Source organism: Nyctereutes procyonoides, unplaced genomic scaffold, assembly GCF_905146905.1.
Source record: "Nyctereutes procyonoides isolate TBG_1078 unplaced genomic scaffold, NYPRO_anot_genome, whole genome shotgun sequence".
Classification (NCBI taxonomy): Eukaryota; Metazoa; Chordata; class Mammalia; order Carnivora; family Canidae; genus Nyctereutes; species Nyctereutes procyonoides.
In genome coordinates, this window is record NW_026575044.1 from 40,694,838 (window position 1) to 40,766,926 (window position 72,089).

Genomic DNA, 72,089 nt, shown 5'->3' on the forward strand with positions numbered 1-72,089 from the left:
TTCATCTTGCCCTCTAACTTCATCCTTAACTTTGCCGCCCACTTTGTAAAGACAAAGAAAAATGAAACTCTCTCAGTTTCTTTCCCTTTACCACCAAATGTATTTTCAATTCTCAATTTCATATCTCAATTTCTTGCCATCTGTATGTCCTCTAAAATTTTACTTAAATTTCTTCGTATTCAATTGTCCCATATTTTCTGAAACCAGTACCTCTGTAGTCCTGTTCTGTGTTATCTAGCATCTTCTTCATTCTTGAAACTTTCTTTTCACTTGGTTGGAGTCCAAAATCTTTGGATGGCCTCAAGTTTTGTCTTTCCTTTTTTCTTCTAGGACCATACTTTTTCCGTGGAAGAGGTCATCTGATGGTCTGATGATTCCCAATTCCATAGTTCTTGTGAGTGAATTCAAATGTCCAGTTGACATATTCACTGCCTAGCCAATGGGTACCTCAAGCTCAGTATGTTCCCATGAAATCATTATCCACATTTATTCTTCTTCTCTGTTTCTGGCATCTTTATCAGAGTATTTTCTTTCCTTTTCTCCTCTTTACTTCATTTGTTTAATTGGCCTCTCAGTCTTATGAATTTTCCAATCCTATTTTCTGCAGAGCAGCTCCATATTACACAATCTTTTGCTGTTTTTGCAATAGCCTCCTAACACTTTGTTTCTAGTTACTCCTTCCTAGTCATTCTCCTCTGTCTCCAGAATGATCTATCCAAAACAAGACCCTGGTCACATTACTTCCCTATGCAGGCTTAAAAATTTTTTATGTCTTCCCATAGCCTATTGGTTGGAGTCCAAAATCTTTGGACTGTTGTTAATAATTCCCCTCCCCCCAATCTATCTTTCTCTTCTCATCTATCATCTTCTATTTATGGATCCTTCTCTCTGGAATGCATTTTTATTCTATTATTATTATTATTATTATGAAATGCTACTAATCTTTCAGGGAAAGATCAGCTCTTTTTTCTGTTTTTCTGCTGTATTTTGTCGTACTACTAGTTTGGTATTTAGGTGCACATATGTCTTTTGCTGATAGGTTGAGAACCCAACGACCATAATTATTCAACATCCAATCCTTAGGGCCTGTAGTTTCTGGCACATAATGGGCACTCAATCACTTTGTTGACTTGGAATTAATCCTGTGAAAGTTGGTGAACAATTATTCTCCATATAGACAACAGGAAAAAATAAGTTATAACATGAAGGATTTTGGTTAGATATTAGGAAGGATTTGGGCAGCAACAAATGTCTTTTGAATGAGGAGTCAAAGTTTACTCCTCTGAATACCCAAAGTGTCACTGGGCTGAAGTTGTCTGAGTTCTGTAGGACTATTTTCCTCTGTTTTTCTTTTCTTCTGGTCCAAGTAGATGATAAATCTTATGCTCTCGGGTGACAGATGGGAACAGTAAACAGAACTTGCACATAGTGGGTGCTCACTAAAGTTGTAGATTGGTTAAATTAAGAACTTGTTTTCTAAGAAAACGGAGGCCACCAATTTAGAGCCCAGTTCTTTGTAGTTGCTCAAAAGTCCGAAGTGTATTTGACCTTGTGTGTCTCCAAAATTTAAGCTTTAATAAGATATGGGGAAAAAAAGAAAGAAAGCGTTCAAACAATAGACATGAGACTTCCTTAAGTGGTTGGGAATTTTCCATCTCGCTTATAGATGCAGATGTTCTTGGATGATCCCCTGCTAAGATCTCTTCTGGCTATTCCACTTACAGTGTAAACAGGGATCATCAGAGGAAGACAGTCTGACTTCTTTACTGTCATATACTTTCTTGCTTGTGGAAACCAGATGCTTGGTCCTACAGTGAGCTGGGGAAATAAATGATGCTTTTTAGCATTAATTAAATGGAAGTGATCTTGGAATTGTGATTTTGCAAGGGGCACATCTTGCTCATATAGCATTCATAATTATGGAAGGAGCTGATGATCCCATTTGCAGATTCTATGTTCTGATCATGGGATTATTTATTGTGCTTCAATTAGAGAGAGGGAAGGAGAAGAAACAAAAATGTGAACCAATTCAATTTGCTGATTACTAGACATCCTGGTAGAAAGGCTGGTGAAAAGGATATTGAAACTGCCGAAGGAAGACTTCTAGATTCCCATAAATCTAATCAGTACCTGTTTCTGTTATTACTGGTAATAGGGAGAGGTCCTGCTTTTCTTACTAGGATCTTTGTTTGAGAGGTAGTAAGGAAGAATGCCTTTTTTTTTTTTAAAGCAGTTTAAAGGTAACAATTCCATTTTAATGAGTAGCTTATGTCCCTGTATTATGGTGACTGGCATTCTATCATAGGAGGGAAAAAATAAACAAATTTATGCAGTAAGGGTTTGTCTAACTATACCTTGAGGTAACTAATTTGTAGTCATTCTTAACAGTTTATCTCTGTGTAAACTAGAGTCATTTAGACTTTAGGCTTAGTTTCGCTTTTCATTCAAGTGATCTAAAAACTGTAGGCAATTTGATCACCCACCCAATTGTTACAAGAATATTTGACTCAAGTCTCCAAAAGTGTCTATTCTTTCTGGTTCCTTTAAATGACCCTGAAGAAATCCTTCAGAGAATGGACACTTGCTGAAAATGAGCACTTGGATACCTACATATTTTATCATTACTATGATAAGCACAAAGGATCCATTTTTAGTAGAGGATATCAGAAGATATCAGGCTGGAGGAGATTTGATGAGCGTGATTTCCAGGCCTTCCAGGTCCTCGGGGATGTGTTGGGAGGGTGGCCTTGGTCATTTGCTTGTTTAGGGGTAGATGTTGTCAGGCAAAGGGAAGACCAAAGTTATAGATTTCCAAATCTCTTTGACTCCCACCCAACTACAGTACCCCATACTCCAGCTTAATTACTTTATATGGTTACAAAAGCTACCTTTAGCAAGCTACCTGTGTCTGATATCCTAATATATTTTCTTATTTTACAACCCTTTAATCCCTGTACACAGACTATACAATAATGATTGGACATCACCAGTTTCGAGGCACATGGAATGAAGTATGTGAGGATGACCAGTCTGAAGAGATAATCAGTTCTGAGCAGGACCAGCTACATATTATGTGGGGCCTAGACAAAATGAAAATGTGGAGTCCTTTCTAAAAAAATTATTAATAATTTCTAGGCAACAGCAGCAGAGTATTAAACCAAGTGCAGGCCTGTTCTGAGCCCAGGGTCCAATGTGATTATATAGGTTGTAAGGTCATAAAAGTGGCCTTGGTTCTAGATTTAGGCATATGAACATAGTAGCCTTTCTAGAGCCTACCCCAGAACCCTGTCTTTATTTGTTCTTTTTTTTTTTAAGAGTTTATTTATTTATTCATGAGACACACACACACACACACACACAGAGAGAGAGAGAGAGAGAGAGAGAGAGAGAGAGAGAGAGGCAGAGACACAGGCAAAGGGAGTAGCAGGCTCCATGCAGGAAACTTGATGCAGGACTCGATCCCGGAATCCCAGGATCATGCCCTGAGCCAAAGGCAGAAGCTCAACCCCTGAGCCACCCAGGCGTCCCTTTATTTGTTCTTAAATGCTCTATTCTTATTGTGGTATGTGCGTTTGTCATTTTGATATGCTTATAATTTTATTGTCAGTTCAGTTTGCCATTTACAGTGAAGTAGAGGGGAATAGATTTTTTAATTGTGATGAAAAAAACACATGGGATCTATCCTCTTAAATTTTTAAGTGTACAGTGCAGTATTGCTTACTATAAACACAAAGCTGTATAGCGTATCTCTAGAACCTTTTCATTTTGCATATTTGAAACACTATACCCATTGAACAATGATTCCCACTTGTCCCTCACACCAGCCCCAGAGCAACCACCGTTCTACTCTTTGATTTGGTGAGTTTGACTTTTTTTAGATAGCTCATATAAATAGAATCATGCAGTATTTGTCCTTCTCTGATTGGCGTATTCATTTAGTATTATGTCCTCAAAGTTCATATATGTAGCATATGACAGGATTTCCTTTTTTAATGATGGAATTATAGTCCAAAGTGTATGTATGTATCCAATTTTCTTTATTTCTTAATCCATCATTGGAAATTTAGGTTGTTTCCACCTCTTGGCTATTTTGAATAACATTGTAATGAACATAGGAGTACAAACACCTCTATCTTCATTGTGTTTTAATTGGCCTAAATATCATTAATAAAGAAGAGTAGGAAAAAAAAAGAGTACATTCTGTTTTTTAAAGATTTTATTTATTTATTCATGAGATTTTATTTTATATAAATGTTATTATTTATTCATGAGAGACACAGAGAGAGGGGCAGAGGCAGAAGCAGGCTCCCTATGGGGATCCCAATGTGGGACTCAATCCCTGAGCTGAAGGCAGACGCTCAACCACTGAGCCAACCAGGTGTCCCAATAACAGTACATTCTTTTGGAAACAGAGTTCACCTATTAAAATGGATAGAATAGAATAATTTTATTGGTTTTGCAGTCTACTCTCTATTGAAATGACCACCTTACGTTACCCAGCTGGCAATGCAGGCATCAAGCTAACACTCCAGGAAACCAGACTCATTCTGGGAGAATGTGAAATGGTCCAGGCCCCATCGATGCAGAGTATGGGGCACATGGTGCTACCTCATCAGCCTCCATAGGGCTGCATTTCATCAGCAGAGTAGAAAGATACCACTCTGAAAAGGATGCTGTGAGACTGAGTAAATATTTGCCATAGGGCCTCAGTTCTCGGGCACAGAGGCCTGGGATACTCAGCTGGGAGGACGTCTCTATTAAAAGCTAAATCTTGAGTTTCAGGTGCTAGCAATGCCTCCAGCATCATCATCCAGGTCTTTGCTGACTCTGGAATCTGTTTTCTTGTTTGCCTGAGTCTTAGTTGATTAGATTCCTGATTAGAATGTTTCTGGGTCTTTTACTTACACAACCTTGTTTTGCTTCAGGGAGAAAAATGAGAGAGTTCAGGTTGCAGCAGTTCCCCTTTGTGAGGAACAAATAGCTTGGTGAAATATGCAAGTGGAAAGGGAAAATGAGAGAACAGGCTAAGTGCTAGTCCAACCATGACAGATCTAACAAGCTCTGGGTACTTCTGGCATTCTCAGTTATGGTCACTTTGCTGATCAAACCTGTGAGCTGGTGAACGAGGATAATGCTTCCTTTTATAGAGACAGACCAGAGTGTATAAATCATCTACAAATGCTGTTAGGCTATTTGTACCTATCGAGGCTTCATTGAGCACCTATGTATACTATGAATTCCTTCTTATGTGGCAATGAACATTCCTTATGTTCTAAAATACTGTGACTCTCCAATCCTCTGTGACAATGAGGAGTGGCTACTATTACAGTATTTTAAACTTGTGAGCTGCTGTGGCTCTCTCCTCTCGAGCAGTGTTGCTGAGGAAGAGTCAGGATAGAGTTATGTGCAGGAGTACTCAACACAGACCACTAGGATACTGTTGAGGAGGAAGGGCATGGTCCCCGGGGAAGTGGCAGCAAGGAGAAAGCACGTTTGATGAATCAGCAAGGCAGTTCTGTTATTTATTAGTGATATTGGGGCATGAACATGACACTGGCTCTTATTTTGTGATCTTTTTCAGGAGCTAGGAAACCAGGCTTTTATTGGTCTATTCCTTAGAGTATCCAGGGTACTGTGTTTTGGTCTTCACATTTTAAGGTATGTATAATAAAACTGGAAAGGGACCACAGATGAGCAATGGAGTTGATTAAAGCATGAAAAATAGGACTTACACTTAGTGAAGAGGTTTCGAAGGAGTTGTGGCTGTTTTACTGGAGAGGAGTTACGGAAGGGATTCTTAGTAGGCTTTGAAGTATTAAATATATGTTTAAATGGCACTGATTATCTCTTTTTGAGCGGACCTAAGAAAGCTAGTGGAAAAACATTTAAGTTAGATTCAAAAGAACACCTTCTTAAAAGGAAAGATGACTGAACAAGGGAATGAGTCTCTTAAGAAAATTGAAGAATGCTTTTTTTTTCTTGTTCATGGATAGGCTAGATGACCACATGGCTTAGATAGTAGAGACTTCTCCCAGAATCTGTATTCCCTGGTCTCAGATCTTCCTCTGACCCCACAAGAAAATGTTAGCAACATTCTGTCTTGGATGAGAGGGGTTGGGATACCTTCCTTACCAATCTTAATATTCGCCTCCCTCCTAAGTTTCTCCTTTAGCCATTTGCCTTGTGTTTCCAGGGACACTGGCTCCCCTGATATAGTGGAGTAGCCTGTTGACTATTGCCAGGGAACTTGGGTCAGTTCTGACCCAAGCAGAAACCGAATAATGCAGTATAACCACATCTGTGCTTTGGAGGGGACAGAGTCCCCCACTGACTAGCCTGACACATGTAGGTAGAAAGATGTAACAAGAAGACTTGCTGGATTTTGAAGACCATAGTTTGCAGCCTGGTTCTGCCATTTACCAGTTGAGTGGCCATGAATGAGTGACTCGGTCACTGAATTTCACATTCTTTCTTTATAAAATGAGAATGAACATAACAATACCTACTTCACTGGGATTTTATGAGATTCAAATGACATGAGAAAGTTCTCTGTATATTATGGATTCTCATGCAGCACTCAGCCTTGGTCACTGGCCAGGGTTGGCTTTTTGCTGACACACATGTGGCTTCTGGTGTCCCTATTATTCTTTGCTACCTGCTCTTTTGTGCTGAGACCTTCGTGTAGCTGCTGGACTATCCAGGTTTCTGACTTCCCCCTCCCAAGCAATATTTGGGGCTTCTCAAGTCTCTGTATGCAGTCTTCCTTTTCCTCATTCTTTCAGAATCCTAATCTCAAAGAGATGACAATAGTGGGTGATAATGGGTTGATCAGATAAACTAACTTCTCCATTCACTCAGATTTTAAATGTGCAACCTTTGTGAGCTAACATGCTGTTCTACTCCAAGCTAAATACCTGTGTTTTTAAGAAGATCTGTAAAGACTGAAGGTCATGCTGGTGATAACTGGAACCTCAGCCTTCTGACAAGCCTGTGGGGAAGTATTTCTCGTAGAGGGACCCCATTAATCCCCAAGTTACACTATGAATGGCATTACCTAAGAAGCCAGGGACAGGGTCTCCCTCCCTAACAGGCGCACTTACACAATCACATAGCCTCTCTGAGAACAGTCAATTTGGAGGTCAGTCTGGGGGCAAGTCAGAGAGCTAAAATCAGAAAACTTGTCAGTAAAATAATGCTATCTCTTAAAATAGCTCAAGCATGTTTCCGTGCAAGGTGATTTCTGTGGATATTTGCATATATATTGTATTAATATTATATATATAAATATAAAATCTATGTCTATGCATAAGGTGTATCTTTAGCTACAGCATGTATAAAAACACATATTTAAGCACATGCCCAAATATAAGTCATGAAACAAAAATGATTGAACTCACATAAGTTATAATATTTATGTCCTAAGGATGGCTAAACTTAGCTACAACATCTAATTTGCAGTGACGTCTTTCTTTAACAAGTTTTATAAGAGGGATGATTTAAGTCAAGGAAGAACAGTGACTCATTCACATGGTGGGCCAGTGGCTGAGCTAAGTTTAGAATAGAAGGAATGCTAGGATCTTCTGGGGCTTAGAGTTTTACTGTGAAGTCATTCTGCTCTTCCACACTTTCTTTTATCATTCATTTAGGTAAAACTAGGAGCCTGTAATGCAATAGCAAAATTCTCATTTTCCGTATTTAATTAGTTCACTTAATATAGCTCTCTGTTTTAGGTTCTATTTTGGGACATCATTTTAAATAGTTTCGGTTTGGTTTGGTTGTTTTGCAGTTCGTGGAAGGTACTACCAAGTTGATTTCTACCTTTAAATTGTGACAAAGGTGAAGACCTCCAACAATTAGATGTGGCAATGGGGAGACAATTGGGAAGTATAAGAATTTTTTTTTTTTAATTTATGATAGTCACACAGAGAGAGAGAGAGAGAGAGGCAGAGACACAGGCAGAGGGAGAAGCAGGCTCCATGCACCGGGAGCCCGACGTGGGAAACCATCCCGGCTGTCCAGGATCGCGCCCTGGGCCAAAGGCAGGCGCCAAACCGCTGCGCCACCCAGAAATTTTTTTGCCCGCCAAAGGGAGGAGTCAATGATTTGAATAATACATTATCCACAGTCATTCAAAAACCTTTCATTGACTAGATGAGCTGGGTTCAAGGGCCAGAAGGGAGAGAAATTAACCTCAAGGAGCTGACATTATTCTGGGAGGGGGATGGAAATGCAAATAATCGTCATGCAGAGACAGAGAAATATAATAGGAGAGGTGTAGAATAAAACATTACTGTGGGAACAGGGAGGACGATCGAAGCTGGAAGGGCAGGGGTGGCTATTCTGGGTGATCACTGACAGGGGCCAAGGCTTGGGAATTGGTGTGTGTAGAGCAGTGTGTAGAGTGTGGTCTATGTGCAGCAAGGCCTAAGTGAGTCTCCTTTGGATTTTAGTAGTTGGAGCCATTTAAATGTTGAAAGGTTGCCTCCAACTGAAGTTGCTCTGTGGGAGGCTGAATGGTGTTGCAGAGGGAGGGAATGTGGAGTTCATGACCTTTTAAGATTCTTAAATTTCTCTTTAAATGATTCTTAAGATTCTCCAAAAAGGATTCAAATGCTCTTTCTCCTGGCAAGGTGAAGGATAGGTCAAGACTTGTGACCTATATGCCTTATGCATATTTCAAAATATGCCTTATAGTAGGCATTGGTGGTATAGTGATGAGCATAGCTGCCTTTCAGAATATGCCTTTTACTGAAGGAGAGCAGAATATGCCACCCTAAAATAGGCCACTTTGGCATATTGATTATTTTGAAGTCAAGTTACTTAAGAAACAGCTAGTACAAGAAAGGTACTCTGATCTCCTTTGTCCCCCTGAAAGAAGGAAATCAATCTTCCATGTGAAAGATACCACCCTGTAGCAGGAGGGTAGAAGGCGTCCTTAACACCAGAGATGGGGAAGTCAGGGCTGAGAAGGCTGTGTAAATAAATCTTGTTACTTCTTCACTAATCTGCTACCCTAAGCCAAAATTCCTTTGTCTTGTCAGTTCTTCACAAATTTTGCTTCTTTGTCTAAAATGTATAAAAGCTGCTTGCTTTGGTCACTTCTTTGAATGCCATTATTTTTATGGGTAAATTAAATTTGTTTATATCTTGTTATTCTGTCCTATGTCAATTTAATTTTAATTTTTTTTCTCACTCAATTTAATTTTTAGACCAGTCAAAGAACTGAGAAGGGGAGACAGGAAAAGTTTTCTTACCCTCTAATATACCATGGTGTAGGGCAGTGGTTTTCAAACTTGACTGCACTTTTACAATCTTAATGCCTGGGCTATGATCTAGACCAATTAATCAGAATATTGGGGTAGGGGAAAACCCAGACATTAGCATTTTTAAGGTTCTCCAAGTGATGCCAATGTACAGCCAACATTGGTCATCAGTGGTGCAAGGTAAAGTGTGGTCCCTGGACCATCAGCCTCAGCATTACCTGGAACTTGTTAGAAATGCCAGTGCCCTGTTCCCACCTGAGATGTACTGAATCAGAACTCTGGAGATAGGGCCCACCTATTTGTGGTTTAACAAACTCTCCAGCTAAGCATGCTAAAATTCATTAATCATTAGTCTGAAGAGAGTGCCTTTTCCAGGAATTTCACTTCCTTAAGTGACTCAGCAACTCCATGCTTCACAGATTTTCTACCTGTGACTGACTGTTGCTACCATTACCTTACCTGGCCACAAAAAGCTCATTTTCCTGGCTTCTTGCTCTGAATAGGAGTCAACAGTTCCTTACTTGTTCCACCTGATCAGATCGGAATTTTCAGAAGAATCTTTACTGAGGAAAAGCAAAAGGGAACAAATAATATTCAGAAGCATAAAAGTCATTGATTAGTGTATGGATAACTAAAAGTTCAACGAAGTCTATTCACTTATTTAACATCTGCACTGAATATCAGAGACAAAGATAAATTAGAAATGTCTCTAAGGTGAAGAGGCTCAGGGTTCTAGGGAAAGACAAATATGCAAATAAACACGTGTAATGAAGTATGAGAGATGCCATCATAGAAATCTGGTCTTCTTCATGGGACTCATCAACAGAAGAGGGGCCAGGTTTTGTGGAACCCAAAGAATACAAAATTATGAAAAAAAAATTGGGTGCAGGCCTTGAAATTCAGTCTGAAACTGCAGCTTCATTAGCCTGCTGGTAAACATTGCTTTCCTTATCACAGATTAGGTGATAGCCTCTTCCAGCCAGGACCTGTGTTAATTTTTCTCAGTGACATATCCTTTGGATAGCCAGTGCCTGGCACTTAGTAGGGGACTCAGTAACTTTGTGTTGAAAGAAAGAAAGAATGAATCTATGAAACAAACTAGTTCTGTCTTTACCCAGCCTAAGAAACCCCCACTGCAATGACTTTGGTTTGACCTTAGTCCTGAGGAAGGCCTGGAGATATCTCTGTTGCCATAACTTACCCTTCCCTCTCAGGGTTCCTGTGAAACCTGGATTATCTATATGGATATTATTACCTGGTTCTCTTGTTTCCTCCTGAAGCCTGGACATGTGGGTGAGAAAGGTTCATGCCATCCTAGCTTCAAGAATAGTAGGTTTGGGGGATCCCTGGGTGGCGCAGTGGTTTGGCGCCTGCCTTTGGCTCAGGGCGCAATCCTGGAGACCAGGGATCGAATCCCACATATGGCTCCGGGTGCATGGAGCCTGCTTCTCCCTCTGCCTATGTCTCTGCCTCTCTCTCTCTCTGTGACTATCATAAATAAATAAAAAAAATTAAAAAAAAAAGAATAGTAGGTTTGTTTGTTGGAATGTTATTGATACATCTATGTAAGCTTCTTTGCTCTGGCCTCTAAACTATTCTACTTGTTCTTGGTCTGTGTCTCAGGGTCATGCTTAATTTAGCTGTGCTTAGTCATTAACCAGATGGTCATAGCTGGTTACACCAATTAGTTAACCTTGGCTTTCTCATTAGTCTTTGGCTGTAATGATTCAAAATGGTGAACTCCATCTTTTCTCAGAATAGAGGATTTATTTCCATATCTTCCATCCATAGTCAGACTGTCACCCCTATCTGCTTCTCCCTTCTGTGATTGCCTACCTACTTTCAGCATTTGGTTTAGTTTGTATGTCAACTTGGACTTCATTTACGTAAACTTCAGGCAAGGCCTGACATGACCCAAGCAGAACTTTTACTCAGAACCTTTGCTGCTGTGATTCTCCATGGTATTCTTCATAAACGCCACTTGGCACAATTTCCCATTGCCTTCACTACACCTCCAGTAATACAGCTCTTGCAAGTTTGTGATTCTGTGTCTACAGGGATCTTCATATTTACTGCTTTGTCTTGTTGCCTTTGGGATTTCTAGATGGCTTTGCTTAAACTGCTTAACATTTGTCTAGTTTGTCCCATCATAAATTTTTCTCATTAGACATTAATCTGTTTCTACTTTTAAAAGCTATTATGTTCTAGGGTGCTGGTAAGAGTCTCCTTCTTTATTTGGGCGATGATTACACTGTGGGTTTAGTTTGTGAAAATTTATTGAATTGTATGCTTCTCTATAAATACATTCAGTTTAGGGGATCCCTGGGTGGCGCAGCGGTTTAGTGCCTGCCTTTGGGCCAGGGCGCGATCCTGGAGACCTGGGATCGAATCCCACGTCGGGCTTCCAGTGCATGGAGCCTGCTTCTCCCTCTGCCTGTGTCTCTGCCTCTCTCTCTCTCTCTCTCTGTGACTATCATAAATAAATAAATAAATAAATAAATAAATAAATAAATAAATAATTTTAAAAAATTATAAAAAAATACATTCAGTTTAATTAAAGGTAGACAACCTTTGAAGTGTTACCAAAAGTACATATTTATACACAAAATTATTTATTTCAGTTTTATATGCATAAAGCTATTGGATTACAAACTTTAAAGATCCCTGCTAAGTTGCTTTCAAAGGAGTGTGTGAATTCATATCCCCACCTTCAGCAATAAGTCTCACTACTGAAAAAATACTTTGATAATATATAAGCAAAACTGTTGCATTATTCTAATTTAAAGTTCTTTAAGTGTCCATACATTTGAACTTGGTCTAATTTAGAAACTTCAACTTATAAAAATAGCCTTCCTCTTCATATGTTTACACATACATACACATATATTCATATATACACACAAAGCACATTAGGATATGCATATCCATATATACATGTATGTAAAAATATCATATATATATATATATATATATATATATACACACACACACATACAACCATTGTGGAAAAACTGGAAATATAGAACATTAGAAAGAAAAAATAAGTCCAGATGATCTCTAAACTCTGAATGCTATGACCATAATAACAGAAATTTCATATCTAAGGCCATGTAGTGAAAGTCATGACAAAGGAGGCTGGCCTCAAAAATCATTTCTAATTAGAGCTGAATTACTTTTTTTCTTAAATGAAAGCCTAGGTACATTTTAATCTAATGAAAAGCCACCCTGAAATAGTAGACACCATTGTTGTATGTCTGCAAGTTCTATCTTTAAACAAGTAAGCTCTTGGGTTAAAGAGATTCTCTTAGATAGGATTCCATTAAACATTCAAATGGTAAAGATTTTACCCCTATTTAGTTGTATTTTACTTAAAAGTTTAAGTAATTGTAATTTGGGACACCTAAGAAAGGCTTGCTTGTTCTGGCACATTCTGGATTTTGTTCAGGAAACATTTCATTTGGGAACAAGCAACAATGGAAAATCTGATGACTCTAACTCAGGAATGATTGCTGCCCAGAAGGTGCATCTTGTTCCAAAATGCATCACTGTGTTTACACTTCTTGACTCTAATAGTTTTCCATCTTTCATACTGAAGGACAAAATACCTATTGCTACTCCCTCCAATTTTCAGAGAATACTAAAAGTTGTGTGTCAAGCCATGCTAAGACTAAAACATTTCTTATCCTAGTGTTTTTTTTTTAAAGATTTTATTTATTTGTTTATAGAGACAGAGAGAGAGAGAGAGGCAGAGACACAGGCAGAGGGAGAAGCAGGCTTCGTGCAGGGAGCCTGACGTGGGACTCGATCCTGGGTCTCCAGGATCACGCCCTGGGCTGCAGGCGGCGCTAAACTGCTGAGCCACCGGGGGCTGCCCATCCTAGTGTTTTATTACTAAACCATGCTTTTAAAGCAAGACTTAAGCCAATTAACCCGAGCCGGTCTTAAGTGGATTCCTCAGAAGTAGATCTTAAGATTTTTGTGAAAGCGATTTACTTAGTAGAAAGTGTCCCCTGATAGGGGATTGGGAAGTGTGACTTGAAAGGGGAAGAGGGTAGTAGTATGAAGCAAAGTTCTACAAAGGAGAGCACTCATTCAAGTTTTATCTCCATAGGGCTGTAGAGAAGTACCTGTCAGTCATGCATGGGTTACAGCTGTCCCCAGGGGGCATAAATTCGGGTTCAGACAGCTGGTGGGCAGACCACTAGAAAGAGTGCAATAGGATCCAGGGAACATGAAAATGGTGAAGGGATTCGAGGACATGCAAGTGGGTCATGGACAGCATTTGCTGCGTCAGCTTATAGAGAGCACAGGAAAGAAAGGAACAGGGTCAGCATGGACAGAGGAAGTAGACATTTTCATCCCGTTGAAATGTCAGTTGAGCTGATACTCCATGGCTTTAGTTCCATAGACTCTAGAAGCCACCATTTCCGTTTGCCAACACAGGCAACATCTGGGAGGACTTCCAGTTGCGGGTGGGAGGGAAATAATGACAATAATAATATAACTGAGAAAACTCATATTTATGTTATGTGCCAGGTACAGCTACATGCTTTACACATATTTCTGCATTTGGTGAGGCCCACAGAATTTTAAGTTGCTTCTCCCAGGTCATACAATTAGGTTATATCAGAACTGGGCCTCAAACGGTAGACCGAGAGCAAGTTTATAGCTGTTCCCTATAGCACATCATCTCAGGCTTGTGGATCAAGGGTCTGCATTTGCTTTGAAGGAGAGGGCTCTGGAGGGCAGAATTTTTCATAAGGGTGAGGTCATAAGTCGTCCTTAGGACATCATTTCCTTAACAACACTTATCACAATTTATAATCATATATATATATTATATAATCACATATATGTAATCCTATATATATTTCTTATAATCATATATATTGTCTATGGTCTGAGTGCCTTAGTGTGCAAGCTCCCTGGTAGTAAGGACCAAGCTTTTGGTTCACTGATGATTAGTGTGTTGCCAGTCAGTGAGGGGGCTGCTCAGCATTTCCCCTACTTCCTGCATTGCAGCAGACCAAAGGACTGGCTCCTTTTTTTTTACTTACGTGAATTTGGAGTTAGACTCTGTGAATCTGGACAAGTTTTTTTATCTTCTTTGAGCATTGTTGTTTTTAGTGAAAAGTGGGGATAATTGCACCTATTTCAAGAACATGTTAAGGTGGCTAGACCTAATAATTGACATATAATAGGATTCAAAAATACTGAATGGGATCAGGAGCAAAGTACAACTGCTGTGAAGGTGGCTGGGAGAGGTGCTTTGTTATTTTCTCTTTGAGTTATAACCAGGGATTCAGACTCTACAGAGGGTTCTTGGCTTTGTTTCCAACAAGCCTGGCCTGTGGCCATTCCTAACATAGGCTGTGCACGTGTCTGAGTCTGTGGAGAACTGCAGGCCGGGGTGTCCTAGCTGCAGTTGAGAGTTGACGGAGGGCTTTCTGTGAGTCTCACCTGCTCCTTCCATCAGGCAGAAGAATTGGATCAAATGGGTTGTTCCTTAGCCACATAGCTTAGATCCTAGAGAGAATCAGGTTCCTGAAGGCGCTTCTATAAACCACTACTTAATATGTGAAGGAGAATGGAATATGCTGCTCCCAAATATGTCACTTTGGCATATTGATTATTTTGAATTAAGCTTACTTAAGAAACAGCTGGTGCTATACAATTTTTGAATTATAGAATTATGGAATTCGCTATGTTGTACACCTGGGACTAATATGACATTGTACGTCAGCTATATTGCAGTTAAAAAAAAAGGGTGTGTGTGTGAAGAAACAGTTGATGCAAGAAGGACCCTTCTTTGTTTCCCTAAAAGCAGGAGATAAATCTCCCATGTGAAATATACCCTCCCTGTAGCAGGAAGGTAGAAGGTCCTTAACACCAGAGATAGGAATTCAGGGCTGAGAAGGCTGCATCAACAAACCTTGTTACTTCTTCACTAACCTGCTACCTCAAGCCCCAACTCCTTTGTCTTGTCAGTTCTTCATAAATTTACTGCTCCCTTGTTTAAAAGGTATAAAATCTGCCTGCTTTGGTCACTTCTTTGAGTCTCATATTTTTACGGGCTCCCATTAGTATGAAATTAGATTTGTTTTTCTCCTATTTCTCTGTCTTATGTCTTTAGTCATTAGACCAGCCAAAGAACCTGAAAGAGGAGAAGGGAAAAGTTTTCTGTCTCTGCATACACTTAGGCCAGTAACACTGGAAGCATCGTGCTATCAACAAGAAAGTATTTCTCAAGGAGCTTGAGACATATTTGTTTCCCTATGCTTCCTGTCCATTCAGAGCAGATTCCTGTTGTCATGGTAACAGAAACAAGAGCAAGTAAGAGTTTTTGAGTGCCCTAGACGCTTTTGTATGGAAGGGTGAGGTTGAACTGAAATGTGGATTTAAAATGAAATATCATTTTCATCTCTCTCTCTCTAAAGAGGGCAGATGTCATGGTTGTGCCTCAATCTATTCCCCAAAAGTAAGCATATTCAGTCAGTGCATTTGAAGAAAGAAAAGAGAGAAAGGGAGATGGAAAGAAGAGATGCTCTTCTCTTGTTCCCTAAAACTATTTAATCCTGTGAAATGCCTCTGGGAACATTTTGCCTTTCTGTTTGGGCTCATGGACTGTATCCCAAACACATTTCAGTTTTGAGGAAATTTATAGCTCACCCCTATCCCCATCTCTATATTTCAAAAACACATAGGTTACAGTCTGTTTTTCTTTAACAATCGATTTCATTTAACTAAACAAGAGTGAATTTGGTGTGGAGTTTAATGAAGAAGAGTAAATTTTACTTAACTATTCAGCCTGATTCACACTGTGCTCCCTACCCTCTCGACTCTCCCTCAGTTTGGATTCCCCTTTCCTCAGCAGCAGCACTGAGGCTCATGTCTGCACACCCTCTCCTGTCCCTTCTTTTCGAGGTGCAGCAGAGATGGCGGGCACTCAGCATGCTTGGGGCACAAGGGTGTGTGGTACGCACCCCAAGCTCCGACTTACCTCACTCCCTGTGGAATCTCCATGACTCAGTTCCACTTCTCTCATCTCATCCCAGGGCATAGCCTGCCTGATTCCATGAATGTGTATTGAAGGGCGTCAACCACCCTATGGAATCTCTGTGTTCAATGCAATAAGCAATTATAACTAGAAATCTGAGTTGGAGGCCTGAGGCCTGGGTGGAAGTGGGCAAAGGTGATAGGGAGAGGGCTGAGGAAGAGAGGATGCCTAGATGGGGAAGGGGATTGTGATGCTGATGCCGGAGGCAGTGGAATAAGGAGCAGAGAACCGGGGAGCTCAGGATGTTGTCCTTTCTGGCTGTGAAAGCTCAATCAAGTTACTGAACTTGATTTTCATCATTTGTAAAATAGAATAATATTAGCACCTACCTTAGAGTTTTGAGGATTGAATAAAATAATGTATGCAAATAGCTTTGTGCTATACTTTGGGGATAGGCTCAATGCTTGATAAACTTTATTATTATTTGTAAATCTTATTACCATTAGAGATGAACTTTGTTGATCTTCATAGGCTGTCTCAAGAGAGTTCATTCATTTGAACCAAGCACCTCTGTTGGTAAATTTGAGAACAAGAAATCTCACATGTTTAAATGGGCAGGATCTCATTTGTAATACTTCATTAAGCATATTCAGTACATTTGGATACCTGAATGTAAGAAAAGAATTTGAAGAAAGCACTCGACATTTGTAAAGCTGAGGGTAGAGAGGTCTATTAACCATATATCTAAATTGTGAAAAGTTATACACCAAGCTACCAAACCGTATCTACTTTTACTTTCTTTTTTTTGACACATACACTTTTTTTTCTTTATTAAGTGATTCATGAATCAGGGAGCATTCTATCTAGCAAATAAAGAAATGCTCCCGACACATACTTTAATGGTGACCTGGAAGACTGTTGTTGTTTTAAAGATTTTATTTATTTATTTATGAGACACAGAGAGAGAGAGGCAGAGACAAGGCAGAAGGAGAAGCAGGTTCCATGCAGGGAGCCCGATGTGGGATTCGATTTCGGATCCTGGGATCATACCCTGAGCTGAAGACAGACGCTCAACCACTAAGCCACCCAGGCGTTCCTGTTTTTGTTTTTTAAATAGGGTTTAAAAATTGCATTTATTGCAATTAGTATGGGTGTAATAAAAATTGTAGTTTAGGCATTTATCCATTGTGCTTCAAGCTTTACGTGCATTATCTCAATTAGTCTTTTTTTTTCTAAAAAACTTTATTTATTTATGTAAGTAATTTCTACACCCAACGTGGGGTCAAGCTCATGACCTGAGATCAAGACTCACATGCTCTCTGGACTGAGCCACGTAGGCACTCCTCTTGTTTAGTTTTTATAACAATTTGATGAAGACTGTCCTATTATTATTCTCCACTCTACAGCCATAAAAATTGAGGCAAAATAAATATAAAACACATAGAAAAAAGATCACCAAGAGTTCTACACTCAAAAGTTAACCAACATCACCATGCATGTTTTACCTGCTAACTTTGGAAAGGCACTTTTGAATTTAGAATTGTTGGTCTCCTTCGGGGTTTGTGACACAGAGAAAGCAAGTCCTGGTCCTTAGCCTGAGGCCAACCCCCTCTCTCCTCGTCCTTGCCTCTACCCTGCATGCACTTGTGTGGGCACCCCTCTCTACTGGGTGCACCACTGAGGCAGAGGGGGAGCACTCTAGTGTGGTCCAGCTTTTAGAAGAGATACTCTGGGAAGTGGTGTTGAACAGGTTCTGGAAGTCACTTGTATTGTTTGACCTGGGAACTCTGGGGTCCCAGACACTCTGAGTGTGGTCTAGGAGAGGTGGTGTAGGCTCTGGGTGTACATGGACCTTTGGCTCTGCAGATGCCCTCATTGGCAGGGGGTGGAGAGGTGCAGCTGGACAAGTGCCAGAGAAGGGATCCATGACAAGTCCCTTCTTGCTTGGCTCTAAGGGAGATACTTGCTTACTGCTTCTGAGAAATCTGGTAGCTTTAAGCATTTAAACATTTCTGCACACCACTCTTCCCTGCAACTTCTCTTGGCATAGAAGATAGTAGAGTGGGCAGTGGGGAGAACATGGAGACACTAGCTATGGAGGGCCAAGTGCCAAGAGCCAAGCCCCTGCACAGTGGGGTCCAGGGGAACCCGCAACCTGCACCCCTGCTCTTCGGGGGCTACTTTCTGGGGCTGCAGCACAGGTACCTCTACCAGCTGATGACGTCAACCCCAACAACTCAGCTCAGGAAGGAAAAACCGCCTCCGGGAGCCAGTCCCCTGGTCGTTGCCCCTGGAGTGGTGACGGCTCTTTGAGAGAAGGTTAGGGTTAAAAGGACAAAGCACATTCTAGGGGACGTAATAACTAAAATTAGAAAGTAATTTATCTTGTTAGGAAAAGAATAGTGCCTGCTTATGTCAAAAAAAAAAAAAAAGATTTCTACACAGCTTAGGGCTGATTAAAGCATATTAATAGTCTGTATTTAACAAATAAGTCTAGCAATGCATTACTATAATTATATTCTGGTAGCAAAATTACCTTTGCAGTATCACTATTTCAGTGCTTGCTTATAGTTTAATAAAACACATTTAGAATCAATACCATATGGTCCTAAAAAAAAAATACCATATGGTCCTGAATTAATTAAAAACACCATTTGTATTTTTCTGAGTAAAATATGAGTCGCTGATTTCTACAATTCATTCACTCATGCAATAAATATTTATTGAGGGCCTACTCAATAGATACTTGCCAGGTAGTGTATTAGGCACTCTAGATACTATTAATAGTTAAATAATGACTGAATTTGCATCTTCTAAACATTTGACCCAAAGAAGTAAACTGGAGACTCAGGCTTGGAAGAGGGAAAAAGCTAGTTTTCCAGAGAGGATGGAGCATCTGGTAAGAAAATATTTCTCCATTCATAGTATGCTCTTATTTTCCAACACAACTAGTTGATTTCCACCTGCTTACAAAAATGTGAATTTTGGAATTTAGAAACATTTCTCTTAAAAATGACTCTTTGCTGTAATTTCCAAATCTTGCTTATCACTTATGTCCTTCTGGAAGTCATATTTTAGACGTATTTTTTTAAAAATTTTATTTATTTATTCATGAGAGACACGGAGAGAGAGGCAGAGACACAGGCAGAGGGAGAAGCAGGCTCCCTGCAGGGAGCTCGATGTGGGACTCGATCCAGGGACTCCAGGATCACGCCCCAGGCCAAAGGCGGCGCCCAACCACTGAACCATGGGGCTGCCCATGTTCTAAACGTATTGACCTGGGTTGACTCTCCTGTTTGTTTCATGACTATACTGTGTGATACTGGGGTCCAAGGGAGGATATTTAATGGCCCAGTCAAAGGCAAAGGCTTGCTGAACACCAGCATCTCCCTCCAGGCAAGAACTGAGATAGAGCTGTAATTCCAAGAGTGAATGTCAATGCTTGACACTTGGTAAATGCTTAATAAAAATTGATGGGGTATTGTAATCCCACACTATGCTGAAGATTTCATCAAGGTTTAGATCTCACATTCTGATGACCATAAATCTAGTTCCTGCTTCATTTTTCTTTGTGCTTAAATATGTATGTATAAAACAATGGAAGTGGAAAGCAAGAAATAGTTTTTTTTTTTAATTATTTGAGAGAGAATGAGATTGAGCAAGCACACAAGCAGGGAGAACGGGCAGAGGAGAAGGAGAAGCAGACTCCCTATGGGGCAGGGAGCGCAATGCGGGGCTCGATCTCAGAACCCCGAGACCAGGGCCTGAGCCAAAGGCAGGTGCTTAATCTGCTGAGCCACCCAGGCACCCCACAAGAAGTGGTCTTAAAAGGAATGGGTATGTGGAGCTGGGAAGACTGAATAACAGACTCATTTAGAGATCACAGCCATATATTCTAGTTAGTTAGAATTCTTTCACCATTTCTTTAAACATCAGCTTCCTGACAGCATTTTGGCATGTCATTTGAAATGTTATCTGCATAAATATATGCCTATAAATTATTGGAACCCAGTCAATGTAGAAATAGGGAAAAATGCATAGTGATCAAATCACTTAGGGATCAAGGAGAGTGACTCACAGCCATCATCCTTAAATCATCTTCTAAGTGCTGTAAGGAGTCAAACAGTGAAGCTCCAGGCATCATGGGAAATAGCTACCTTCTTTTCCCCCCACAGTACTGGAATTCTTTAATTTCCTTGGGTACACAGGCTGGAATCATATTTCATCTAGTAGGAATTTATGTGGATAAATAAGCTTTACTTTAAAAAGATGACTACCTTGGAAAACTGATCTTAGAATGAACACTGCTGGTCCTATTGCTTGCTTTCTATCACCTCACCGAAGTCAGCCAACCTCAGTTTGGTGGGAGGAAGAGAGGAATGTTGGTCTTCTTGGTGAAAGGGGAACAGGCTGGGAAGGTCCTGACTGCAGGCTTCTGGAAGGAATTTTCTTTTTGTTTCAAACTGAGTTATCTAAAAAGGTTTAAGTCCACTTAATACTCCCTGCCCCCATACAGGAAGCATATGAATTAAATAGAAGAATGATGTATATCGTCTAAAGCAATCAGACAACTGAGAATGTGTGTGTAACTTTTTCTGACAGTAGGTTGTTACAGTTTTATCTATCTATCTATCTATCTATTATCTATCTATCTATCTATCATCTATCTATCTATCTATCTATCTATCTATCTATCTATCTATCTATCTATCTTCTAGCTTTATTGAGATAATTGACGTATAACATGACTTGATACCTGTATATAGGGTACTCCCCCTGTCAGCTGCAGTTTCGATTTTGCTTTCCATGGTTTCACTTATCCACAGTCCTTCTGATGAATCATATGAAGGTGAATTAGTTAGGTAGCCTAACTCCGCATCACAGTGCCTAGGTCATTCGCCTGACTTTGCTTCATCGTATAGGGTGTATGTGGTACAATAAGACATTTTTGTATATTGTTGTAACTGTTCCGTTTCATTATTGGTTACAGTTGTTAATCTCTTACTGTGCTTAATTGACAAATCAAACTTTATTATAGGTATGTGTGTGTGGGAAGAAACATAGTATATATGGGTTTCAGTACTATCAGTGGTTTCAGGCATCCCCTGGGAGATCTTGGATCATATCCCGGTGGATACTGGGGACCCCTGTATTGTGAAATGATTACCACGATAGAGCCAGTTGACATTTTCATCACTTCAACTAGTCATTATTTGTGTGTGTGTGTGTGTGCGTGTGTGTGTGTGTGTCTGTGGTGAGAACATTTAAGATCTCATTAAGGAATTTTCAAATATATAATACAGTATTTTAACTATAGTTACCATGCTGTACACTAGATTCCCAGAACTATAAGAACTTACTGTTTTATAACTGGAAGTTTGTACCCTCTGACCACCATCTCCCCGTTTTCCCTTGTCTCCAGCCCTCGACAACCACTATTCTACTGTTTCCAAGATTTGGCTTTTTTAGATACCACATATAAATGAGATTATGCAGTATTTGTCTTTCTCTGTGTGGCTTATTTAATGGTTTAGCGTAATACCCTCAAGGTCCATCCCTGTTGATGCAAATGGTAGGATTTCTTTTGGCTAAATAACATTCCATTGTATGTATATACCACATCTTCTTTATTCATCTGCCAGTGGATACTTAGGTTGTTTTCATGTCTTGGCTATTGTGAATAATTCTTCAATACACATGGGAATGCAGAGATATTTTCAATATCCTGTTTTCATTTGCTTTGTATATGTACGCAGAAGTGGCAGTGCTGGAGCAAATAGTTGTTTTATTTTTAATTTTTGAGGATCCTCCATATTGTTTTTCATAATGGCCATACTGCTTTACATTTCCACCATCAGTGCCCAAGGGTTTCTTTTTCTCTATATCCTCACTAACAATTGTTATCTTTTTTCTTTTATAATTGCTTTCCTAACAGGTGTGAGGTGATATCTCATTGTGGTTTTGATTTGCATTTGATTAGTGATGCTGAGCATTTTTCATGTGTCTGTTGGCCATCTGTATGTTTTCTATAGAAAAATGTCTATTCAGTTCCTCTGCCCATTTTATTTTATTTATTTATTTATTTTATATATATTTTTAATTTAATTTATTTATGATAGTCACAGAGAGAGAGACAGAGACACAGGCAGAGGGAGAAGCAGGCTCCATGCACCGGGAGCCCGACGTGGGATTTGATCCCGGGTGTCCAGGATCGCGCCCTGGGCCAAAGGCAGGCGCCAAACCGGGGGATCCCCCTCTGCCCATTTTAAATCAGGTTTTTTTTTCCCCCCTTGTTGGATTGTATGAGTTCCTTATATATTTTGGAAATTAACTTCTTATCAGGAAGATGGTTTGCAAATATTTTCTCCCATTCTTGAGGTTACGTATTCATTTTGTTGATTTTTTTTTCTTTGCTATTTAAATGGGTTTCCTGAAGTGAATAAGGTCAGGGCTTATGAGTCTTACATGTGTGTTTAAAGCAGTGGCTAATGTAGTCTTGTACAGTTGAAGAGGATCTTTCAGACACTGAGAGCTTTCTTAAATCTTCAAGAGGGAGCAGTTCGTAAGGAAATATTTTATTTTCAAGCACACATTGTGTGATGAGCCAAGATGGCCAAGTGCCTCTATTTACCTCCTTCTAAATCAGTAATTTCCAGGAACTGCTCCAAATATTTAACCTTGAACTTGGTGTTGAATTTTGGGAAAGTATTTTCTAGCTTTCCCAAACTCTTTTTGCATGTAAGACCTCAGGTCTAAATATATATATATATATTTACAAACCCCAAATTGCAGTGATTTTCAGCAAGATATAATGGAAAGAGCACTACAGACCTAGGCAGACAAACCTGGGCTCCATTGCTGACTGCTGCATGAGCTTATGCAAGTGTCTCATACTTTCTGACCCTCAGCTTCCTCATCTGTAAATGTGGATGGTTATTGATCTCTTATAGCCTTGTAATAAGAATAGCGATGCGATATGTATAATCAACTGCACATTTGTATTCCATGCTAAATTCATATGTTGAAATTGTAACCATTGTGTTGGTATTAGGAAGTGTGGCCTTTGGGAGATAGTTAGGGCATTCACAAGGGTGAAGCCCTCTTGAGTGGATTACTGTCCTTATTATAAAAGAGGCCCCGGGGAGCTTTCATGTCCTCTTCTGCCTTGTAAGTTCACAACAAGAAGTTGGCAGTCTGTGACCTGGTGAAAGAAGAAGGCTTACAAGAACCCAATCATACTAGGACCCTGATCTTGGGCTTCTACAACAAAGAGAGTAGCATATAGTAAGTGCTCAACACGTGTTCACTTACTTCTCTCCCTTTTCCCAGGCTGATGCAGCACCAAGTAAAGGGGATAGTTTTCCATTACTTTATGAATTTGAGAATTGCACTATGGGTTGGACCACTAACATTTTTTAAAAAAACAACCTTTTTTTAAAAAAAAATTTAAAGATTTTATTTATTTGTTCTTGAGAGACACACAGAGAGAGGCAGAGACATAGGCAGAGGGAGAAGCAGGCTCCTCAAAGGAATCCCGATGTGGGACTCGATCCCAGATCTCTGGGATCACTCCCTGAGCCAAAGGCAGATGCTTCACCGCTGAGCCACCCAGGCATCGCTAAAAACAACTTTTTAATGGAGCATAGCATACATACAGAAAAGTGTACAAATCATAAGTGCACAGTTCAGTGAATTGTCACCAAGTATTCACACTTATTTAGCCAGTATCAAGGTGGAGGAATTACCAGCACCCCAGAGGACTTTCCCTTACTATTTTCTTGCAAAGGTAGTTCTCTCTGCCTTCTAACGAGATATTTTATCTGTTTTTAAAAATATAAGTAGAATTATACAAAATGTGCTCATCTGTGTCATTTTCTTCAAGCAACATTGTATTTATTTGTGTTTAATCTATTATGTTACATGTAGATGGTTTGCTCTGAATCGCTGAATTTTCTTTTTTTTTTAATTTTTATTTATTTATGATAGTCACAGAGAGAGAGAGAGAGAGAGGCAGAGACACAGGCAGAGGGAGAAGCAGGCTCCATGCACCGGGAGCCCGATGTGGGATTCGATCCCGGGTGTCCAGGATTGCGCCCTGGGCCAAAGGCAGGCGCCAAACCGCTGCGCCACCCAGGGATCCCTTTTTTTAAATTTTTTATTTTATTATTATTTTTTTAATTTTTATTTTATTTTATTTATGATAGGCACACAGTGAGAGAGAGAGGCAGAGACACAGGCAGAGGGAGAAGCAGGCTCCATGCACTGGGATCCCAACGTGGGACTCGATTCCAGGTCTCCAGGATCGTGCCCTGGGCCAAAGGCAGGCGCTAAACCGCTGCGCCACCCAGGGATCCCTGAATCGCTGAATTTTCAAGCCAGTCAAGATCATAGGGATTCTTTCATCTATGCTTCTCATTCATCAGAAAAGCAAAGGACCAGAGATGTTAAATGATTTGCCCAAATTTGCAAAACTAGTTAATAGCAGAGATGCTGTTAGATTCCAAGTCTCCCAAGAAAGTATGTGTGCTGTAGCCTACACAATCAAATCCACAGCTATAAATAAATAAATAAATAAATAAATAAATAAATAAATGAAATAAAAATAAGGGGGAGGATGGTGGTGCAGAAAAACCAACGTTAGCATGTGTGGATATGTCTGAATCCTAAGACTTGGGGTTTCTACCATCATCTTTGGATCTCATCTGATGAGAATGTCTAGACTGATCTTTGTTTGCCTGGCCATGCTTAGTGCATGAAACAAGTGGGCATTTTAGAGTATTAGGGCCAGGAATAAACAGAAATATCTACACCTAAACTTGCCTGTATTGATGAGACATTATCTTAATTTCAGAAGTCTCTAGAGGAGATTCTACAATTTCTAGTACTTTTTATAGTCATGAGTTGGATCTGCCCATCTAATTCTGAGGATTTGGGAATCCCTGGGTGGGGGAGCTCCCTGCATGGGGCCTGCTTCTCCCTCTGCCTGTGTCTCTGCCTCTCTCTCTCTCTCTCTCTGTGTGTCTCTCATGAATAAATAAATAAAATCTTTTTTTTTTTAAAGATTTTATTTATTCTTGAGAGACAGAGAGGGAGAGAGGTGAGGGAGACTTCCAGGATCACGCCTTGGGCCAAAGGCAGGTGCTAAACCGCTGAGCCACCCGGGCTGCCCAGTAAATAAAATCTTTAAAAAAAAAAATAATTCTGAGGATTCAGCGTATGTCTTAAGGTTAGTTAACTTTTATTTAAGCTTAAAAGTTCATTGGTGTTACTTTATAATGCCATATATTTGCATATTTATAATATATTACATAGTACACACATGTCAGTATCATTCAGAATGCTCCTAATTGGATGAATTCTTCTGGAGACCCACTGTTCTTAGCGCAGCTCCCCAAACCTGCTACAGTGCCTGCAATTCTATAATGAAGAGTTGTCCCATTAGCTTCAAGTAGTGTTTGAAGTTCTCTGCTAACACTCCTATGCATTGGCTGTGAGTGACATGCTTTGCTGCTGTAACTTAGAGACAGGACAAATCTGTTTGAATGGAATGGATAAAGGAAGGGAATATTTGATTGGGAGCTGCAGTGGGGTGGAGGTAGGACCATTTTTCCCAGCAGAAAAAAATAAACTATACCTCATATGACACAAAATCCTGTTCAAAGCCAGTTTCCTTTCTTTAATCATTATTATCCTTTAACAGAGGAAATGGTTAAGAGCTCGTGTGGAGGTGGTAAGGATAGGGTGGAGGGTAAGGATGAGAAGAAAAGTAAGGAGGACCTTATTTCCTCATAATTCTTAGTTGTTCAGAGCCCATTCTTAAGAGTTTGAACGTTGGTTCTTCCACTTGCTCAGTGTGACCTTTGTAAGCTATTTAATTCTTTGTGTCTCAGTTTCTTCACCTCTAAAATGGGGATGATCATAGTATCCCCATAGGATTGTTATGAAGATTAGATATTATTTTGTATTAAGTGCTTAAGATTGAGCATTAAATAAGAATATGATTATTAGAATTTTTTAAAAGGAATTTATTTATTTTTTTGAGAGAGAAAGAGAGAGGGAAAGCATGAGCAGAGGGAGGGGCAGAGGGAGAAGGAGAAGCAGGCTCCCCACTGAGCAGGAAGCACTATGAGGAACTTGATTCTAGGCCCCCCAGGCCCCCCCCATCATGATCTGAGCCAAAGATAGAGGCTTAACCCACTGAGCCACCCAGGTGCCTGATTATTGTAACTTCTTCTTCTTCTTGCCCCCCGCTTTTTTTTCATTTTTTAAAATTTAAATTCAATTTGCCAACATATGACACCCAGTGCTCATCCCATTAAGTCCCCTCCTCAGATCGATTACTATAATTTCTATTACTACTTCACTTCTCCTATCAAATAGCTTCTTTGTAATTCTTATATCCCTTTAGCCTCCAAAATTATACTTTTTACATAAAGAAATTCCACTTAAATGAAAGTATCTTAAAAAAAGATAGTGGCAAAGCAAAGAAATAGCCCCAGCTGGGCTCTAACTATGTGATTTGACTTGCTTGATTACATAATAACGTAAATAGCGTGTCAGTTCTGTTTTACTTTTAGGTCTATTAGGCTAGAGATATGTCTTTTACCAGAATAATGAAATGAAATTTTACTATAATAGTAGGGAAGCCCTTAGAGCTCCTTCCAGTGAGATTTTTGTTGGTTTCAGCCTTTCTTCATCTGTGTATTTTATTCAGGAGCACTTGGTAGCCATGTGCCCTTGGGCAAGTTACTTAATCCCCCTCAATCTGTATCCCCATTTACAAAATGGCAGTGGCAATATTTACCTTGAGGGGTTCTTATTGGGAATAAGTGAAATGATTTATGCAAAACATTTATCCCAGTTTCAGGCACATACAATGTGCTCCTGTGTGTGCCAGTAAATTCTTAACGAATAGATGACATTTTCTTTTCTGCATAGATGATGACAGTGTTACTTATAATAATTAGTCTTTTCAGTTTCTGGGATTTAGGTAGTCTGTTTAGTAACTTCGTGTTACTTTCATGTCTATTATCGCACAAACCACTCCCTTTCCAAGTATTCCTTAAGTTTAAATGACAAGCATAGGCTTGCTTCAGTAGGGATTTTACTGATGATGTTGTACATGTAAATGTATGGATGTCTTTAAAATACATCTGTGGACATATGTAAACATATATTCTAGGTTTGAGGGCAGTTCAAATATTTACATATTTGGCCCTACTGTCTAACTCTGAAGTATCTCTATTTTTAATCCCAAAACCCATTTTATCTTATATGCATTGTTGTCTTATCAAATGGCACCTATATGCTCCACTCAGGTAATTAGCTCAGACTGTGCCGGGTACATCTTGAACTTTGGTAGATTGCGTTGGGAACAAGAGGCTATTGAGATAGCTATCCAGACTGTGGAAATGACTCCAGAAGAAATAGCAAGTAAAATATGTATACACATACACTCAGACACACACTAAAGAATTACATAACTGCTGAGAGGAAAGAGCCTTGGGGATAGATACTCCAGCCCATCTGGAAATCACTTTATGGCTCTGGATAATTCTGATGGTGGTCCTGGGTTTTACTTTTCTACCTGTAATTCAAGGATAAGCATAGAGTTGTTGACAGGATAAGTGAGTAAAATAAGTGGAGTACTTTATGAACCTAGAGGGGAAAAATTTTGTGAAGCTCTGAGTCAGTTTTAAAAAATTAGAAAAATGGGCAGCCCGGGTGGCTCAGTGGTTTAGCGCCACCTTCAGCCCAGGGCCTGATCCTGGAGTCCTGGGATAGAGTCCCTCATTGGGCTCCCTGCATGGAGCCTGCTTCTCCCTCTGTCTGTGTCTCTGCCTCTCCCTCTCTCTCTCTGTGTCTCTCATGAATAAATAAATAAAATCTTAAAAAATAATAATAAAATAAAAATAAAAAATTAGAAAAAGTATTGGAGAATTTGGACTTTTAGGATGTATTTTAGGAATTATCAAAAAAACAGTAGGCTTGATAAAACTAGAAACATTTTGTTGCTTTTAGGCAGTGAGTGGCAAATCACACCCTGCCTTGCTCTGCTTCCCAAGTGCTGATGGTTTAAGCAAAATTGTTAACCCTGGGCCCTGTCCATGGGCTCCTGCCAGTGCCATTGTGCAGTCCCTGAGGGGCAAAAGGAGAAAGCCCTTTCAGTTAATAAGGCTAATAAGACAGGGACATTACCAGGCAAATAACACAATTTAGTCACTGCTTCCACAAAAATGCAGGAGAGTGGTTCTGTGATTTTGTCTTCCCTCCACGTAGCCACTTTGGTTGTGTGCCTGGCTCCTCTGTTCCCAACAGGGGCCAAAAAGGGTATTTCCAGAGCTGGGAACTCAGAGGCCTTTTCTGTTTCCTATGTTGGTAAGCCTGCATGCTTGTAATCCTGAGCTATCCATCCAGTTTTGTCTGCTTCTGAGATGGGCCCTGTATTAGTTTACTATTGCTGCATGACCGATTGCTCCAAGCTTAATGGCTTAAAACAACACATGTAGATTGTCTCAGTTTCTGTAGGTTAGGAGTCTAGGCACTTTTTAGCTGGTCCCTTGCTCAGGATCTCATAAGGCTGTAATGAAGGTGTTGTCCAGGCTGTGTTTTCATCTGGAGGCTCTGAGAATACCATCTCTGAGGTAGCCTACCATCTGGAGGCTCTGAGGCTCATAAAATACCATCATAAAACACATAGAAGGTGTATGTATCAGGGGGCAGGGACCTTGAGGCCACCTTAGAATGCTGTATACCAGAGACCCCTTATTGAAAACTGCTCTGCCCATAATGACCCCTTTTCTCTGAGAACTATTTTGTCATCATAAAGAATTAACACCAGGTAACTGGTGGCCCTCTCTATTTGTTCATTGAAAAAGAGCTTTTCAAAAACAACAACAACAAAAAAAACAAAACAAAACAAAAAAGCTTTTCATTTTATAATAGCTATCAGGAGTTGGAAGTTTTCTATGTTATTGATAGTGTTGTATCAGAATGACTTTTTGTTTCTGAAGTTAGTCTTGATAGGAGCTTTTATCTAAAGTATAAGAGCCATGTTGCTGACTCAAAAATGTATTTGTCTAATCTCAAAGTCATCTCTTTTTAGAGGAACAAAATTGTTAGTTCTTGAGAATAAGCTTGGGATTCCTTTTATCCTTAACACCTAGCTTTTGGGAATTCTTTCTTTCTTTCTTTCTTTCTTTCTTTCTTTCTTTCTTTCTTTCTTTCTTTCTTTTTTTTTTTTTTAAGATTTTATGTATTTATTCATGAGAGACACAGAGAGAGAGAGAGGCAGAGATACAGGCAGAGGGAGAAGTAGGCTCCATGCAGGGAGCCCGACGTGAGACTCGATCCCGGGTCTCCAGGATCCCGTCCTGGGCCGAAGGCAGCACTAAACCACTGAGCCACCCAGGGATTTTGGGATCCTTTCTAAAGAATATTGAGAATTCCCATTCCACATTGTCAGGCAGAATTCATAGGTATAGGAGAAGACTATTTTTCATTCCACCAACAGGAAAGGAATTGGATCCCCTAGAGATGCCTGGATAAATCACTGTTGTCCTGAAGGTTGTCTGGACTTGTCTATAGCCTACACCTTAAGTAAGTGAGCCCAAGTAATTAATCATTTTCTGTTAATGAATATAATGATTTTTCATTCGCTTTTTTTGGTTGAAAATTTCAGATGATTTTTGTGTGCTTGGTCCTGTCTTAAGGTATTCCTTCAGAGTGAAGGAAAAGTAACAATAGACAAAAAAGTCTGTTCACCACCCAAGTAATGATATAATGCCTGTTCATATGCCAATAAGTAATAAGGGATTACCATGTTAGTATCAGCCCCACTCATCGAGAGAAAAATGATCTTCTGGGAAAACCATGCACAGGTGGCAGGGTGCACCTGGGTCCTTGCCTTGGGTTCTGGGGAAGAATCAATAGCCCTCTCTGCCACTCAGAAGGAGCTTATTAGGGGACTTGTCTATGAGAGATAATATCTGTGTTGGGGTTACCAAGACCCACAGGCTCAATGATTCACCAGGAGGATGTGCAGGACTCGGTGTAGTAGCACTTACAGAGATGATTTATCACAGCGAAAGGATTCAAAGTGAAATTGGTAGAGAGAAAAGGCTCATAAGGGCAACCAGTCCTGGCAAAACCAGGTGTAATCTCCAAGGGTTCTCTGAAGTGCAGTCACACAGGATGTGTTTTAATTCCCCTGGTAATGAGTTATGACAATGCATGTGAAAAACGCCAAACCTGGAAGTTCATTAGAGATTCAGCACCCAGGGTTTTTATTAGGCCATGTAGGTGACCTCTGCTTGTCATGTACCAACATTCTAGACTCCAGAGGGAAAGCAGATGTTCATCATAGATCATTTTGTTTGTGGAAACAGTTTAGGCCTAATAAGTCACTCTTAGTTCTGGGGGTGGGTGGTGGGAATCTTCCTGAAATCCAAGTTCCTGGACACAAACCAAGGGCCAAGCTTGCAAGCAGGCCTTCCAGGGGTTGGCAGTCAGGCTCACTATGTATTCCACAGGTTGCCACCTCTGGGCAACCATTTTCTGTAATGTGAAAATAGTGGTTCTATGCATTATTCTCCCCACAGAATTCATGGATTCTGTCTTGTAGTCATGCATATCAAAAGGCTTACTTCTCTCTTAATGAGATCTACAATAGCTATAATTGTTGCCTGCTTGTTCAGACAGGTGGACTATCATTTGCACAGAGTTTGAGTTCTGGGTAGAGTATTATATAATGACTGGTGGATCTGGTCTCAGTAATTCAGTCATAAAGGGGAATCTCATGTGAATTATCATCAAAAGGGGTGTTCTTATTCCACAGGAATATGGAGACGATTTAGTAGTGATTAGCTTAAAAGCAATAATCTTTAATGTCTTTATAGGGAAAAACATTTTTCATTTTAGACCAGTGACAGTAGAACTTTTTAGCAGTGATGGGCATATTCACATTTTGTGCCATCTAATATGGTAGCCACCAACCACAAATGGCCATTGATGATTTGAAATATGGCTAGTATGACTGAGAAACTGAATTTTTAACTTTTTGAATTTAATTAATTTAAAATAGCTATATATGTCTGCCTAGTGGCTGTTGTATTGGACAGTACAGTTCTAGATTGTCAATTTTGTGATTGAATGATAAATGATCTGTTGATATAGAAGAAAAGAAGTGATCATGAAGATGATCATCTTTCTCCAAAAAATTTCCAATATTTCCTCAAATCCTGCCTCTCCCCATTGGGCTTAAATTCTTCTCCCCATGGTCCATACCTTCATTCAACATCCAAAGCAAGGATATTGTCCTTAAGTGTTTTCATGGCCCTAATATCAATAATAGAATATCAATAATCACTAAGAGGGGCAGAAGGTTTCTTAGGGCATATTGTGCATCAATATTACAGGCCAGGTGGGGGCATTTGGAACTTTCAATTACAGATAGTCTGGTAAAACAAATTCCTTGTTATAGAGAAACCTTTAGAATAGCATTTGTTCTAATAGTAAGTGTGCTCCATAAAAATCATATGTTATTATAAATATTGTAGTTTCCCTGGGAAGCAGACTCAGATTTGTGTGCAAGTCTTTCTTTTTTCTTTCTTTCTTTCTTTCTTTCTTCTTTCTTTCTTTCTTTCTTTCTTTCTTTCTTCCTCCCTCCCTCCCTCCCTCCCTCCCTCCCTCCCTCCCTTTCTTTCTTTCTTTCTTTCTTTCTTTCTTTCTTTCTTTTCTTTTCTTTTCTTTTCTTTTCTTTTCTTTTTTTAAAGGGATTGGGCAAAGTGGGAGGGTGAACTGGGATGTAGCTGCAGCTGATCCCATGGTGCACTCTGAAGTGGGATTGCTTTTCAGAGTTGTCCCAAACTGAGGCAGAAGGACCTGGCTTTTGCATCAGCTGGTCACTGGGTGCTGGCTGCAGCTCCTGGTTTGGCTGAGGGCAATCCTTAGAGGGACAAAGCTGTGAGCTTTCAGCAGACCATGCTTCCAGCTGCCCCGGAAATGAGCACGACAGCTATATCACAGCATCCACTGGAATAGATTTAGTTTTCATTTGGAAGGGAAAGCTGCCTGCTTTCCTTATGCTTTAGAGCTTTTGCAGGAGGCTGGACAATGTCATGTTTTAAAAGCAGAGATTGGGAGTTGGTGTAAGTCCTGCATTTTGTGACCTTGGTCAAGTTACTTAATCTCTTTAGGTCTCAATTTTTTGGACTAGAAATTGAGGATGACACTACATATTTATGTGGATTGCAATGGGAATGGAAATGCACTCAACAAATGATCATTGTTGTTATGATTCTAGAAATTGTTTAAGACACAACTTTTGGGAGTAAGCATTTCTCACTGCGAGCACAGTGGAGCTGATTGAGTTTTTGGCAACAGAAGATGAAAAAGGGCCATGCTTTGATACTCCATGCTCAGGTATTCATGGGCCTGCCTTCTGCTTCTTGTAGCCTCCCCTTGCTCTGGCAGAGGGACTCAGCGTTGGGATAGGCTAAGTTGAAAAAATCCAACAATAAGAACAAGGCCACAACTGTCTGGATCCGGAGGGGAGAAAGGCTTGGAGAGCTCTCTATCCTTTGCTCAGGAGGTAATGCAACCAGGACATTCCAAGAGTCTTGCTCATCTGTGTTGAGGTTAATGATGTACCTTTAGAGATTTCTTGAAATGCTTTCCCTGCAGGTACACATCCTACTCAGTTCTAATTGCATTTCTGTAATCCTGATGGCATGTAGCATAGACAGAATCCTTTACCACTTTCGAGCACTCCACAAATATTAGCTAATTAACTCATTTCATAAAGGAAGAGTCTTGGGATGCCGGGGTGGCTCAGCAGTTTAGCGCCTGTCTTTGGCCCAGGGCGTGACCCTGGAGACCCGGGATGGAGTCCCACATCGGGTTCCCTTGCATGGAGCCTGCTTCTCCCTCTGCCTGTGTCTCTGCCTCTCTCTCTGTGTGTCTCTCATGAATAAATAAATAAACTCTTAAAAAAAAAGAAAGGAAGAGTCTTGGTGGCCCAGCTCTCCATTTTCAATAACCATTTGTTGTTGTTGTTGTTGTAAGAACAACAACAAATGTCCCAACTATGTTGGGACACAGTATATGAACTGTGTTAACATCCTTTTCAAGCTGGAGTTCTAGATGTAGGAAGAAATAGCTGCCAGACCCAGCCCATCTCAAGTGACCCCCAGTTGGAGGCTTTTTATTTTTTTTTCATTGAAGTTCGATTTGCCAGCATTTATTACCCAGTGCTCATCCCATCAAGTGCCCTCTTCAGTGCCCCAACCCCCTGCCCACCTCCCCTTTTGCAACCCTTTGTTCTTTTCCCAGAGTCAGGAGTCTCTCATGGTTTGTCTCCCTCTCTAATTTTTCCCATTCAGTTCCCCTCCTTTCCCTTATAATCCAAAAAGGTAATTTTTAGCAGAACAAAATGAGGAAAAAAGTCTTGGATAAAGGACTGACTCCTTTTAAAGGTGAGTACATTCAACGTTATGGAACTCTGCACTCTGTATTTTTTCCTTTTGCCTCTGATAGGTGAAAACCTCCTCGTAAAAACAAAACAAAACAAAACAAAACAATCCCCAAAAAACCTCCTCGTGGACTAGATCTGGCTCCAGAGCTGTGAGTCGACCATCAGTGGATGTACACACACCCTCGTTGTCCTCAGAGCCTCTGAGCCCCAGAAGGGCAGTGGCCAGGGCTATTTATTTTTTATCACTATACACAGTACATACTGTCTTCTATGTAAGTACACTATACACTATACACGTTGTCATATATAAGACAATGCTTAGCACATTTTAGGGACTCTAAATCTGTTGAATAAAGTAATGAATATGATTATCTACTTGTGACCTTGGCTAAGTCACAGCATTGTGGAGGCTGAGGTATGTACAACTACATCTGTGCCATCCCATCTGTATGCTTTGTATAACTGGAAGTCACATTGGATACCTGCCAGTCTTCTTCCATTTAACAAAGAAAAACCGAAAGCTAGGACTGAAAAGGAATAGTTGAGTGCTTTCTGTTCCTTTCCCTCTTTAAAGGATAATTCAACTGTTTGGGGCACAATGTCTTTTTCAGAGGTTTGTGGTAATGTTTATTTCCTGAATGAAGGTGTTGATTCTTTACAGATGAATCTTGCTTTATAGGGGTCCACAGGTGAGGAAGGGACTCTTGCAGACTGAATTTTTAGTTTAAAAACAAAGTGTTGGAGGATGGGGAACCTTGCTACAGTTTTTATTTAAAGGCCTAGATATTAAACTTAAACAATTGTTCTCTGTTTTTTTTTCTTTTCCTAGAGAGCAATTTTTAAATAAAAAAGATCTATTTTATTACACATTTTGTTATTATTATTGTTATTTTAAAGTGTCCCATGGTCACTGTGTATAACTGAGCTTAGAGGTCTGAAAATCTTTGATGAATAATACAACAGTCACCCTAGCTTATACATATTTCAAAGCCAGTTAAATCCCAAGAGCTGGCAGCAGGCAGAGGGTTGAATACACATTATGTCTCTCTTTCCACATTTCTACTCAATCCACTTTCTTTAGGGAAAAGCTTTTTGTCATGATCAGCTAGAGGTAAGTGATGAAGGAGAGATGGATTTTCATTAAGAATAGGGGCTTTGTATGAAATTTCTTCATCTGTCTGAACATCTGATAGGGGCAAGCTTTGAAATGATCTCAGATTGGATTGTATACGCATTTTGATTTTGAACGATGCTGAGTTATGCAAACATTTCCCTGAGTTATGGCAAATGTTTAACTGAAAAAAGAATTCTTAAGACAACACATTAATATGGATTATCTGCTTCTTAAAACAATAACCATAGTCTGCATCCGGTGTGTTTCTTTCGGAATACGGAGGATTCATTTTTCAATGAGGGAATTTCATATGAATTTGATGTTATTTTTTTTTCCCATTAAAATTTCATTGCATTGTTTCTAGTTCAAACATGGCTGGAACATACTGATGCTATTATTTGGTACTAGAACAGTTAAACCATATTGCTAGATATGATATCTTCAACCTATTGTTTCAAGTGGAGCTGATGTTTATTGAGACACTGGTGAATTGAGAGTATTTATAAAATGTGATATGTCACTTACAGTGCTATTTCTTTAAAATTGCATGAGGCTTTCTGCCTGCTGAGAATGCTCAGGCTGTCCTTTGGTATTACCCTACTCCCAAGAGTAATCTGGCTCTACCCTCTGTTGTCCTCACTTTGCTTGGTGTCTTCTTGGACACATTTTCCCAGAGCTGGGATGAGAACCCAAACTTTACTGATGCCACCATATACACTGGTTTTCTGTTTCTCTCTCTCAGTTCACCTCCCCGACTCACCCCCTCCCCTCTGTTCTCAGAGGTTTGTAAGGTGGTTTGTGAAGGTAAATGTGAAGATTGGGGTATTTAGTATTGTTGGAGGGGTGTTGTGGGTAACAGAGATGCTCTTTGATTCCTTTCCCAAAGTTGACCACACTGCTTCTGGGTAGGTTCAAAAAAATTACTTAGCTGTCTTAGTCTCAGTTTCATCATCTGTAAAATGGGAATAAACGTGTACTGTAAGATGAAGATTAGATGAGATAGTGTATATAAAACACTTAATGGTAGCTCTGGGCCCATATGCACTATAGTTTCTTTATCACATGTCTGTTTATTTCTATAACCTGGTATCTGAATTAAAAACAGAATCATCTGTGTTTTCACTGCTCTAAGAATATCCTTTTCTCATACATTAAAGCTAACTCTCAGCCTGAAGAGTGTGATTAGCGAGATCTGAGGACCAGTGGCTCTATAGGCTGGAATGAAGAGAGCCTAGCAAGAAGATGGAGTTTCAAAAATGTCCTCGGAGCTCCTGGTTGGCTCAGTTGGTGGATTATGTGACTCTTGATCTCCAGGTTGTAAGTTTGAGCCACACTTTAGGTGTGGAGATTACTTAAAAATAAAATCTTAAAAAAAAGTCCTTGTCCAGTTCATCCTATTTTCATTTATAAATTGCTTAAGCAATCTGGAGCTTGGAGAAACCTCTTCTTCTTCTTCTTCTTCTTCTTCTTCTTTTAAAGATATTATTTATTTACTCATGAGAGACACAGAGAGAGAGGCAGAGACACAGGCAGAGGAAGAACAGGCTCCATGTAAAGGAGCCCGATGTGGGACTCGAACCCGAACCCGGGAATCTGGGATCATGCCCTGAGCCAAAGCCAGATGCCCAACCACTGAGCCACCCAGGCATCCTGAGAAATTTCTTCTTTACAAAAGATTTCCACATTCAACCCACCCTAAAGCAGCAAGAAAGTATCACATTGTTTTTTCCTTGCTGCTGTGAAGTGGAACACAGTGTTGAGAGGGAACAGACCGAGAAAATAACAGCCAGAAAGTGCTATTCTCATTAATGTATATAGGCAGGTAGGTTTCTGGCATCCCATCTCTGCCACCCCACTGCCTGTTCCTCACCCTCCTTCGCAGTGTGTTTTTGCTGAGCCACAGAGAAAGTCCTGAAAATCAGGCTAATGCAGGTAGGTAAGAGCAATAACTGTAAAAGAATCCCGAAAAACAAAACTAGGTCCAAGTCAAATATTAAGGCTGTAAAATAATTAATTGAAAGCTCTTTGGAATTCCTTTTAATGTTTTATGAAAAAAATGTCTAAAAGGCAAATTTTTCTTCACACATGCCCACTTAAATATAGAATTTGTGTTTATTTTTGAACCCACCCTGGCTATTACTATGCAGAACAAAGTATCACAGTGTTAACCATACATCCCCAAACCTACACCTACTGTTTGGGTAGCTCTAGTTGGAAATGGAACTCTAGGCCTCTCTTAATCGTTCAGGCAGAGATTTGGTGTTTTGGGTCATGGGGAGTTTTAATAGGCTGGGTGGCTTAAGGAGGGAAAATAGCTATTTGGTCTTCATGGTGTGCTGGGTGTTATCTTCCAGATGAAGTTATGTAGACAACAGTGCATTTTTTTTTCATGTAATGAAACAACATTGTTTCATTGTTCATGTAATGAACAACAATAGCTACCAGTTTCAATGGCAAATATAATAATAGCTAATAGAGCTTACTTTGTGGCAGGCCTGTGCTAAGTGCTGTGCAATCCATTTATAATAATTCATTATAATACTGAATTTCATTTTCCTACTGGCTGCTTTTATCCCCATTTCACAGAAGAGGACCGTTTGGCTTGGAGAGGCTAAGTAATTGACTCATTAAGACACAGCCGGCAAGGGACAAAGATTTGAGCCTCAGTAGTCTGTGTTTTCTAACTGCTACTTAAGTTTCTAGGTGTCTGATGTAAGCTGAGTCTTAAATTAATTTTCCCTAAATTCGTTTGAATAGCTTTTAGACATGCAGCTAAATTTGACTGCATTTTCCCTGATATTTTCCCAATGTTCACCACCCCCTTCCTCTAGACTGAAAAGTTATTGTTATAGGTAGACGAATGGGTCAATAGGGCACAGCTCAGAGATACTGAACATTTGCTTCCAGACCACCTCAGTAAAGTTAATATTGCAATAAAGCAAGACAAATGAATTTTTTGGTTTCCCAGTTGCAATATTGTGATTTATAAGAAATATAGATTTAGTCATCTGAATGATGCATATTTGATCTCTGTCCTAGGTTCCCGGTTTATTGCTTCTAAAACCCTTAGAATTTCCAGAGATGAAAGTTGGCTTTTGTTATGTTAATGAGGTAATTTGAGAATACCATCAGGTAACCTAAGAATGGGGCTAGTTGCCTGGAGAACCAGCCTTGTGATTAGAGGGGTGGGGCTGAAATTTCCTGAACTTCTAAAAGGGGAGAGGGGCTGAGGTTGAATTAGCCAAGGGTCAATGAGTTAGTCAATCAGGACTGGGTTTGGAGAGCTTCTGGGTTGTGAACTTGTGGGGATGCCGAGAGAGTGTGGTGTCTGGAGAGGGCCTGGAAGCTCTGTGCCCCTCCCACACTCCTTGGCCTGTGCATCTCTTCCATCTGGCTGTTCCTGAGTTACATCCTTTTATAATAAACTGGTGATGCAGTAAGTAAAATGTTTCTCTGAGTTCTGTGAGCTGTTCTAGTGAGTTAATTGAACCTGAGGAAGAGGTCCTGAGAACCTCTGCTTTAGAGCCAGTGGGTCAGTAATTCAAATAACAACCTTGACTAGCATCTGATGTCTGAAACCCAAGGAGGGGGCTATTGGAACTTCCAATCTCTAACCAGTTAGTCAGAAGCAAAAAACAACAAATGGCCTGGGCTTGTGACTGGCACTGGAAGTGGGAGGGTTGGGGACAGTCTTCAAGGACTGAACTGTTAACCTGTGAAATCTGACGCAATCTCTGGGTAGATAGTGTTAACACTGGATTGAATTCTCAGACACCTTGCTGGTGTCCAAGAATTTCCTGGTGTTGTGTGTATGGGAGGGAGACCCACAACCCTGGCCCCCAAGTTAGAATTGAGTTCAGGAACCCTAGAAAACCAGTGCATGTAAAAGTTATGTTGACACTATACTGTAGTCTATTAAGTGTATACTATGTACACTAGCCTTATGTCTAAAAAACAATGTATATATTTTAATTTAAAAATACTTGATTGCTAAAATATGCTAACCATCAGATGAGCTTTCAGCAAGTCATGATTTTTTGCTGGTAGAGGTTCTTGCCTTCGTGTTGATGGCTGCTGACCGAGCAGGTGGTGGTTGCCGAGGTTTGGGGTGGCCATGGCAGTTTCTTAGAATAAGACAACAATGAATTTGCTGCATCGATCGACTCCTCCTTTCATGAATGATTTCTCTGTAGCGTGTGATACTATTTGATAGCATTTTACCAATTGAACATCCTTCAAAATTGGAGTCAATCCATTCAGACCCTACCACTGCTTTCCCAACTAAGTTTTGGGAATATTCTAAATACTTTATTGTCATTTTAACAGTCTTTACAGCATCTTCACTTGGAGTAGGTTCCATCTCAGGAAACCACTTTCTTTGCACTACCACAAGAAGCAACTCTGCATCTATTCAAGTTTTATCATGAGATTGCAGCAATTCAGTCACGTCACCTAATTCTGGTTCTCTTGCTATTTCTACCACATCTGCAGTGATTTCCTCCATTGAAGCCTGGGACTCCTCTAAGTCATCCATGAAGGTTGAAATCAACTTTTTCCAAAGTCTTGTGAATGTTGATATTCTGACCTGTTCCCATGGATCATGAAGTTCTTAATAGCATGTAGAATGGCAAATCCTTTTCAGAAGGTTTTCATTTGACTTTACCTGGGTTCGTCAGAGGAATCACGGCAGCTATGGCCTTATGAAACATAATTCTTAAATTGTGAGATGTGAAAGTCAAAATTGCTCCTTGATCCATGGGCTGCAGCATGGATGTTGTGTTAGCAGGCATGAAAACAACAGTAATCTTCTACATCGCCATCAGTGCTCTTTGGTGACCAGGTGTATTGTCAATGAGTTGTCCTATTTTGATTTTTTTTTTTAAAGATTTTATTTATTTATTCATGATAGTCACACAGAGAGAGACAGAGAGGCAGAGACACAGGCAGAGGGAGAAGCAGGCTCCATGCACCGGGAGCCTGACGTGGGATTCGACCCCGGGTCTCCAGGATCACGCCCCGGGCCAACGGCAGGCGCCAAACCGCTGCGCCACCCAGGGATCCCGAGTTGTCCTATTTTGAAAGGAATCTTTTTTTCTGAGCAGTAGGTCTCAACAGAGGCCTTAACATATTCAGTAAACCATGTTGTCAACAGACATGCTGTTTTCCAGGCTTTGTTTCTCCATTTCTAGAGCACAGGCAGAGTAGATGTAGCATAATTCTTTAGGACTCTGGGATTTTCAGAATGGTCAATGAACATTGGCTTCAATTTAAAGTCACCAGCTGCATTAGCTCCTAGCAAAAGAGTCAGCCTGTCCTTTGAAGCTTTGAAGCCAGACATTGACTTCTCTTCTCTAGCTGTGAAAGTCATAGATGGCATCTTTTTCCAACAGAAGATTATTTCGTCTACATTGGAAATCTGTTGTTCAATGTAGCCAGCCTCAGTAATGACCTTAACTAGATCTTCTGGATCACTTGCTGCAGCTTCTCCATCAACACTTGCTGCTTCATCTTGCACTTTGATGTCATGGAGATGGTCTCTTGGTCTCTTTCCTTAAACCTCATGAACCTCCCTCTGCCAGCTTCAGACTTTTCTCCTGCAGCTTCCTCACCTCACTCAGCCTTTACAGAATTGAAGAGGTCAGGGCCTTGCTCTGGGTTAGGCTTTGGCTTAAGGGAATGTTGTGGCTGGTTTGGTCTTCTCTCCAGACTGCTCAAGCTTTCTCCATCTCAGCAATAAGGCTGCTTTGCTTTTTTTTTTTTTTTTTTTTTTATCATTCATGTGTTCACCGAAGTAGTACTTTTAATTTCCTTTAAGAACTTTACCTTTGCATTCACAACTTGGCTTTTTGGCACAAAAGACCCAGCTTTTTGCCTCTCTGAGCTCTCAATATGCCTTCCTCACTAAGCTTAATCATTTCTAGCTTTTGATTTAAAGTGAGAGATGTGGGACTCTTTCACTTGAACATTTAGAGGCCACTGTTTCAGTATTGTTGTGTCTCAGGGAATAGTGAAACCTGAGGAGAGGGAGAGAGAGATGGGGCAAGGGCTGGTTGGTGGAGCAGTCAGAGCACATACAGCGTTTATTGATTAAGTTTGCTGTCCCATATGGGCCCGTTTTGTGGTATCCTAAGCAATTGCAATATTAACATCAAAGACACTGATCACCATAACAATATAATAATAATAATGAAAAGTTTGAAATATTGTGATAATTACCAAAATGGGACACAGAGACACGAAGTGAGCAAATGTTGTTGGAAAAATGTCATTATTAGATTACCATAAGGGTTGCCACAGACCTTCAATTTCTAAAAAAACCACAATATCTATGAAGCACAGTAAAATGAGGTGTGCCTATACTAACTTAGGCATTCCATTATACATGTGGTTTTACTTAAAAAAATTTTTTTTTTAAGATTTTATTTATTCATGAGAGACAAAGAGAGAGAGAGGCAGAAACATAGGCAAAGGGAGAAATAGGCTGCCCGCAGGGAGCCCAATGCTGGACTTGATCCCAGGACCCTGGGATCATGACCTGAGCCAAAGGCAGACATTCAACCACTGAGCCACTCATGTGTCCCAGACATGTGGTTTTAAAAAATATTTCATCTTAATCTATGGTGAGAAGTGTACTTTTACAGTGTGATCCATATCCATGTATATGTAATTAAAACATGACACAATACCTTTATTACATGGGACATATTTTTATATTGCCTATTTTGTTGTATTCTATTCCATATCATTCCCTTCCATTCCATTACTTTATTCTATTTTACTAAAACCAAGCTTCTCGAGGTTAACTAAATATCACTTCTTATTAATGGATCAGAGCCCACATTTTTGAAAAGCAGTCCTTCGGCTGTATAACTTTTTCTATTCTTTAGACATATTCTGCACAGTGTTATATGTTTCAGCATCCCTCTAGAGGATTTTTCAAATTGTAAGGAATAGCCAAGGTGAAATTGGTGTTAGAGGACCTTGAAGAAGGTGGCATTCTCTCTCTGAAAGAGGTCAAGACTGCAAAGCTAGTGTGCTCTGGAACACTGAGAACTCTGACCTTCGAATTTGGGTCCAGGAGGATAATACTTAGCCTGGCACCATGTCTAGTCAGCCAGTGAATAAAGACTTGAAAGCCTGACCAGCTTGTGGTAAGGGTTCTTCAAGAGTATTCAAGGATGAAAGTAATCTTGGATTTTTAATAGTTCCTGAAGCAGAAACACGCCTCTCACCCTTCAGCAGCATATTGAGGGGAGCTGGAGTGGCTCATTGTTGTGACGTTAGCTGTGGAGCCTTTGAGGACCAAGAATTGCTGGAGTGTTGACTTGCTGTTGTCTGGTGTTATGGGCTGCTACCCCTAGCAAACATGATGAAAATAAGGACTGAAAGTAAAAAGGGAAAAATGCTTGCAGTTATTATAGTCTATTTTGACATTCTCAGATACCAAGTTGTTTTGTTTACCTTATTTTTTATTCCCCTTTCTGAGTGCAACTGATGGGAGAGACTTAATGCTAATCAGTTAACATTTCTCTAATGCCGCCTGTAGCCTAGGGACTTGCACAGTCCCTTATGTGGCTCATGTAGTCCTTATAGAAACCTAATGAGGTAAGTGATTATCTCCCCCATTTTATCGATGAGAACATTAAGGTTAGGAAGGCCAGTAGCCTTCCACAGACTGTATAGTCAGTAAGTGGTGGACATAGGATGGAGCCACAGCAACCTGAATCAAAAGTTGGCACTGTGAGTCACTATACCTTAATCGGATTCAACTTCTCTTCACTTGCACCTGGTGGTCAGTTTTACAGGTGAGGGGCCAGACATCAGGATTGAGGGTATCTGTGTGTAGTGGCCAGCACTTAGTTGTTTGTTCATTATGTACATATTGAGCATCGTTTCTGTACTTGGCATGGTGAGTGTCCATGGTCTGGCTAGTGAAACTTTCAGACACTGGTTCTTACAGATTGTCAGTATTTTAGGAACAGTTGAACATTCTGGATGCTTATACTCAAGTGCTTGGAACTTAGTACATTGACAGACTGTCCAGGTGGCCAACGAAGGTACTGGAGGACAGTGGCATTTAGGCTGGCCAGGTCTTTGAGGAGCTTGCCTGGTGGCCAGTGATGGAAAATGATGCAGATGGTCTGGCCCAGGAACAGGAGCAGTGAGTGACGGGGGATGGAAATCATGGAAATCATGAAGGCAGTTTGTTGCATCTTCGATGTGTGTGTGTGTGTGTGTGTGTATGCAGAGGAGCTAAAAGCTGAGCCCAGCCTTGGCCTCAGATTCCTGTTGAATAATAAAATAATTGGCCAAAGATTAACCAGAGTTTAAGGATGAGGACTAAGTGTTTAGGTATGGAAATGATAGCTCCAGGGAGGCCCGGCTGGCCAGTCCTTTTAGGAATGGAGACACAAATGGGCTTTGTCCAAGTAAGCACTTCTGTTGGGCAAAATGCACTGCGAGGCAAGGTTAAATGTTGAGAATGAAAATGTTACAGAAGAAAAAAAATTCAGGTTTCTTTTTTTGATTTTGAAAGGACTAGGGATTTCCTGATGGACACCAGATGTGTGTGTATGTGTATGTGTGTGCGCTTTTCCTTAAATGATAGCTGCCACACCATTTGAAAGTAAGAATGACGACAATGACTGATTTAATGACCAATGATTCTTTCAAGCATATTCAATGAATCCAGAAGATTCCATTATTTTAAGAGATTTAAAATTATTTCAACTGATTTGGCTGTTTTGTATTTTATTTTGTGGCCTAGGGCAAATGACTCTGCAAAGCCCTGTTAGCTTTAAAAAGGAAGTAGATGGCTGTAATTGATGATTGATACTAAGCTCTTTGGCTCCGCATTAGAATTATATCACCAAGTGCTTTCTCCTCCTGCCTGGAGGGGGCTGCTCCCTTAGCTTGTTATTCAGAATCCTTGTGGGAGAGGTCCTTGATCAAATGTTTCTATTGTGGAGAAGATTCCATCAATAGTACTTTTCACTTGTTCTTTATGTTATTTTATTTTTTTTTTCCCAAGGAGCTGGCCACACACAGAGAACCAAACTTTTAATTTGTAGAGGAACATTGCCATCTGGATGAAAGATTACATTCTGAAGGCTCAATAAGTGAGTTTTATTTCCAGACTTTGTTTATTACTCACTCTCTGAGATGCCTTTTCTATATTTGTAAAATGGAACAATTAATCACCTGTGTCAGAGTTGTGTTATGAAAATGAGTTACAAAATGCAGTACACTGTGGGTTTTTTTGGAGAAATGTAAACCATTACTACTGTGTGAAATGATAAAGCTTAGTATATGAGTGTAAATTTTTAGAGCACTAGAACATGATAAAGGTAAATGAAATTGACAAACTTGGATTATAATATATAAATTGTTGTAGATTCTCTGGATAATAAGATAGTCTCCCAAAAAGAAATTTCAAAAATCAAGAACAAAATAAAATAAATATAGCACTTAAAAATTCTTAAATCTTGGGGTGCCAGGGTGGCTCGATCGGTTAGGCTTTTGATTTCAGCTCTAGCCTTGATCTTAGGGTCATGAGTTCAGACTTGGTGTTGGGCTCCATGCTTAGTGTGGAATCTACTTAAAAAAAATTCTTAAATCTTCTTGGCAGTAATTTAAACAGTAGTCCAGCATTTTCCAAACTGTGTTTATATTTTGTTATTTTTTATTGTTTGTTATGATAGATTGCATGAGAAATTAAAAGATACTCAATGAAAAATATGTTCAGTGGTAAATAAGTTTACAAAGTGCTATATTAAACAACTAGGCTAAATAGCTCTCTTTCTGTGCTTGTGTTTTGCCCAAAGAGGGAAATGGTTTGTAGCATTTATGAACTACTTTGGGGAACTCTGGAAAAAGTTCTTATGGGCTTAAAACAAGTAACCTTATGTTTAAAACAACTGCTCTGTTTTGGTTGCTTAAGTGTTGTTGGTATTTAGTAAAATTAGGATAAATTATTTTGGTACTTTCGTGTACTTGCTAAGTTAAGATAATTTAAAAACAGTACATTAATATCCTTTCTGTGGGGTTTTAACAACCTGCCTATTGCATTATGTATATAAGTATACAGAATATATATTATATGGTTCTGTTCTTATCTGCATAAGTATCTACATGATTGTATATACATACACATATATGAACAAAGTATAATCCTCCTATTTGAGTTGTTTTCTGGGCCCTTTTCCTGCCCACATCTGAATTCAGCTTTCACTTTCACTATGTGTTTGTAAACTATGGAAATGGAAATGGAAAGTGGATTATTTTAGAAGAAGAAGCAATACATATTGTAGATGAGTGCCTCATGAGTTATGCAAGTTACATGGACTTTCTTAGATGTGAAGTGTTAAAAGAATCACTTTTTGTTCCTTGAAAATAAAAAAAAAATTGTAAAAAACCATGACAATGAAGGTTGTTTCAAAGAAGAATAATAGATATGTCAAGTAATGTCAAGGTCCTAGAATATTCTGTCAAAAGGAGTTATCTTTGTTTGGCAAAGGTCATGCAAGTTTTGGCTGGCAAAGAATTTTTTTGGCTTGGGTCCTTGGAGACTTGCAGGTTGGAGAAATAGCTGTGACATTTAACAGTGACCCCTGGAGGCTAGAGTGTGGAGTGTCATGGGCAAAATTTTGTTATTGTTATAACTTTGCAGTTAAAGCGTTTGGCTCTCTCTGCCATAGGCTGTGTGGTACAGTCCCCAGTTATTTGCTCAAGGTCCTGTCATTTGGTCTTTCCACCGTGTCTTCTCAGGGAGCCAGGAACACCACCAACATGAATCCATTTGATGACTGTCTTGCTTAACTCTCTTGGGCTGGGTAGTGATTGCTTTAAAGAGGATGAGAAAAATTTCTTTTTGAATGAACACAGCTTCTCTAATGAGAAAGTGATCAACAGTTAACATCTCTTTTGGGGAAGGAGCTGGGAAGAAAACATTTTTCTCCGGAGTTTTCTGACTTATCTACCAGTAAGTTACATTGATGTAAAGTGTGGGAGACATTCAGACTCATTACTCCAAATTCTGTGTCTAAAGTCCTTAAAGAGATATCCTCCACCTCTCAGTTTTGCACTGCTTCTTCCTCTTCATTTCAAGATATGAGACGAGAAATGGTTTGCAAAGGCAGCCACCACTGCTCACCTCACACAGAACCTTTAATGAAAATGAATTGTGTTTTTGGACTCTTTGTTAAAAGGAGATATATAATAAATTATTTCTCTCCAAACATCGTATGTATCTATTAAAGCCAAACATCATATATTCCAAAAAGAAAATGAAGGTAAAGGCAATCAAGGTTTTAAACTTAAAAGATTTTTGTTATTAGTTTGGGATTTGTATCCTCATAATGACTGCCTTCCTCTCAGTGTAATAGGCAGGATGCATGGGGTCCTTGCCTGGCTCTGTCACTTATAGTCTGGTAACCTTGAGGAAATAAATGTGCTCTCTGTGATCTGTAAAATGGGGTAAAAATATCTGTCCAAATCGTGTTACATAGTTCTCATGTTGTTAAAAAAAATCAATGGGGTAAAGCATACGTATTTGGAATATCATCAGGGACTAAACTGCTGTGAGGTTATATTGCTGTTATTTTTCTAATGCTTTGTGTGATATGGAAATCAGTTTGTTTTCTGGTGTCTTTGGCAACAACAATAAGTAGAACACCACTGAAAGAGGAGGATTTGTACTTTTGGAGACAAGCATGCAGGCAATTTGGAGCTGTGGCACAGAGTAAATTGCCTTTGCTGAGGGAGGGGGAATTTACATTTGGGAGGAGAGAAGTACTGGGGGACTACAGGAATATTTTAAAGACCCTTCTAACCATTTGGTAGAGGGTGGCACCCTGTCTGAGAGGTGCAGAGGGACAGCGTGAAGATTCATACCCAACTAGCCATTGCTCAGAGAGGACAGGTATTTGTCTTAAGATGAGTTTGGCACAAGGACAGCATGGGGCTCCTAGCATTAGGTGTCAGCCTGGCAAGTTGATGGCAGGTCAAGAAGCAGAGTCTGTGAGAAGCATGGCCTTAGAGCTGGTCTCTCCTCTTTCCCTTCTCTCCCAAATACCAGACTGCAAGGGACCAAAAACTGCCTATATTTAAACAGTTGTCCTTCTCAGAGTACAGAACATCTTTGTACTTATAGAGCAAGTAAATGAAAGGAGATTTAAAAAATAGCAACAAGCAACTAGATTTCATTGTCTATGCTTAATATCTAGTGATGCTATCCAAGTGAGACAGTTCTTAGCTGTTGGCTAAGCAGGAATTCAATTCAAGTCATTGAGTAATGGGCAGTTTTACAGTAACTCATCCTTTCCTTGCCTGGCAACGCATTTTACAAAGAAGGTGCTACTGGAATTGTGCAGAGGTTGGCACAGCCTTTGGTACATATTGGACAACCAATATGTGCTCATCAGCAGTATCATTATAGATACTCATTGTCATCAGTGGTGTGCATGATTCCAAGTGGAAAGGGCAGAGTAGAGCTGGCTGTAGGGACTGGATATCCAGCACATGAAACACCATCTCTCTCATTTCTGCCTCTTTCTGCAAGCCTCATTCTCTCTTACCAGCTGTTTCTCCATTCAGCAGGGGACATGGCAGCAGGTACTCTGTCCTCCCACCTTTGTAACTTGTGACCAGAGATAAAGACACATTTCTTCACAGCTCAAATGAAACAAATTCTTAGAGACAGGCCTTGGTTGGTCTGGTGCAGCTCATGTGCCCTTGTTTTGAACCAGTTACTGATCAGTTTTCATTAAATGAGATAATCGATACAACATTTTGTGAATTGTAAAGACACGTGGAAACACATGGTATAAATATAATTATGTTTTCATCAATTTCTCTTTCCCTTCTTTATCTGGCTCACTTTTACTTGCTCTTCAAAATTTGGTAGAGACCTCCTTTGCCTCTTTGGAAGGGTTATATGTCCCTTGTTTGTGTTCCATAGTACCTTGTGCTGTCCCCTGTCCCTGAACTTCCTGTGCTAAATTTGCTTCTAGACTGGGGGCTCTTTGAGAGAAGCCATATTCTGTGTCTCTGTCTTCTAACCTGCAGTGGGTACTTAATAAATATTTATTGAATAAGTTATTAATCATAGCTGAAGAAGCATTGAACTGAATACATACTGAACACAGGATGTCACTTAGAAGTTATTGTAAAAAAAAAAGAAGTTATTATGGTATTTTAGAAGTGGTTGAAAAATCTGGATTTGAAACCCATGAGATGAAGCACAACAATTAGACTGTCAATTCCTTGAGGATGGGGCAGTGTCTCAGTCATTTTGGATTAACACAGTGCTGGTACAGAGTAGACCCTGGTCTGTGTCATGAAGTGGCTTGGATCTTAGCTCTGTTAACAACCAGGATGTGGGCAAGTCAGCTGCTCATCTGTGTCCCAGTTTACTCATCTTACTACCCTTGCTGTGTTACCTACGAAAGGTAATGGGCTGGCCTTGAGAAAGTTGGAAGCGAGTTCCTAGCACCAGGAAGGGGAGGAGGGTAGGTGCACATCGGTTCAGATGGTTTTGTTAGTCATCTTCTGGCCACTTAGAGAGGAGCAAAGTGTTCAGCTTTGGAAGCTGAAGTACGGCTTAATTGTGTGTGATGTCTCCAGTGACAAACTTCTCCATGGGAGCTGTCTCAGCTGGGTGTCGGAGGGCTCTGGAGATGTAAACTGTGGGGTGAACCCAGACTAAAACTCAAAACAAGCCATCCCAAGTCGGCTGCCAGTTCTTCACACTTCTCCAGACTGAGCGAAGCATTTCGCTGCAAAGTTGGCCCACAAAAAATTTCTGATGAATTCCAACTGGTTCATAATTTGTATATGTGACTGAAACCAAGAACATTTCACGTTCTCTTACATTCTGTTCCCCAGGCTTCTGTGGATCTGTTTTCCTTTTTCTCGTGTTGTTGAAGCTGCGACACCCACCTCTTTTTACTGCCGGAGATCCTATTCTCATAGTGTCCATGGGAGTCTGTAGTCATGATTAGTGGCAGGAAACATGCTCGCCACATCTTTTACTTTTTTGCCACTTGCTGGGAAGGCAGTGGGAGGGAGGAATGCCCTCTCTTTGTGGGCTGGAGCTTGCAGGTGATAATTCCAGCACCATGCACCTTAACCTCCTTTTGCATTTGACCTTTAGGTTCGCAGGACCTGGAGCAGTCTGTGCTGGCATAGTCTGAAAATGAAGCAACCCAGAAGATCTTAACCCTTATGTTTCTGTTGAAACTCACCACCACCTCATTTCTGAAGTTTCTATTCCGTGTTCGGCATACTTGCTATCTTTTCTGCCTCCTCTATTGTTTGGGTTGGAGATAAGAGATAAGGATGGACAAAAACAAACAAACAAACAAACAAACAAACAAACAAAACGAATCAGCTTTGAATCTTGGCAAATAGGGCTGCTACTGCCAAATTATATCTAGACCTTGCAGGTTTTGTCTTCTGGGAAGCACTGTTGTAACACCAGTGCTGTAGAGCCTGAGAAGTGTGGGTTTGAATCCTACCTCCACCTGTTAGCAGTACTTCTGTGCCTCAGTTTCCTTATATGGAAAATGGGGGTGGTAATAATATATATATCTGGTAACTTTAGTAAGAATTATATGGTATAAGCATTTAAGAATTCAGTAAGGGGTCTGGCATTGGTTTTATTACCTGGTCTTGGTACTGAGCCAGAAAAAATTTAGTTAGAGGTTGGCAAATGGACCTCAGCGTTCTTGTATCTCCCTTAGGAGGGTCTGAGCAGACGGATAAAGATGTAGGAGGATCCAAAGTGGATCCCTTTGGGGGATTCCCTTGACCTTTCTTAGTTTCCTTCTTTGGTCCAGATCACCATCCTATTTCTGTCCCTCTTGATAGGACACACCTGGAGCCTCATCAACGCGACAGTTTTCCTCTAAGAAAATGATCAGATGCCGGGGATTACTGACAACCTCTGGAGCACTGTGACCAGCTGCTGCCTCCTTCCTCTCGAAGTAGTGAAATATTCAAAAGAGAAAAGAAGCATTTTAATGACATTTCAAAGAAAAGCTGTTCTGTGTACCCTGCAGTCTCCTAGAAGGATGGCGGTTGGATGTTGGGGCCCTATCTGTAGAGTGGTTGGAACATTTTGCAGGTCAACAGCATGATGATGATGGGTTAAATTAGAGTGGTTTGGCCTTACCTGTGTCCACACCTTTTCCAATGTCAGGCCTGGATTCATGTATACATGGACTTCTGGCCTGACTTACTCGCTTCGGATGAGTAGATAGAAGCTTCTGGTTCTCCTGCTGTCATCCTAGGATTAACATCAGTCAGGGAGACCTCTGTAGGTTGCAGATAGTGACACAAATCCCAATCATGGGACATCTTTGTAGCTTCTAGCACTTACCAGTGGAATAGGAATGGAGTGATAGCTGAAAATAAGTGAAATATGGAGTAAGTGAAAATAAGAATATATTCAATATAAATAACGAAGTCATAGTCATCTTCTTGAGAAGATGTGGGTTTTTGTAGTGGGTGCCTGACCCACGTGTAGAAGCATTTCTATTCTGGATCAGGCCAGATTGAAATCTTGGATTTCAGAAAATGCCATTTTTGAAGTACCTGACAGTATTGTGGATCAAGCTGCCCTGGTTTAAGTGGTGGGCTCTTATCTCAGCCCTCCTACATTTTTTCTTCATGTTTAATACCCAGTGGTTTTAAGATTGAAAATTGGAGAGAGTGGGAGAAGGGTTAGTAGCCAAGGGGAAATAGTTTCCCTCTCTTCTTGTGCCCTGGAGAAAATATGAGGGCCTAATCCTGAGAATTAGAATTCCTTGCCAATGTGCAATTGCTTTGCTCTCTCCACTCCTGAGGTCTCTCCTAAAATCCAGACCAAGAGCTAAAGGTTCAGAATAGGGGGTGAGTCAGTTTACCACTATGTAAAACAAAGTGGCCACATTTCTGACTTCTTGAGGGGCTGGGGGTGGGGGTGGGGCAGCAAGAGAAACTGTTGCATTCTTTCTCTCCTGTCCTTGTCTCAGTGAGTAAGAGAAGGTCAGTGGATTGGTCTGGATCTTTTCCTTGTTCCAGTTCACCAGATACTTGTTGAGCAACTATTATGTGACGCAGGGGAGACAAAGAAAAATGGGACATGGCTTTAGGAGTTTGTATTGCAGGAGGAGAGAGAGGAAAAGGGGTAGGAAGGGACAGAAGGGACCAAGCCTGGTTCCTTCCTCAGGGACACAGAATGCAACAATCTGCTAGTGGCAGTCTGCAGAACTTTTATTACTTCATCATGTATCCATAGAATAATGGCTTTTCAGGATCCTTCTAATTATGAAAGAAGCATTGCATCTTGTCAGTATAAGAAGTCCTGAAAAACATTTCAATAACTGCAGCTTTCCTTCAGGTTATGGCTTCAGCTCTGCCATTTGTAACATATATGATTAATGCAAGTTATTTAACTGTGTCTAAGCTTGGTTTCCTCATCTGTGAAATGAGTATAATACCTAATGGTTTTTGTAATGTGCAAATTGTTCTTAGCACAGGGTGGCCACTCAAAACATTTGTAGTAATTGCTATTCTATATTCCTTGAGATACTCTCAGATAGAGGTGATTTTCTGCTACTTGATTAATTGCGAGGTTGGTCTGGAGGGTAGGTGTCCTCATTCCACCCTCACGATACTTTTAGACCATAACTACCCTCTCATTTTTCTTAAAATTCCTGAATTCAAACCATTCAGCTGTACCACATTTCCCCCCTTTTCTTCGTTGTAATTTGCTTACTCTTTAGTGAGTAAATCTCTTTGGTATTTACTTTCTGTCACTAAAGATTTTAGAACCATGGCTCAATCTTTCTGTCCACTTTAACTTCTGTTTCCCTTGGTAACTTAAATATCCATGGCTAAGTTTATTCAACATCGCAAATTTTAGTTGTTGACTGCTTCATCCACAATGGTTTTCTCCCCCACTCCTTTGTTAGGGCAACCCTCTTCCATGGCTATGTGCGATGGCTGTCATCAGCAGAGGCCTCCACCTCTGTGGAATATCTAAATTGTACAGCCTGCATCCCGAGACCTGCCATTTGTGTTTTCCCTGCCCTCTTGCTGACATGCCCCCTGCATCCCCAGTCCACTGTACCTTTCACCTTCTCTCTCCCCATTAGCCCCTCTGGTCTTCCATTGCTCATCACAACCATTCCTTTGTTGCAAATACCCTCATGTGTTTTTTCTCCGTCTGTCCTGCCCACCTGATAAAACTCCAGCTCTGGAGGAACTCAGCCATTCCCCAGCCCACCCCTGAGTGGCTTGGCTTTGCTGGACAGCATCAAGCACCCTGGCAGATGGCAACACTGTGTAGTCACCATAACCAAACTTAACTGGTTTCTCCCCAACACATGGCAAACCTAGCACTACTTTTTCTAGTAAGCTCCATCCTACTTTCCTCAAGGACTGTTTTCTCTTCCATTCTACATAAGACTTTCCACTCTTCCTCAGTCTCAGAAGGTGACTTCGCCTCATATTTAAAAGGGAAACTTTCGGATGGAAACTCCCCATGTTCCCTTCACATGATCTAAATCATAGCCTGCGTCTGTGCCCTCTTTTCACATGTTGTGACAGAGGACGCACCCCTCCTCTTATACAAGGCCACTTGCTCCATGTGTGGTTTGAATTCCACTCCCTTTAGCTTTTATTTGATTGGTATTAATATACGTTATAGTATTTCCTACCAGGAAGGACAATGACAGCAGTAACAAAGATGACAAACAACTGCCACTACCACCTTTCTTTGACCCCAGTCTCTCTCCCATCTCTGTACTTTGACTGCCACAAGCCTTGTCTGCCATGCCCTTGGATTTCCTCATGTCTGACTTTCTTTCTTTCTTTCTTTCTTTCTTTCTTTCTTTCTTTCTTTCTTTCTTTCTCTTTCTTTCTTTCATTTTCTTTCTTTCTTTTTTTTCTTCTTTCTTCTTTCTTTCTTAAAATGTTATTTATTTGAGAGAGAAAGAGAGCTTGGGTGAGAGCACAAGTAGGTGCCTGGGCAGAGGGAGAGGGAGAAGGAGAAGCAGACTCCCTGTGGAGCAAGGAAGCCCTACGGACATGGGGCTCAATCCCAAGACCCTGGGATCATGACCTGAGCTGAAAGCAGATGCTCAACTGATGGAGCCACCCAGGTGCCCCTTTATCTCTGACTTTCTAACCCACTCCAGCTTGGTTGTATTCCATTATATCCAGACTTCCTCAGGTTACTTGCATGTGTTAAATCCAATGGACTCATTTGGTTCTCATTTTACTTTATTTGCAGCAACATTCAACATTCCTTTATTGAAATGCTTTCTTCTCTTAACCCCCTTCTTCATCCCTACCAAGCACCCTTGGTTTCTTCCCAATCCTATGGCTTCTCCTGCCCAGTCATCTTGACCTACCTTGAAATGCTAAACCCTCTTCTATTCATCCTCTGAACTTTCTGTTGACAAGTGCAGATGCTCCTGTGATTTTATTTATTATTTGTATGTGCCTGTGATTTCCAATTTATGTCTTTGCTCTGACTTCTCTTTTGAGCTCTAGAATCTAGGTGCAACTGCATTCTAGACACATCCACTTTGGTGGTCACAGACATTTCAACCTGAAATGTCCAAAATTAAGTTATTGATCTTCTCCCATTGATCTCGCTCCGCAAACTGCTCTTCTGGTATATTCCATTTAGAGGGTAGTACCACTATCTATCTATCCTTTTGCCTGACCCCTGCTAATTGAATTTCAGGTTTGATAATTCTACTTCAAAAATGCATATTAAATTCATTTCCACATGCTAGAGTAAGCCAACATCATCTCTTCTTAGGGTGACTGCAATAGCTTTTTAATAGTATCTGCACATCCATTTTATATTTCTGATTCATTTAGTACATTATAGTCAGTTTTTTAAAAACAAAATTTGATCAAGTAATTGTTTCCCATTACATTTAGAATAAACTACAAAGTAAATTACAAAGCTAGTAAGACTGCTGGGATTGGTTTCTGCCAACTCTTGCCAGTCTTCCCTTTGCTTGTGATATTCCGGCCATTAAAGCCTATTCTCAAAATGCCCCATGCTCTTTCCTGCCTCAAGGACTTCCCACATACTGTTCCCCCTGCCTGGAACTCTCCCTATTTCTTCCCTAGCTGATTCCTACACATACCTCAGGTCCCAGGCATTAGGTTCCTAAGGTATAAAAATTTCATAGTATCCTGTACTTTCCCATCATAGCACTTACCACATTTTTTATCTTTTTATCGCAAATATTTATCTGTCTCCACACTAGACTATGGGCTTTAGGAAGGGATCTGGCTTCACTGTATCCTCGGTGCCTAGCATGGGATCTGGCACCTGATATGGGTCCAGTAATATATGCTGAATCAACAAAGGGTTCATAAAAAAACCCTAGATTAGTTGGAGGTGATTGATTATGTCAGGATGTGTTTACTCTTTTGTTCATTTGTTCATTCATTCATTCAACAAATATCTAGGTATTTTTGAATACAAAGGTAGACATCACTTTCTTCAATTTTCCCTCGACTCTTTCATATCTTAATACTTAGCAAGTTTCATGTAGCTCCTCAGGGATCCAGTCCCTTGCGGTGGCCACATTTGTCGTATCTGCCTGGCTCACTGGATATATCAGGTTTTAGGAAAGCACTTTTTTCTCTCTGTATACTCCATGGCTCTGTTCTGTCAGTTCTTAGTTCTGTCACAAATGATATGAATTCATCAGCCAAAGGTGAAATTAGGTATACCTAGGGGGTCACTTAGATCACCTGTGTAGTTTTATAAACAAATATGTATTGGACACCAACTATGTGCTAGATTTTCATAGACTATTTCTTATTTAATTCTTATAACAACCTCTTATGATGGAATTTTTGATTCCTAACTTATAGGTGAGAAAATTGAAGCTCGGGGAATTAAAGTGCTCCAAACCAGGGATAAAAATGCTTTCTTTTTGTTCTGATATGGAGTGTGCATTTTTCAAAATCATGAATTCATGTTTAAAAGGAGCATAGCCAAATGTTGAATGCCTGGTAATACATTCAGGGGACTTAAACACAACATTTTAAGGGACTCTATTTTACAAGAGTAAGATGCTAGTGACCCAGAGATCCTGCATATTGTCCAGAATTTAGCTGTGTGCTGTGCTTAGGGGGTGGGAGGCAAATGTGCTTGATTCACTCTGAACCAAGTCAGGCAGAAATATGGTACCACCCTTCTAGACAGACATCTGTTCAAATATAAATTTCCTGTTTATTGAGGCTTCTGCTCTATTGAAGTAAAGGTCTCCATTCGGCTGAACAAGTCAATCATTATAAACCTTGTTAGTGTGACAGCCCCCTGTGTATTGTTTAACTGGAAATGAAACACAAATACACCAGCCCCCTGCAGTATCCGCTTCACGGTGCATAAATCTACGGTGCATCATGTCATTTGAAATTTGATGGCAATCTACCAAATGGCAGAAAAGACTTCATCCTCAGAGGGCTATGCAAATGAGTCCAGGCTCTGAACAATCAGGTGAAAGGACACAGCCTGTCCTTTGCTCCCCTCCCCCACATCCTTCCCAGAAAGCATTCCCCAGGGTAATTTCTTAGTGGCAACTGGTGAATTATCCAAATACAAACGACCAGTGTTCATTCAGTTCCACATGCAGATCTGGCTTTAGATGTTTTAAATAGGATTGAAACGTTCTTCCTGCCTTCCACTCTTACTGCTTGCAGCAAAACCTTCTCAGGCCCTTATTAAGCTGTCTTAATTGCTTTCCTCAGCTTTCTTTCTCTTTTATTCAAACCTCAGAGGTGAGGGATAATCTGCTTTTAGGCTAAAATAGAGATGCTCATCTCACTACCCCTTGATTGGCCTCCCTCCCCTAATTTATCACACACACACACATCCACACCATAGAAGAGCCTGCAGTTTTGAAAGGACTAAACCAGTCTGCTAGTCTGCAGCTGATAATAGGTCTGGACTGAGGTTAAATTATTTTACCACTAGTCATATTTTTCTCTGTTTATGTTTTAAATGGGTAGGACGTTTTTCTGTCTGGCTCTACTGGGAAGATTTAGCCATAGATTGTTAGAATATTTATTCAAAAACCGCAAGTCTCAAGGTATCACCCTATCCAGCTGCTAGTCTTGAGCAGATTAAATCATTCAAAGCAAGCAGTTGGCTGTCGGATTCGCCCCTTCTGGGCAGGGCCAAACCTTGTCAGGGCTGCCCCTGAGGGCAGGACCCAGGTGGAGGGAGGCTGGGACAAGCCAGTGTGGGTCCATTAGCAGTTCATGGGAGGAGCAAGCTGGCTGAAGTCTGGAGAGGTTGGGTCCTATGAGAGTACATAAATGGGCCTGCCAAGCTGAGCCGACAAGAGTAGCAGAAGGCTAGAGAATAAAACAAGAGTTAGGAATGGTGGCCAGATTAGGGAGCGTCTACTCCCTATCAAGCCATTGTCTGTCTCATTAATTCTCTTAGGAGTGTCTAAGGGGAGCTGTGAGTCTCTTAAAGGGCTGAATGTGTGTGACAATTTCTTCTATGTTTGATTACTTTCTTTAAAACATTAATCTTTTTTTCCCTTGTCAACTATAACCTCCCTTTTATCATTAAATCCCTTGTTTTTGAGAAAAAGAAGAATTTATTGAATTTTAAAACTGAACTAATTCCTGTTCTTCTTTAAGAAGACATCAATGTAACTCTCTTTTTAAAAGTATTTATTTATTTATTTTAGAGAGATAGCACACTTGCTAATATGGTGTGGGGGAGGAGCAGAAAAGAGGGAGAGAGAGTCTTAAGCTGACTCCACACGCTGAGCTCAGAGCCAGATGCAGGGCTTGATTTCATGACCCTGAGATCACTACCTGAGCTGAAACCAAGAGTTGGACACTTAACCAACTGCGCCATCCAGGTGCCCCTCAGTGTAACTTTTTATTTTTTATTTATTATTTTTTAAAAAAGATTTTGTTTATTTATTTATGAGAGACAGAGAGAAAGAGAGAGAGAGAGAAAAGAGAGAGAGAGAGAGAGACAGGTAGAGAGAGAAGCAGGCTCCCTGCAGGGAGCCCGATGTGGGACTTGATCCCAAGACTCCAGGATCACATCCTGGGCGGAAGGCAGGTGCTCAACTCCTGAGCCACCCAGGCGTCCCTCAATGTAACTTTCGATAAAACATGGAAAATCATATTCCATAGAATATTTGACTATATTTTAAAATACATTCTTATGATAAGCCCTTGAAATAGCCAAGAAATGTATGAAGACATTCTTCTGAGGTAAAGCCCTTGAAATAGCCAAGAAATGTATGAAGACATACCTTCTGAGGTAAAAGCAGCAGTCTCTCTTATAGATGAAGGGAGAAAATAATCTCTTTTTGGAAGGCAAATGGTTTTTGTCCTGGAGAACATTTGGTTCCTTAAGAAAGCTGTTGCTTTCTCTAAAGAAACAGTTTATTTTCTCTTCTTAGAGTGAGGGAATTATTTGAAAAATATTTCATGTGATTCAGGAACAGGTCAATCTTATGGAACTCACAACTGTAGTGTTCTGTAGGAACATGTACATGCCATGTAAATTTACATAATATCAATATATTCTTTTTTTTAAAAAGATTTTATTTATTCATGAGAGAAAGAGAGAGAGAGAGAGAGAAAGAGAGGCATAGGCTGAGGGAGAAGTAGGCTCCCTACAGGGAGCCTGATGTGGGACTTGATCCCAGGATCCCAGGATCATGACCCGAACTGAAGGCTCAACCAGTGAACCACTCAGGCGTCCCAATATCAATATATTCTATAGACTTAATCTTTTCATCGCTTCTGGGGCCAGAGCATGTGTCATTTCAGGTGTAGACTGGTTTTCTCTAAAGAGAGTGAAAAGCAGGCAGCTCGGGTGGCTCAGTGGTTTAGCTCTGCCTTCAGCCCAGGGCCTGATCCTGGAGACCCGGGATCGAGTCCCACGTCGGGCTCCCTGCATGGAGCCTGCTTCTCCCTTTGCCTGTGTCTCTGCCTCTCTCTCTCTCTCTGTGTCTCTCATGAATAAATAAATAAAATCTTAAAAAAAATAAAAAAGAGAGTGAAAAGCACAATTTTAAGCTTTCTGTTTTGGGACTAGAGCAAGACACCCAATCACAGTAACACTTGCTTACAAGTCTGTCCTTGACCCAGTTAATTCTTCCTGAGTAGCATCATAACCCATAATTCTCAACCATGTAATTTTCTGGCTTATTATTGGTGGTCTAGAACACTGGCGTGGGAATCCAGGCCCCCACCATTATGCTGCAAACAGCTGGAGGATAGAAAAGCAAAGCAAAGGAAGATGTGGTTTCTGCCTCTAGCCAGAAAGGCAGAACATATACTCTCATGCAGGACATTTAAAGGCAAATCTACAAAGATAATGTGTTCATCAGTGTTTACGCAGTAGCATATATATAATAATATATAGCATATAGTAATTGTTGTTTTCAAGTGATTACTATGTACTAGAAATGCTACAGAACATTCTGGAGGACATATTACTATTTCGATTTTACAGCTGAGGAAACTGAGGCTCAGAAAGGTCATGTGACTTCCCCAGGATCACCCAGCTAATAAATAACAGACTCAGGGCTGGAGTTAGCTGGGTCTGACTCCCATGTCTTATCTCTTGCCCACTGCTGTGTCTCCATCGGCAGCAGCTGTGTCTGTCACCTTCACTACCTTACTTAGCAATTTGCACGCATGTTTGGCATAGAGTAGGTACTCAAGGATGATGTACAGATTGGCCACTACTAAAGCTCACAAAGCTGAACTAAATTTGTTTTCTCTGAAATGTCCCTTTTTTTAAAAAAAATATTTATTTTTCCATGAGAAACACACACACACACACACACACACACACACACACACACAGAGGCAGAGACACAGGCAGAGGGAGAAGCAGGCTCCATGCAGGGAGCCTGACGCGGGACTCGATCCCGGGTCTCCAGGATCACACCCTGGGCCGAAGGCAGGCACCAAACCGCTGAGCCATCCAGGGATCCCTGAAATATCCTTTATAGGGTTGCACGTGAGACTTTTTTCCTCCATAGTCAAATAGTTCTACTTTCTCTTTTTAGCTTCTTCATCAACTCTGAGGCTAACTTTGGGCTTAGGGAGGGCAGTGTTTGTTGGTACTGGTTGGAGTATCCTCATTCCTGAAGCTCAGCAGACCCACCAGTGCCTGGCTCTGCAGCCTGGAGTGTGGCTGCTGCTGAGGTAGGGATGCCATTCCCTAGACAGCTGACCTCCTCAGAGGCCCTAGGATGGAGTGAGTGTGCAGACGAGCCCTTTCCTCTGAGCCAGAGAGTTTGCTCTGCTTGCTGCTTCCTAAGAGCAGGCTGGGAAATGTGACTTATTATCCCTCATTAGAAGATCACTCTAATTTACAGACCTTAGAATGAAGTTATCTGCATGATGCACTTTTGAACTCATTACTGAGTATATTAAATCATATCGAAATGTGGTTCCTGCAGCAGGTGTACTGGTGACTGGGAGCTCAGACAGGGCCATGGGTATGAAACGTCAGTCTGGCAACATTATTCCCTCTTTTCTATTGTCACATTTTTTGCACAATTGGAACATCTGTTCATATTTGTTTATTGAGCCCTTGGGCCTCACTTATCCAAAATCGTGTTTAACTTCATGAAATTGCCGTTTTAAGAACAGTTTTTTTTTTTTGCCACTCTGCTAAATATGAGTGATATATAATAAAAATGAATGAGAGTGGAGAGCAGATCATGGTATTGTCATCTCCTTTGTTTGCTGCAGGGGTCTAGAGGACGCAGACCATCCTCACAGAGGGAAAATGGTCTTGGATGCTTAGGAACTTAGGTGCTCCCTGACTGGCTGGATTTTCAGTGTGATTTTCAGGGGCTAATTAAAGTTAGCCCCTGGTACATGGAAGTTCCATGTATTGAGAACAGAAAGTGACAAGGATAGCCAAGGTGGAGGGTGCTGCTGCTGGCAGATGGTATATTGTATTCGTCACCTAGGGCTACTGTAACAAAGCATCATAGACTGGTTTAAATGACAGAAGATGATTATCTAGCTCCTAGTTCTGGAGACCAGAAGTCTGAGATCAAAGTGGCAGCAAGATTGATTCTCCGTGGCCTGTGGCAGAAAATTTGTTCATGCCTGTCTCCTAGTGTCTGGTGACTTGCTGGCCGATCATTGGTGTTGGTTGACTTCTGCTGCTGCATCTTGAGCTCTGCCTTCATGTCCATATGGTGCTCTTCCTCTGCGTGTATGTGTCTATGTCCAAATTTCCCCTTTCTATGAGGACACCAGTCATATTGGATTAGGGGCCATCCTCATAACCTTATTTTAACTTGATTAACTCTGTAAAGACCTATCTCCAAATAAGGTCATATTCTGACATAGTGGGATTAAGACTCCAACATATTTTTTTTGGAGGGGTACAATTCAACCTGTAACCCATAGAGATAGGGAAATAGCAAAAAATCTTTTTTGAGAGAGATAAAAATTTTTTATAAAAATATATTAAAAAATGTATATGTACAATAGGTGTCTGCTTTTGCCCGGGACTGGGCTCAGTACTATAAATGTTGGAATGAAGTGTCCACCGTGGACTTTGTTGATATTGATATTATTCTGGTATCAGGGAATGCTGTTCTTCTGATAATGTCTCCTGTTCTCCTAATAGTTGAAAACTAACACAGACCCCCAGTTCCCTCTTATATCAGGGCTACCTATCCTCCTTTGGTGGGGTGCATGAACAGTGTCAGCCAGCAGTGTTTATATTGACTCAGCTGAACAATTAATCAGCCATTATTTGTTTTCTTCTAGATAACTTCTCTAACAGCTGGTAAAACCCAACATAGAAAATGTGAAGTTCACTTCTCTGCCTATCAGGGACAGATTGGCATCCATCCACAGTAAGCTTTCGATGAAAAAGTTGGCATTTGCTGATGAGTACGGCATCATGTGCAGATATGCTTAATAAATGCTTTATGAGGGTCTGTTAACTTATTCACCAGGCATTTGTTGACATTTATTTATTTATAATTGAATTCCTGCTTTGCGTAAGGCACTAGAGAGTACCTAATGTGATATGGAATTTGTAAGGTAGTCCAATCTCAAGTGTAGTCCAGGAATTCCTGCTATAGCATTCCTGATAAGCTTATCTTTTCTTATTTCGTATTTTATTTTATTTGATTTTTTTCCCACTGAAGTAGAATTAATATACAATGTCATATTAGTGTCAGGTGTACAACACAGTGATTTGACAATCCTATACATCATACAATGCTCACCATGGTGAGTGTAGTCTATCTCTGTCACCATACACTGTTACTGCAGTATTATTGACTATATTCCCTATGTGGTACTTTTCGTCTTTGTGACATATATATATATATATATATATATATATTTTTTTTTTTTTTTTTTTTGGCAAGATTTTATTTATTCATGAGAGACACAGAGAGAGAGAGAGAGATGCAGAGACACAGGCAGAGGGAGAAGCCTGTGCAGGGGAGCCCAACATGGGTCTCGATCCCGGGTCTCCAGGACCAGGCCCTGGACTGAAGGCAGTGCTAAACCGCTAAGCCACCTGGGCTGCCCTATTTATTTATTTTTTAAGATTTTATTTATTTATTCATCAGAGACACAGAGAGAGGCAGAGACATAGGCAGAGGGAGAAGGAGGCTCCCTGTGGGGAGCCCAATGCAGGACTCCATCCCAGGACCCTGGGACTGTGACATGAGTCAAAAGCAGGTGCTCAACCACTGAGCCATGCAGGTGCCGTGTGGCTTATTTTATAACTGGAAGTTTGTACCTCTTAATCCTCCTTATTGATTTCACCCCTCCCCCTATATACCTCTGGCAACCACCAGTTTGTTCTCTGTATTTAAGAGTCTGCTTTTGTTTGTTTATTCATTTGCTTTGTTTGTTAGATTCCACATATAAGTAAAATCATGTGGTATTTGTATTTCTTTGTCTGGCTTATTTTATTTAGCATAATACTCTCTAGGTCTATCCATGTCACAAATAGCAAGATATCTTTTTTATGGCTAAGTAATATTCCATTGTGTATGTGTGTATACATGTGTATATATCACGTTTTATCTATTCATGTCTTGATGGACAACCAGGTTGCTTCCATATCTTGGCTGTTGTAAATAATGCTGCAATAAACATAAGGGTGCAATAACATAAGACTTATCTTAAATAATGCTTGAGATAGGCAGCTCATTACCTGAATGAGGAATTTATTTCCATAGATGGTCATGGTTATTTCTGAAAGTAGAAAGTACTTAAAAAAAACTGAACCAAAATCTACTCTGTAGTGATATAATATCCACCCAATCATCCTAATTATTTTTAGGGGTAGTTAAAAATTGAGATACATGTAAAAAATTTGAGGTGTAACATACATGATAAAATTTACTTTTGAAGAGTGTACACTTCCATGATTTTTGGTATGTTCACAAAGATGAGCAACCATTACTACTATTTAATCAGTCACTTCCAAGAGGAAGTCTGGACCTATTAGTAGTTGCTCCCTATTTCCCCGTCTTCCAGCTTCTGAGCATCACTACCTTTAGTCTTTATGGATTTGCCTGTTCCGTACATTTCATCTGAACAGAATTATACAATATATGGTCTTTTGTGTCTAGATTCTTAGCACAGGAGTTGAAGGCTCATCTATGTTATAGCATGTAGCAGTACTTCATTTCTTTTTGTGACTGAATAATATTTCATTGTATGGACATATTACATTTTGTTATCTATTCATCAGTAGATAGATATTTGGATTGTTTCTACTTTTGGGCTATTATGAATAATGCCATTATGAACATGAGGATACTATAAGTTTTTGTGTAAATGCATGTTTTCAGTTCCCTTGGGTATATAATCTAGGGGTAGAATTGCTGGCTTATATGGTAGTTCTATATTTAACTTTTTGAGGAACTGCTAAACTATCTTCCATAGTAAGATGTGGCACCATCTTACGTTCCCATGAGCAGCATATGAGGCTTGCATTTTCCCCATGTCCTTGCCAACACTTGCTAGTGTTTCTCTTTTTGACTGCAGCCATTCTAGTGAATGTGAAGTAGTTTCTCACTGGGGTTTTGGTGTGCATTTTCCTAATAACTAATGATGTTGGCAATCTTTTCATGTGCTTATTGCTATTTGTATATCTTATTTTGAGAAATGTAGCCATCTTAATTTTTCATTTTGGGAAACATTTTCTTATTCATTTAGTAAACATTTGTTGGGCACACATTTATGTGCCAGGCATATGCTGCACACTATGGACATAAAGAGGCACAGAAGAAGCTTCAGAATGAAAGGTGGGTGGGGGGTAGTCCAATATTTATTTGTGTGAGGCAATTATTATTATTATCTTAAGATTTTAATGTATGAGAGAGAGGGGGAGAGAAGACACACACACACACACACACGTGAGAAACAGACTCCTGCTGAGCAGGGAGCCCAACACGGGGCTTGATTCCAGGACTCTGGGATCACAACCTGAGCTGAAGGCAGGTTCTTTTTTTTTTTTTTAATAAATTAATTTTTATTGGTGTTCAATTTACCAACATACAGAATAACACCCAGTGCTCATCCCGTCAAGTGTCCCCCTCAGTGCTGAAGGCAGGTTCTTAACCGACTGAGCCACCCAGATGCCCCTGCATGAGGGCAATTCTAAAGGCAGATTACCAAGGCCTGTGAAGCCTTGTGTGGGAGAGGCTATTCTGAGGAGAAGAATTGTCTGAGACTCATTGGCTTCTGTTTTAACCCCCCATGGGTTTGGGTTCTCACATAGAGGTCAGGGAGCCACAAATAAGACTTAGAATCCTTTTACCAAGATTTCAGTGATGCTTATAGAAATATTGCCACTGTAAAGAAAAAGGCAATGAAGAGTTCACTACTCTTTACTTTTGGAGCTCACTGGATAAAGCCCAGAGCAAATGCTGACACTTGAACAGAGTGCGGTGGGCCAGCAGGAAGCTAGAACCAGATTGACCCAAGGGCAAGGGCAAGGGCATTGGCTTCTCTGGTGGATTTTCGAGGTGGTCAGTGTGGTAGCTTCACTAAACAGTGCTGGTGCTGTCAATAGCTTCACTGGAGGAACTAGTAATAACAGAAGGCACCATTTCCTGTGCTGGGGCAGGATTAGAAGAGAAGGAAAATGGTGGAGAGCACATGGTGACTATTAGGAATATTAGTCCTATTAGATGAGTGACCCGAGGGGACTCCTGAATTAGGAATTTGAAGGGATTTGGAGGATCTCCAAAGAGTGTTTAAGGACAGAGACAAATAATAGCTTTGACTATTAATTTCACTCTACTTTTTACTCCTACACTGGTGTGGTTTGGGGAAGGATCAGTGACAGATAAATAAGACAAGGTCTCTTCCTTAGACAAGCATATGGAACAGAGAGGGAGACAAATAATAATACATAATTTCAATATAATGAGATAATTATCAAGAGAGGAATTAGTAAGTGTCCATTAGCTGGTGTCTTGAGTGTCATCTCTTTCTCTATATGTGACTGTCTAGTCTATAGTCACCCCCAAAATTGGCTGAGTTAATCCCGGATTCTGTTCCTACTCTTTTTTTTTTAATTGAAGTTTGATTTGCCAGCATATAGTGTAATACCCAGGGCTCATCCCATCATCTTCCTACTCTTCAATTCTGATATCCGTTATCTCCTGATCTCTCCCATTTTATCCTATCAATTTTTACCTTTCTGTCCTATTTCATAGGAGTGAAGTTTCATTTACATAGAATTTATCTGACTTTTTGAATCTAGCTTCTGTAGCCTCCTGGATGGCTCTCTCTATTGTAGCCCAGGCTGTCCTTGTTCTCCTGCCTGATCCAGGGTGTTCGAATACTTTATATGTATCATAGTATGCTGGTGTCCTTCAGTCTTTTCTTTCTGGGGAAGGAGAGCTTTAGGAACTCCAGGGATAGAGGAGAATTTTGAGCAGAATTTTGAAGGGAATGCTGTGTGTGTGTGTATTTCTCTTCCTTGGATATTGAGGAAGCAGAGATACAGAAGCTTGAAACAGTCTGACATGCTTTAGAGAGCTTGCAAGTATTTTGGTATAAGCAGAGGGTACTTGGGGGGGAAATAATGAGACGAGAATGGAAATAATGGGCATGAGACAAGTTATGAAGGGTTAAGACTATTGATGTTTCTTAAAGAATATGGTCTTTCTCTGACTTATTTTTCTCAACATTATACTCTCTAGCTCCATCCACATTGTTGCAAAGACAAGACTTCATTCTTTTTTATGGCTGAATAATACTCCTTTGTGTATGTAAATATCACCTCTTCTTTATCCATTTGTCAATTGAAGGACCCTTGGCTATTGTAAATAATGCTGCTATAAACATAGGGGTGCATGTATCCCTTTGAGTTAGCGTTTTTGTATCTTTTGGATAAATACCCAGTAGTGCAGTTGCTGGATTGTAGGGTACTTCTATTTTTAATTTTTTAAGGACTGTTTTCCACAGTGGCTGCACCAGTTTGCATTCCTACGAACAGTGTATGAGGGTTTCTTTTTCTCCACATCCTCACCAATACCTGTTTTTTCTTGTGTTGTTGATTTTAACCATTCTACAGGTGTGAGGTAAAATCTCATTGTGGTTTTGATTTGCATTTCTTTGATGGTAAATGATGATGAACATCTGTTCATGTGTCTATTGGCCATGTGGATGTGTTCTTTGGAGAAATGTCTATTAATGTTTTCTACCCATTTTAAAATTGAATTATTTGATTTTGGGGTGTTGAGTTTTTTTTAAAGATAGATTTATTTATTTATTTGAGACACAAAGGTAGAGAGGCAGAGGAAAAAAAAAAGATAGAGAAGCAGAGACACAGGCAGAGGGAGAAGCAGACTCCATGCAGGGAGCCTGATTCAGGACTCGATCCCAGGACCCCAGGATCATGCCCTGGGCTGACGGCGGCACTAAACCGCTGAGCCATCTGGGCTGCCTGGGTGTTGAGTTTTATCAGTTCTTTTTTTTTAAATTTTTGTTTATTTATGATAGTCACACACACACAGAGAGAGAGAGAGAGGCAGAGACACAGGCAGAGGGAGAAGCAGGCTCCATGCACCGGAGCCCGATGTGGGACTCGATCCCGGGTCTCCAGGATTGCGCCCTGGGCCAAAGGCAGGTGCCAAACCGTTGCGCCACCCAGGGATCCCGTTTTATCAATTCTTTATATATTTTGGATACTAACCCTTTATTGGATATGTCATTTACAATTATCTTCTCCCATTCCACAGGTTGCCTTTTAGTTGATTGTTTCTTTTGCTGCACAGAGCTTTTTATTTTGATGTAGTCCCAATAGTTTATTTTTGCTTTTGTTTCCTTTGCCGCAGGGGACATATCTAGGAAAAAAGTTGCAATAGCTGATATCAAAGAAAACAAACAAGCAGACAGAAAGGAAAAAGAGAGAGACAAATCAAGAAATAACTATAGAGAACAAACTGATGGTTACTAGAGGGGAAGGGGGGATGGGTTGAATAGATAATGAGGATTAAGGAGTGCTCTTGGGATGAGCACCACGTGATGTATGGAATTGTTGAATTATTATATTGTACACCTGAAACTAATACAACACTATGTTAAAAAAAAGAATGTTGATGTTACTCTGAAGGCAGGTAGAGAATGTTGAAGGACTTTAAATAGGGGAGCAATCTGGTCAAATTATTTTTTTTTTAGAAAGTTCATTTTGGAAGCTGTACTAAGGAGCAATGTGACTAGAGGGAAGAAGACCTGTCAGGAGGTTATTTTTTTTTTTTAATTTTTTTTAATTTATTTATGATAGTCACAGAGGGAGAGAGAGAGAGGCAGAGACACAGGCAGAGGGAGAAGCAGGCTCCATGCACCGGGAGCCTGACGTGGGATTCGATCCCGGGTCTCCAGGATCGCGCCCTGGGCCAAAGGCAGGCGCCAAACCGCTGCGCCACCCAGGGATCCCCTGTCAGGAGGTTATTGCAGTGGTCCAAGTGAGAGATGATGTTGGTCAACATTGGATGTGACATTGGATATGGAGAGAATTAGAAAGATTTGAGAGACCCTAAGAAGGTAGAGTCAGAAACCTTTGTAATTTACTGGACATGTGGGCTAGGTAGGGGAAGGGAGTAGTAAAAAATGACTTGCTTTTCTGATACTGACAATTGGGTGAAGGGTGTAATTATAGAGAACGCAGGAGGAGGAATTTTGTGGTGAGGTAGTGCAGAACATTTGTCCACTTGTCCATACTGCATCAAAAACCTCCATGTTTGAATTAGCCATCATAATTCATTTTGTGTTTTATGACACAACCTGAAAGTAATTCAACCGTTTCTTTTAGATTTATCTTTGTTTATAGTCCTCATCATTTTATTTATTTATTTAGTAAGATTTTATTTATTTATTCATGAGAGACACAGAGAGAGAGGTAGAGGCCTAGGCATAGGGAGAAGCAGGCTCCCTCTGGGGAGCCTGATGCAGAACTCGATCCCAGGACCCCAGAATCAGGACCTGAGCCAAAGGCAGATGCTCAACCACCTAGCCACCCAGGTGCTCTAGTCCTCATTATTTAAAATGCTACTTATATTTGACTTTTCTATTGTTCTTTCTAAAATATAATACTGTGACCTGGAGAAAACTTACTAAGCAAGGTTCAACCATGAGACTATAGAATGTAGGGCAGCCTGGGTGGCTCAATGGTTCAGTGTCTCCCTTCAGCTCAGGATGTGATCCCGGGGTCTGGGATCAAGTCCCACATCGGGCTCCCTGCATGGAGCCTGCTTCTCCCTCTGCCTGTGTCTCTGCCTCTCTCTCTCTCTCTGTGTCTCTCAAGAATGAATAAATAAAATCTTAAAAAAACCCCTATAGAATGTAACTACTATTTTCTATCATACCACAGTGATACATAATTACATGATCATAAATATGTACATCCAAGACATTTTTCACCAGTTTTAGAAGCTTCACCAAACTTTCGTTTTCCCAACTGAAAATTCTTAGGTCATTTTCTTATTCTTTTAGTTTTTAAAAATATATCAGGATGTCCTCAGCTAGTAGTGACTCAAACCATAAGGAGATTTATTGTTTACTTGATAAAAGCCTGAAGAAATGTAATCTCAGGCTTGGTTGATGGATAAATGATGCCATCGAGAATCCGGTTTTTATTCTTCTTTCTCCTCTGTTATCATCAGAGGATTAGTTTCATCTTCATGTTTGTGACTTCATGGTTTCAAGATGGCTGCCACAGTTCCAAGCATCAGGTTTTCTTTTCTTTTTTCTTTCCTTTCCTTTCCTTTCCTTTTTCTTTTCTTCTTTTCTTTTTTAATTTTTTTTTAAATTTTTATTTATTTATGATAGTCACAGAGAGAGAGAGAGAGAGGCAGAGACACAGGCGGAGGGAGAAGCAGGCTCCATGCACCGGGAGCCCGATGTGGGATTCGATCCCGGGTCTCCAGGATCGCGCCCTGGGCCAAAGGCAGGCGCCAAACTGCTGCGCCACCCAGGGATCCCTCTTTTCTTCTTTTCTTTCGTTTCTTTTCCTTTCCTTTTCTTTTTTAAGCATCAGATTTTCACAAAAAAATATCTATAACAAGAACGAAGAGGCAAAAAGAACATTCACCATTTACATTTTCTTCTTTCATGGAGAAATATCTTTCCCAGAAGTGCAAAAACAGACTTCTTTGACTTCTTTTTATTTCTTATTGGCCGCTCACTGGGCCAAATAGATTGAGAATGATATGCTTGGTATAGAGTAATCAGAATTCATTTCCTGGAAAATAAACTATTACTGTCTAAACAAAATCATTGTTTTGTTACCAAGGAAAAGGGGCACATGGTTGTAGAATGAGCAATCAACAGTCTGCCAACAGTTTCAACAGGAAACCTAAGAAATGTTTGATCAAATATAGGAATAGAAAGGATCAGTTTGGACTGATCTTAAATATCTATCTATCGTCTATCTATATCTATCTATTTATCTATCTATCTATCTATCTATCTATCTATCTATCTATCTATCATCTATCATCTAATTTATCTATTTAATCAGCCCAGAGACCTGGTTTCTACTCTACTAGTTTAAATCCTTATAATTCTATTATCATCTAACTTGAAACATTAAGGGAGAAATTTTCAAATGCTTTATTAAGAAAGAAAATGAGAATAACTTGCCATAATATTTTAGTGACTTGGCAATTTTTTCTCCAAGTTTTCCTGAGACATAATTGACATACATCAATGTATAAGCTTAAGGTGTACAGCATAATGATTTGACTTCTGTTTACCTGGAAATGATTACCACAGTAAGTTTGCATCCATCGTCTTATGTAGATACAATAAAAAGAAAAAGCAAAAAAAGGAAAAATACAATTTCCTTGTGATGTGAACTCATAGGATCTATGCTCTTACCTACTTTCCTGTATTATGCAACAGTGTTAGCTATAGCCATGTGGTACATTATAATCCTTATTTATCTTATAACTGTTAAGTTTGTACCTTCTGACTAACTTCCTATAATTCCCTCACCTCTCACATATAAATGAGATCATACAGTATTTATCTTTCTCTGTCTACCTTTCACTTAGCCTAATGCCCTCCAGGTCCATCTACGTTGTTGTAAATGACAGGATTTCCCCTTTTTTTAATGGCTAAATTCCATCTTCCCTCTATTCATCTTTTGATGGACACTTAGGTTGTTTCCATATGTTGGCTATTGTAAATAATGCTGCTGTGAACATGGGAATACAGATATCAAGTTAGTATTTTAATTTCCTCTAGATATATATATTCCTAGAAGTGGAATTGCTGGATCATATGGTACTTCTATTTTTAATTTTTTTGAGGATCCTCCATACTATTTTCTATAGTGGCCACGCTAGTTTACAATATCACCAACAGTGTGCAAAGTTTCCCTTTTCTCCACATCCATGCTAGTATTTGTAATCTCTTGTTTTTGATGATGGCCATTCTAACAGGTATAAAGTGATGGTCTCATTGTGGTTTGTTTTGCATTTCCCTAATGACTAGTGATGTTGAGCATCTTTTCATGTGTCTGTTTGCATGTGTTCTTTGGAAAAATGTCTATTCAGGTCCTCTGCCCATTTTTTAATGAGATATATATATATATTTTCTTTTTTGGTGTTGAGTTGTGTAAGTTTTTTGTTTTTTGTTTTTTTTTTTTTTAAAGATTTTATTTATTTATTCATGGGACACACACAGAGAAAAACAGAGACATAGGCAGAGGGAGAAGCAGGCTCCCTACAGGGAGCCTGATGTGGGACTGCATTCCAGGACCTCAGAGTCATGCCCTGAATGAAAGGTGGATTCTCAACCACTGAGCCACTCAGGCATCCGAGTTTTATAAGTTCTTTATATGTTTTGGATATTAACCCCTTGTTGGATATTTGCAAATACAATCTCCCATTCAGTAGATTGTTTTGCTGTTTTGTTGATGTTTTCTTCCACTGCATAAAAGCATTTAGTTTGATATAGTCCCAACTGTTTATCCTTGTTTGCATATACACTGGCTGGAAACATTTCCCTTGGTTTCCATTTTAAATTATTATTGAGTCTGTTTGTATTAGTGAAATTTTGAATGATAAATGCAGTCACACTGTAAACTTTTATGTAAGGCAGACCTCTGTTTATGCTGAGTTAAAGAAATGACACTGCCATGCTTATTTTTATTTCAAAGCACCTGACTGATTATCTTAAACTGATTACAGACTCTAGACTCAGGATGGTGCTTATTTATCTCGGGGTGGGGTGAGGGTGAGGATAGGGGAGGAGGGTACAAGCAACTTTCTAGTTGTATCAGTAATGTTTTGTTTCTTTTTTTTTTTTTTAAGATTTTATTTATTTATTCATGAGAGAGAGAGAGAGGCAGAGACACAAGTAGGCTCCACGCAGGGAGCCTGATGCGGAACTCGATCCCGGGTCTCCAGGACCATGCCCTGGGCCGAAGGCAGGCACTAAACCACTGAGCCATCCAGGGATCCCCTATTTTGTTTCTTTTTAAAAAATATTTATTTATTCATGAGAGACCTAAAGAGAGATAGAGAGAGGCAGAGAGAAGCAGGCTCCATGCAGGGAGCCTGATGTGGGACTGGAACCTGGGAACGTGTGATCACACCCTGAGCCGAAGGTAGACCCTCAACTGCTGAGCCACCCAGGCATTCCAATGTTTTGTTTCTTAAGAAAGGTGGCACCTTAATGTTCATTGTGCTAGTCCTTATAAATGTTTGTGTATGTTTAATATTGTACACTTAAAATGATTATGTCTATAAACAGAAAAACATTAAAAGTAAAAGGAATAAATTGGTTGACCAACCTTAGTCATTATATTAAAAACATATATTTTTAAAGATTTATTTGTTCATTTTTAGAGAGAGACTGAGTGCATGTGTGTGCGAGAGAGGGAGAAGGGGCAGAGGGAGAGAATCTTCAAGCAGACTCCCTGCAGAGCACAGAGCCTAACCAAGACTTGATCTCACAATCCATGAAATCATGATCTGAGCCAAAACCAAGAGTTGGATGCTTAACTGACTGAGCCATCCAGGTGCCCCTACAAATGTAAAATTTTAATCAGTTATTCTTGACAGATTTTTGCATTCTTTGATTTACCTATTCATTCAACAAATGCTTGCTGAACATTTATTGTGCTATGCAGTGGAGCTATAAAGCTGAAAAATGTGGCCTCAGGCTCCAGCAGATGTCCCAGTATAGTGAAGTTTTTTTTTAAGTTTGATTGACCAACATATAGTATAACACCCAGTTATTTTAAACATGTTTTTCAAAATTTCTTTTTATTTAAGTTCTATTTGCCAACGTATAGTATAACACCCAGTTCTCATCCCATCAAGTGCCCTCCTTAGTGCCCATCACCCAGTTACCCCAATCCACCACCCACCTCCCCTTCCACAACCCTTTGTTTGTTTCCCAGAGTTAGGAGTCTCTTATGGTTTGTCTGCATCTCTAATTTTTCCTCCTCAATTCCCCTCCTTTCCCGTATAAACCCTTTTACTATTTCTTAGATTCCACATATGAATGAAACCATATGATGATTGTCCTTCTCTGATTGGCTTATTTCACTCAGCATAATGCCCTCCAGTTCCATCCATGTCGAAGCAAATGGTGGGTATTCGTCCTTTCTGATGGCTGAGTAATATTCCATTGTATACATAGACCACATCTTCTTTTTTAAAAAAATATTTTATTTATTCATGGGAGACACAGAGAGAGAGAGAG